Source organism: Clytia hemisphaerica, unplaced genomic scaffold (genome assembly GCF_902728285.1).
Source record: "Clytia hemisphaerica strain Z4C2 unplaced genomic scaffold, Clytia hemisphaerica genome assembly, whole genome shotgun sequence".
NCBI classification, from domain to species: Eukaryota; Metazoa; Cnidaria; class Hydrozoa; order Leptothecata; family Clytiidae; genus Clytia; species Clytia hemisphaerica.
The window spans coordinates 180,733-252,821 of NW_027103288.1; the positions used below are offsets into that span (position 1 = coordinate 180,733).

Consider the following 72,089-nt stretch of genomic DNA (forward strand, 5'->3'; position numbering starts at 1 on the left):
CCTCTGAAAAGTTATTGCCTCCTGGTTAGCTTGAAAACCATTGCGATTCACAAAATATAGATATGTTTGAACCCAAAAACAGTTTCAAACCTTTTTCACCGTTAAAATTTTGGCCTTTTTTGCGCCAGCCCTTTTAACACCGGCCCTCATTACGCCACGAGCCCAAAAATAACGCCAATATGGGCCGGTGTAAAAAGGGGCGATAAGTTAGTAATAAGCAAATCATCGCAGTTTCGGGCCAAGGCGTGAAATTATGGTTAGTGGCGGTAGACAAGAGACCACCCGCGACTCTCCCTAGTCCTCTCGTTCCGGTGTTTATTCGACCCAGACCCCGCGTGGTTTCTTCTTCTTCGACCCTGCTCTTCGGTCGTGAGATTTCTTCTCAGTTATTACAAATTTACTATTTTCAAGAAATTATTAGTTTAAGAAACATATATTCTACAACAATGCCTACAAAGAAGTCCAACGCAAACGAACACACCAACCGTGACCACTCCATAGCCGACTGGGGGGGGGGGTTATTCATCACTGGTCTAAGAAACAAACTCAAAGAGCTGCAACTCTCACATGGTGGTAAAAAATCGAACTACAAACACGATTATTTGAACACTTCAACCCTCCTACCGACACTACCAACATCCAGCTATCAGACGTACTAGAGGAATTCCGATCAATGAGAACCGAATTAGATACACTTAAGAAAAACATTCATAATAATAACAACATTAACTCTATTCGGCCTAGGGGGGGGGCTCTTTCTGTTCGGAGGTCAAACTATTGATAATAGCTCCTGAAATAATAGACCTTTTGCCGTGAAATTTTCTGTAAATTCCCTACTTTTATTTAGCTTCAAAATAAAAAAAAATTTGACATCTAAAAATTTTCACACCTTGAGCATGATGACATATCTGACAGTAACGTATCACAAAAATTGACACTTTTCCAATACAAATTGATTTCTAATGTCAAATATATCGTTTAAACCGTAATTTATTGAATATTTAGGATAATTTAAGCATTTTAAACTCAGGCAACTTTTTCCTAAATCTTTTGTTAGAATACAATAGCTATTTATAAGAACAAAGGAAATTTTCGGTTTTTGCTCACTTTGGGCATGATGAGTGACGTCATCAAAAAAAAAAAATTGGCAAAAGTTACCTTACGTGACAAGGATCTTGTGTGCCAAATTTCATCCAAAAAGACCCACTAGATCAAAAGTTAAGGGGTGGTACAGGAAAAGCCCCCCCCCCCTAGTTCTGAACCGCCCCTAAAAGCCTAGGTTGAATAGGGTTAATAAAACTACTCAAAACAACCTAATCACCTCCGTCGAAAGTCCGACACACGTCAATTTCGAGACTGGACAAAGTCGAGACCCAATTAAACCGAATCAAAACAACCCAATACTTACTCAGCAAAAAAAAACAGAAACAAGAATTCTGCCATTCTCATAACAAATGACGAACAAGATGAGCCCAATATCGAAGGGTAGCAAAATGTTTTTGGTTTTGACCTTCAACAAAGCTTATCACAACAACTAACACAAGGTACATTTAATTATAGTAATCCCTACAGCCCACCAGGTCTTAAAACTACCACCCTAAACAAGATAAAGATACATGAGTACGTTGATTTCGATGACATATTGCCCCCTCCACCCTCAACTAATTGCAGCAACGAGCTACTGGGTTTCCAACTCGACGATATCAACAATCTCTATATCAAGCCGAACCAAACAAAATCGAAAATCCGTGACTATCCTTTCTGGATCTGTGCCTGGAACAAATACTGCCAGGCCTACCTACACTACCCTGATATACATTTCAAACTCTTCAGCTATTTTAAGAACATTGCCACAATAGCCAGGAAACACAAGTTTGAAAGTGTTTATCTGTACGACAAAGCACTTCGTCATACCCTAGCAGCTCAACATTCACTTCCCACCGACTTGCGCACAGCTTTATGGTGCAAAACTAATGACGAACTATTCAATATTTACTTACGCGAAACCTTATTACCATCATGCTATCACTGCCACTCATTCGGGCACTATATATCCTCCTACCCATACAAAACAAACTCTAGATCAACTGTCAAACACAATAATCCCTACATCTACGTAGCAGAAAAACAGTTTCAGAATGACTCCCATCCACAACAAGCCGCATTCTCTAGGAATGGAACCAACAACACACGTCCACCAACTAATGCCACAAATGATATCTACGGACGATACAATCAACTCGGCTTTTGCAATAAACCCCCTTGCCAATACCGCCATATCTGCAACAAATGCTACACAGCAGGTCACCCCGGCAACAAATGTTTCTCAGCAGCATCCTCAACCCGTACATCATTCAGACCTACGTCCGGCTAATCCCTTACCAAATGGCATCATAACTCCTGTAAGTATAGATAAGCTTTCACTAGCCTTAAAAGGTCATTGCGACCAGGAACTTTGTAATTATTTAATCAATGGACTAACTAACGGCTTTAACATCGGTTACCATATGGCCCTCATTCACCAACCCTACAAAAAATCCTACGGTGAGCCTTAGAGCACGAAGAGGCAGTCACTACAGCTATCTGTAAAGAACTACAACGAAAACACACCTCTGGGCCAATCCGGGAACCACCAATACCAAACCTACATTGCTCGCCGCTGGATTCGCGAGAGAAAAAAGATGGAACAAGACGACTAATTATGGACCTTTCCCAACCACTTGACCCGGGGGGGGGGGTACTTCCCTTGTCGACCGACGGGGTGCTCCGCTGAGGTTCAAAAAATGGACCCTACGTGGGACTCGAAATTTGCGAAAAAAGTGACCCTGAATGGGACTGAAATTCCAAAATTTTCTACTTTTTCCCCAAATTTTCCAAAAATAGGCACCTACGAGGGACTGATTTTTCTATTTTGGTGTTTTTGCGACCCTACCTGGGACTCGTGGAGGTTAAAAAGGTACCCTGACCAGCGGAGCATCCCCGTAACCCATTTTGCCCTAGTACCCCCCCCCCCCCCAGGACCACTTGGCCAGTCAATTAAAGAAGGCATCCCCAAGGAGGACTTCCTAGTCAAATAAGCTAGCTTTGACCAGGCTACAGAACTTGTATATAAAATGGGAAGGAACTGTTTGATGACAAAAATTGACATCCAGCACGCATTCTGCCTCCTTCCCGTCCATTCATCCCAATGGGTATTACTTGGCATTCACTGGCAGGACATGTACTTAGTCGACACTCGCTTACCTTTTGGGTTACGTTCATCACCAGCAATATTTACACAGTACATTGGATCCTTCAGAATAAATACGATCTTACTGAATCGACACATTACTCTGACGATTTCCTATTTTTTCATCAACCCACAATATCAATAGCCAAAAATGCGAGATTGGAATTGCGCTATCAGCTTTTCATCACCTCGGAATCCCAACTGCGGATGATAAGACTGAAGGCCCTTCTCGTCAAATAACCTACTTGGGGATTGAAATAGATTCAGCAGAGCAAATTATTCTCATACCTGAGGATAAGTATATTGAACTGATAGATTCACTGCCATTCTGGACATCACGTCAAAAATGTACTAAAAAAGAAGTGTTATCTCTAATTGGGAAACTCTCATTTGTTTGCAAGGTTGTTAGACCTGGTCGCATTTTTCTACGCCGACTCATAGACACGTCAACATCAGTCATAAAATTGCATCATCATATTACTTTAAACAGCGAGGCACGTGCAGACATCAAATGGTGGATTGGCTTCCTCCCGTCCTGGAACAAATCATCCATTATTCCTGACCCATTCACCATACGCCTCAGTGACATCAGACTCAACACGGATGCTTCAAACATTGGTCTCGGGGCGATCTATGGTAACTCCTGGATCCAAGCAGATTGGCCCACGAGGCAGTTTACCAACGTACAATATGACATTGATTTTAAAGAACTCTTTACAATTGTCATCGCAACTAAGACCTGGGGGCATAACTGGGCTGGGAAACGTATTGTGTTCTTAACAGACAATCTCCCAATCACCCAGATCTGGCAGACTGGCTCTACGAAATCACCCCTACTCATGACCCTCGTTCGAACATTATACTTAACTGCGGCTAGACTTCAATGTTTCATCTCTTTTAAACTTGTCTATGGCCTTGATAACCCTATAGCTGATGCTATTTCTCGTTTCCAGGGCGAAAGATTCCGGCAGCTGGCACCATCAGCAGACGCACATCCAACACCGCTACCATCCAACGCTTAGGAAATCTAACCATCGAGAGACTAACCACAAAAATACATCATCTCATGGCTAACACCCTGGTCCCAAGCACTAATGAACAGCATGAACGATGCACTACCAACTACTCCAACTTCTGCCAACATTTCTACCTACAAACATTCCCATTAACCGAGGAAGTATTACTGCTTTACACCACTTTTCTCTCCAAATATTCGTCGTACAACAACATTAAAATGCACTCATCAGCACTAAAGCTCCACGATATTCGATGTTGTTATCACACACAACTGCCACCGCTTCCACGACTATACCTCCTCATACGCAGCATAAAACGCACCCAGGGCCCGCAATACAAAAAACCCAAACGGCAACCCATCACAGTTGAACTACTTACTCAGATTTACAAATACCTACTTAATTCAAAATATTGCACCTTTGACCGATCTCAACCCACTCCTTCAGAATAGGAGCCGCCACAACAGCAGCAGCAGGACTACCAAGATGGCTAATTAAGCAACTTGGTAGATGGAACAGCACTTGTTTTGAGACTTACATTCGTATCCCAGATAAAACCATCAGGCAAACAGGACAATTATTGTGTCGAACTAAAACCCTTGGACATGGACTGTGGAATCCAGATGCACCTCATCAACAATAGTCTTTCTAGTATTTATCATAATTATTTGCATCTACCTCGTCGGATTCAAGCGTACAATTATGCCCTATTTACATCTCACTGTGCTCTACTGTGTCGGCACTTCTAGCACTATATCTTACTAGTCTCTTTACTACTTGCCGTCCTTTTTCATTCGGGCCTACTCCTCGTGCATCATTTAGCCCTACGACCATATCTAGGTACTCACATTCTACGGTAGCCTGTTTTTCATATAGTATATTTCAATGGTATACTTACGTTTTTATTTTAGCATATAGTTATCATATCAGAATCGCTCTTTATACTCAAGTATTTTCTATATACATCCGTAATATTAGTATTTCCTCAACTTATTAATTACTATACGTTAACAATTTTGTTTTCTTTAGGCATCCCACACACTAGTTCGTCTAATACTGTTCTTCCTCCCTGGAGGTGTGGCATTGGGTTCGCTCTTTGGCCGTTCCTTTATTTGGCGGTTGGTCACATGATTGTGACGCCTAGATTCTCTTCCTATGGCCTATGTTAGCCTTTGTACTTACGGGGGCCTCTGTATTACACGTGCCGACCGAGTACCGTATCTGATAGCCTTTGTACTTACGGGGCCTCTGTATCATGCATGCCGACCGAGTACCCACATGTTTAGTCGCCTGTTAGCCTTGGTACTTACGGGGCCTCTGTCATATGCCGGCCGTGTACCTTACTTTCCTATAGGAGTGACCCCAATATATCCGCCACAATTGAATATAGAAATAAGCCTACATGGACATAAAATATATAATCTCAGGGTCAACGGACTCATTCTCGTCTCCATTCATTGTCTCCCGCCCACTAACTTGTTTCTATGACAACGAAATAAAGCCTCAAGTTCCTTATAAACGTGTTCCTTATGAAAGACGTGTAATACGCATTGAATTTTTCAAAAGATTTGTCTGTAACGTCTCCTCTCCATCGTATTCCCTTAATCCCTTGACCAAGCCTCCCGACTCTCGGCTCCCGGTTCATATGCCAAAAACTTCGATAAAAGTCTCTGGGCGCGTTCACACTCAAAGGTTTCCTTAGTAAAACTGTTAGTCGACCGCCGGAGGCGGTTTCTTTCTTGTGGTACGCTACTCTTGTATTGCCTTGGCTCATTACTTTGTCTACCATTTACTTTCGTTTTTTTAACTAGATTACCCAAGTGTTTCTCTTTTTTTTCGCTGGATGTCTTTTATTCGGAATTGAATAATTGAGACATGAAAAATAACTATATTGTCATCTATTTTCAATGAATAATCTAAAATGTACTGGAGATGACATGTAGGCGTTAATAAATGTGCGCGCGCTCTTTCGCGAACGTGATGCGTGATGGAAGGCGGTCGTTTCAGTGTGGTTTACATCCACACTATATTGTGACCTAGTTTTACAATACCCTATCGGAGAAAAAATAGTCGGGGGAAAGTGACGAAAATTTTGATGGGGTGACGAAATGTTTTCCCGACATTTTAACACCCGACCAAAACTTTTACCCGATTTTTTCCCCCGATTAAATTTTAAATCCAAATTTTTTACGTCCTTATTAACCAAAATTAGTGCTTTAAACGTCGAATTACAAGGTTAACTGCATTACTTTTTCACGTTCATTTGTTTTCCCTTAATTAAACGTCATAAGCTCCATCGTCTTAAAGCTAGGGTAGGAGCAGCCTTTAAAACAAAAAATATTAAGGAAGAATAAACAAAGGATGCGCGCAATGAACAAAAGTTTTCGCGATTTCAAACACGAATGATCTGAGGAAATAATTAGAAACAGTGCAAACAGTGTTGTTGATGTGTAAGACGAAAGAAAGCCTGCTACCCACTAAGCATTTTATGGTCAGCGAACAAAGCGCTCGGCTTAATTATTGCATAAATTACATAAATCAAGCCTTCAAAGGCGGTCGCTTTGAGCGCAACAAGAGTTGAAACTTTTTTTCGCTAGGTGTTTTATTTTCTTGTGCCGTGTACAAAAGAATTTCAACAAAAGAGAAAAGAAAAAAAACACATCTCCTCTTTAAGGCTGCTACCCACAAAGTGCTCGAGCCGTGCGCTTTGGTCGCCGACCATAAAATGCTGAGTGGGTAGCGGCCTGAATGCAGTTATTGAGTACAACCATTACAAAAAATATGTTTACGGAATTCAAGTGATGTATGATTTATGGATATCAATATCACAGGCGAAATCGGAACTCTCAATAAAAAATCAACCAATGAGAAGCGTTAAGCAAAATTAATTAACATGTTATAATAGATCTCGTGAACCTACAAAGAACTGTAGTAAACCAGTGTATTCATCCATCATAAATCTCTTTGTTTAACTGGAAAATTCTAGAGAGTATGGGATTCAAATTATGACATTCTTATGACACAGGCTCTCAAGTTTGGCATACTATTTTTTTCAAGTCATAAGCAAAAATTATTGGAATGACAAAAAATAATCACTGCATTCCAACGTTGAAAAATGTTGATAAAATTTGTTGCAAACTTATTGAGAAAATAAAAAATTTGAGAATAATTCTCTTCTTTTCAGAATTACAAATAATGTTCAAGCTCTATCGATCCTTTACTGAAGTAATTCAAAGAAATAAAACTGTGACGGAATACTGTCGGATTTTTTGTACCAATTTTGCAATACAGGCGGCAACAAAGCTCACTTCAAAGACACAATAGAAGATAGATGTCCAGTCGTTTTTTATTACATACGTGCACAGGAATTACGTAATCTGCAAAATTTAATTACGTTTCTGCGCCAAAGTACATATCTGCGTATTACAGGAGTCCTGAATTGAAGTCCTTATGAAATTATATGTGCTACGTCTATAATATATTATAGATCCATTATAACTTGTTGCTTTAATGACATCAACGATTTACTGATTTAAATGATGAAAAGTTTTGTCATGAAAATCATAAACAAAATAGTGAAATAGTTGATTTTGAAACTGAAATCACCAGACGCAACATAAAACGAATCTGGCGCTTTATTTGAGTTCTCCACAGTGACGCTCCTTCCATTGCATTGATAATCAATACAAATGCTCGCCTTTGTTGGCCATAAGGTCTTTGTTTTGATCGAGATACTTCCATTTTTAAATTCGTCAATGAATTTCTGTGTAATGGGTGTTAAGCGCACTGTATGTGGTGTCAATGGGTTGTCTGCTTCAAGATTGGCCTGAAATATGAATTTTAATGAATCTTTTTTATGAACGATTATAGCTTCAAATACTTCCAAATACATTTAAGACACTCTCTAACGACGTTTTACTATTTGATACGCTCAATAATTCGATGACATTCCAATTCCCCTTGAAAATAGAATTAGTGACCGAAGTGCAGTGGTAAAGCATCCGGCTACATTGGGCAAGGTCGTGCGTTCAATTCCCGGCTGGGTTGTATGAAAGACTTCGTATGTGGTATATGATGCCTCTCAGTTTGATATGCTTAGTTATTAAGAGTAGAATCAAGTGTAAGTGGATGCACATAGATTAAGAGAATGGTCAAGGGTAAGTGGTGCAATCAAGGGAGATAGAGTGTAAATGTCACACTGTAGCCGATGACATCAATAAAAATGGATTTTTTGGACCATTTTATGGAGGTTGATCGGCAAAATTCTTAGGAACGAACCAATTTTTGTTATCTATTTTTCATGATCTTTCAAATAAAAGAGTTGCGATGTTTGCGGGTTTGTACTCAAAGTGGACCTCGTAACTTTTAACTATTTTGAATCGATTGTAGGTATTGTCTGGTGGTACTAGGACACATAAGGAACCGATAAGCAAAATTTCAGCCACAGACTAAGATCAGAGCTAATTCTAGAAGGCTAAAAGAAAAGTTGATCCCTTATCGAAAGCTCTATATTTCTGTGTCTGGTTTTAAAAACTCCGATGCTCTCTTAAGAAAATTGGGTTACATAAAACTCGGTAGTGTTACCTTATCGAAGAGGAAGATCTTAACCACGGTTTTTGACGATGAGGATTCTTTGGGTGAAAAGAATGGATAGAAAACCAAATCTCTATCACGATCATCACGTGTACGCAAAGGGTTGTCATAAAAACTTTGAATCAATTCCTGACCGACTCGATAACCAATCATATCATCTGTTTCATCTTTTCCTCGATTGTGATTTGCTGATGGTAGAAGAACAACTTCGATCACTTTAGTGTATTCGAAATGTTTTTCAGGATTCTTGCAATGCGTTGATGTGAAAGTGACTGTGCTAAAAGCGTGGAAACCTTCATTGAAACCGTTAAATGATTCTCCTAGCTCAGTAGCTATTCTCCACAACTCTCTCCAAGGAAGATCACACATCGAAACAGCTTTGGTTCCTTGATGACATCCCGGGAGACCAAGTAAGCAACACATTTGTAGGTTGACAGTATGAATATGTATACCACCACATTCAATCAATTTGTCAGCCTTGATATGGTCATTCAGGTATTGGCTCTAGAAATGAAATTTTAAAATGCTATTGCCAAAAAGCTGAGGAATAGGAAACGTTTTAGTATTAGCCTATTTCATAGAACTCTTCTACTTCTTTTCTACGTCTCTAGAAACTGTATTGAAATAAAATCTACAACACTGCATTGCCTGCAGATTGCGCCACCATGAAACACCGTGTAGCAGCAATATTGTAGTTAGTTCTTTATTCCTTGATTTTTTCACTCGTTAACATAGATTGGGCTTTTCCAGAAAAAAAACGTATCCCCGCAGTTGAGGAGGTTCATTTCCGTTTCAAGGGGGTAAGGTTTGATATGAAGCGGAATTACATAGGGAGATACAAAAATCTGTCAAAAATAATTGGAATTTCATGGGGGTAGCTTTTTAAATTATATTAAAATTCAGAATTCCAGAGGGGTTTAAACCTGAAATTGCCTGGAATTTCAATGGGTTGCAGCATTTCCAGCCACAGAGGGGTGGATCTCCTCAACAGGGGGTATACGGTTTGTTCTGGAAATGCCCGATTAATTTTGTACCTTCAAACATTTTTTTGTGTTATTCAACCAGTCTTTAGCTGAAGACGATAATTCTTGTTTCCTTGTAAAATGGTTATCTGTAAGCTTGCAAAGAGCTTTGTTGAATGCAATGTCTCTTTCGGTTGCTGTATTTTCACAGTTGAGATATTTCCCAATGCACTGGTCATACCAATGGCACCTATAAGATCATATTTCAAGGTCATGTAACCAGCGTTTTACAAAGACATTAGAACCCAAGTCCAACTGGAAAGTTTTGTGGAAATTTCGTCACCGTTGAGAAAAAACCTTTAATTCAAGGCTCAGAAACTCTTTTCTGAGCATGGAATTAAAGGTTTTTTCTCAACTTTTTCTTCAACTTTGACCTCATCCCCATTAAAAAAAAAACAAACTCTAAAACCATCTCCATCATCCCAATCGGGATTTTAATAGAAATTTTATTCCCCATTGTGGGAAATTGTTCTAACTTGAAGTCATACAGGGGTTTATATTATAGTCAATAAGGATTAGAGCACAGAGAAATATCAAAGCTGTTAGTGGCTGTAGAGAGGTGCAGCAGCAATAAAGACGAATAATACGACAACACTCAATCCATCGTAAAAAAAATCCCTTCTTCGCTTTTAATCCTTTTGCAATTCGTTGTGAATATCTATTTTTGATAAAAATGGGCGTATTTTCAGGGCTATTTTCAGCTAATTTCTGGATCATTCTTGATTTTAAATCCAAGCGAATTAAAAAATTCTAAGTGGAGTCTCCATAACTCAAACGCGCACGGGGATAGGAAAACTTATTCGAGTTTAGGAGACATTCGAGTTTAGGAGACATTCGAGTTTAGGAGACATTCGAGTTATAGAGTTATATAGTTAAAGCATAGTATAAAAAGCCGCGGCTGGAATATGTACCGCATTGTCTTTTCAGTTAATTGCTGTCCCAACTCTGTCTCTGAGCTTTATAAGAACATCAAGATGCTCATTTTTATTATTGGTAGATAGTTTTTGAAATTTTGCTCTTATTTTGCTTCTTAAAAAGTTTTCTTTTGCTAGATATCTTTGAATCTGTACACAATAGAGCACTTGAACTAATTTTGGAATATTTTAGGGGTATTTTGTGGAAACAATAGTTTTTCGCCAAAATTGAGATTATAAGAACTATATTCAAGATGACAACTTTCCTGTCAGTTTGAATGAAAAATTTGAAGGTGCTGGCTTGAAATTCTGACAGTATTATCTTGATGTACTTTTTCATTGATTTCTACAATAATTTCACTGAAATATTGAGAAGGCATTCGAGGCACTTTATTAATTTTTGAGTTCTTTCAGTCCAGCCATTTTGTGCTTGTTTAAATTTCTTATTGTTGATCTTTCCTTTACAATGATTATAAAGTTCAAATGTATTATTGAGGGCATATAATTAATGTCCAAAACGCACTGAGACGTGAGTATTAATGACAAACCAATAAAATTTACCATTAAAGATGCTACATTACTGATTTCTTGATCAACAAATAGTCATCAAATACGACAGAGATAGAACAACAGAAATTCAGATGTTATCATTCCAGCCGTGACTTTCTTATACTATGGTTAAATAGACTCTGCTGCGCATAGATGAGTCCAATTACAGGACCAAGTCCTAGAGGTTTCTTAGAATGATTTTTCGTCCCTAGTCTACAGTATGACTTTTCAAAACTTCTCAGACATTGATTTTAATTGTCCGATTCAGAATAAAATAATTATAACACACCTTCAGGAATTATGTCCTGAATGAGAAAATGAAAATGGCGTTTTCTGAAGAGGAAACTCCCGAGTCGATCACTTCAAATTTTCCCCACATTAAACTTTCAGCCGATTTCCTAATCATTAATAGTTTAATCGTTATATAGGAAGCAAACATAGGAAAAATACCCGGTAAATTCCGGAAAATATAAGTTTGTGTTCCTTGTATGTGTTTGAGCTAAGAGACTCCACTGTGTTGAACCCAATCATCAAAAATCATTCAAACAATTCAAGTCTGATAGTAATGGTGAACAAAATAAGGGACAGCCGAAATTTCAAAACAAAAAATTATAGTAAGGTATCATTCTTGACGAAGACTTTTCAGTTTATTTTTATAAACTTGACACAAATTTTAAATATAGAATTTTTGACTGAAGATCGTAACGAAAGGTTGCGTGAAACTTTGAGTATCAAACAATACACTCTTCTCGAGATGCATAACTTTATTGTTGTCCTCGTTTTCAAGCAGATTTCATTGCTATAAAATTACATATTCGCAATGATAATTGTGGTGTTTACACCTCATTAGGCATTTTGAATTTCATGTTCTTTTGTTTTAGAGATAATACTTCCTTTGGGAATTTAAATTGATTTGAATATGTAATTTTATAGCAATGAAATCTGTATGAAAACGAGGACAGCAATAAATTTATTCATCTCGAGAAGAGGGTATTCTAATCTCGACTTCAAGTCTTCAATAGAACTTTTCATAAATTACGTCACGAACATCACTTTCCTCGTTTTAAAATTATTGCCATGGTGATTAACTCCCAGCGGGTTTTATTACAACTACCTTATATTCAGTAAAAAATCCTTTAATGTCTTAAGGGACATAATCACCATGGTAATTGTTTGCATACGAGGCAAGTGATATTCGTGACGTAATTTGTGAAACGGTATATTTATTGTGTAGTTAAGTATCATTAAATTTACCCAGTGTCATTATCTTTAGAACACCAATCTGCAAGTTGTTTCACAGCTGGCTGCTGGTATATATTACATCGACAATCACTGCTGACTGAACCAGAATTTTTGCCGTATTTCTCCACCTCGCACTGATACCAACAATATTTTACACCAGATGTTGGAGATCTCGTACACCAATGTTTCCCTGTAAAATAAGTGCTACATTTTGTATTTCCCCACGGAACTCTCAGTCCTTTGTGTCTCTATGATCATTAACCTATCAATTATATAGCAATTATCTCGTTTTATATTCTTAAAGCAATTATCTTTTATACGAATCCCTAGACGTTTGTATTTCTTTTGTAGTATAGTCATTGCTCATTGTTTCTAGTTTTTTTTCAATGCCAGATTTTTCACTATATATTTTTGATCTATCTGTATGGAATTAGTTCAACAATGGGTGGTTTTTCACTGAGACTGTCTGGCGAAAATCGATTAGCTGAAACAAAGAAAATTGATGGGAAAGCATTACTGACTCCCAAAACAGTTGTCAAAGCGTTTACAACCCTTTGAATTTGAAGAAAACTTTATTAAAAATCATCAACTCGCATATCAAGGGATTTAGAATTACAGCCTTCTAATGAACATTTTCTGTGATAAGATTCCTCGTCTTTTGTATCAAATCAATACAGATGAAAGTTTGCTCTTCAACTTTATCGGGAAAGAAAACATTTTTCCCATATGACCAAACTTTTACAAAAGAATCCCTCTGCACATTCTGCTACTTTTATGGCAACCAATTTATTTATGCTGCCTTTTTCGCTTAATTGGTCATTAAGCCAAGAGAGGTCTACCTCTGGGTGTTTTTCCACTGACAAAATCAAGCTAATATACTTAATGAAATAGTTGTTAAACTGTGAAAAGGTTAATTCTATAGTTCGTAAAAAGAAATGAAAAGAAGCATGCAACACGATAATGGTTTCTTTTCAGAGGAGGGCTTTAATTCCCACATCAATATCAGGCTTTGATCGTAAAATCTTTTGTAACTTCATACATGCCCCTGAGCAAGTTTTAGTGGATTAGCAATAAATAGGACAATTTCTTTCACTGAAGTGTCATATGTATGCATATGTTCGAAGATGGATCAAAGAGCAGCATATCAAGATTTTTTGGTATACTTTCATCAAAAATATGGCTATATTCGACCTCCTTCTTTTGAAGAGTGGGTGTACAATCATTCTTATCCACAACTAATTGGAAGTCACAGGCATCAGGCTCCCAACCAAACATTTTTTCAACAACTGAATACACAAGGTCAACAAATGAATTCTCAGAAAAGGCAGGAACGGCAGCAAGAACCACATCAGGGCGAACGCTGTACCTGGACCGCCGGAGAATCCGACATGTTGGTGTCAATGTGGAGAAACAACTACGGTAAAATCTTGAATGACGCATTTTACAACAACGTAGCACAATCAATAAGCCAAAGTGGACCGAAAATTAAGACAGCTCAGCAATGCCGAACAAAAATTAAAAACTTAAAGGAAGCATACAAACAAGGCCAAAGAGCATAACAACCATCAAACTGGGGGAGATCTTCAAACGAGTCCCTATTATGAGGTATTCGATGAAGTTTTAAGTGACCGTGATCCGCACAGACTGCCTTATGTTTTCCAAGTTGGCATTAATCAAAAAGGTGAGAAGTTACCATCTTATAAGTTTTCTACCTAAACCCCTTCTTTACCATAGAGGTTTTGCACTTCAGAAAAAAATCACAACTTTTCTGCCGACGGCTTACGCATGCGGAATTTATTTCGGCGAGATAATGAAATTTCTAAATTTGGCGAGGATTTATTTTGGTAACGAAATTGTAAATTCGACGAAACGATCTATAAACTTAGATTTGACCGGAAACCCCTTAACCCTATTATTATCAGGCTTTTTTGGATTTTGTATTCTCAAGGGGGGGTGTTTTCCACCAGCCCCGGGGGGGCACTCGATCTGAAAACGACCATACGTTCGGCCCAAAATTTGGCTTCTAAAATCGGACCCTTACAGTGCAGTGAATTTCCATGAAAAATCATACCCTTACAGTGCACTTGTTCAAAATTTCACGCCCGTAAGGGCGAAAATTTTTGCAATTTTCCAAGAAAATGTAGAATTTTTCGTCCAAAATGGACCAATTTTGTGCAAATTTTACCAAAAAATTGACTCTTTATCACAATTCCCTACCCTTACAGTGCAGTTCAGTGAAGTTTTGTAATTTCCTACCCTTACAGTGCACTAGCTGAACTATGAAAAATCTACCCTTAAGGGCCGAACGTCTGGTAAGTAATTTACCTTGAGTGCCCCCCCCGGGCCACCAGCCTTGCATAACTTTTGATCTAGAAAAGGTATGGACTTGAAGTTTGGCACAAATGTTCTCTACTATAAAAGGAGTCCATATAAAAAAATTTGGGTTGATGACGTCATCATAAAGATGATGACGTCATCACAAAGTTTCATAATTATCGCTTACCAATGAAAAAGTACTATTCAATAAAATAGCAGTTAAAGTTGAACGAATGGAGATTTTTCAATTCTGTTTTGAAATTCTAAAAGCCAAATAGAATATCTTTAACATATTTGCCGGTTTTTAACATACGAATAAAATCGAGGTTTAAAATCCATGCAGAAAATGAGTAAATCTTTTCATAAAACAATGACGTCATTTTTGATGACATCAGCAGTTTTTGAAAAGTTTTAAAATATTTTTTAAAATTTATCATTGACACCTAGAACCTATCAAAATTTGAAGTCAGTTGGATGCCTAGATCTAAAGTTATGCTAAATTTAAGATTTTGGGATTTTACAGGGTTTTAGCTGGATTTTATGATATGCCTGCACAAAAAAGTCATAAAACCTGATCTGGTCGGTGTATAATTGTAAAATTTGGTATACATGCTGCTAATAGAATTATATTAAAAGTCAAAAACTTTCAGAGTGTTAAAAAAAATTTTCAGTGAGCTATTAGCAAAAGAGTGCCAGCCTGGTGGAAAACACCCCCCCCCCCCTGATAAAAATAGGGTTAAGGTAGCCTCTGTCAAACAAAAAAGTTATCCCGTGGGTACCTTCAGTTCCCAACCTCTACGGACTATACACAGTTTATTTTTTATAAGAATTACATAAATTGAGATGAGCCTATGAATATTCTTAAATGATTCTTAAATTTTCAAGGTCGACTTTTTGAATTTTTTTTCAAGATCTACATCGATTTTACTTACACAAGGTATTTTATCGTTATAAAGGATTATGTAAAAATTGGGAAATTCATGTTAGTGGATTGACACTGAGGTACCTTTGAAGAATAGATTCTCGCTGATTATAAAATTATTTGAGGCTGAGAGTGATTCTTAACTAATTCTTAAAATTCTTAAGATTTTGAGCCTCATGATTCTTATAAAAAGAATTCTTATAAAAAATAAACAGTGTATCTGTGAAATGGAAGAGGATCCCAGAGCTCTAGTGCTGTCAAATACTGTTGGAAAGACAAACATTTTGAAAATAGGTAGACGTCAATGTGAAGATTATAAATTTCTTTTTGAAAACAATGTGAAAAGGTACAAAAATGTAGAAATGTTAACTTTACGATGTACTGAGAAGGAAAGTCATTTGTTAAGAGAGTATTGTCTTTTTTTAAACTTGAAAAACAAAAAATATTTACAAAAGGTGTCATTTTTATTCGTTTCAGGTCTTCAATCATCTAGATCTACATCCATCGGACCATCAACACTTCAGACTACACCTACAACAACAAATAATGGACCAAGCAACCCAACTGGACCCATTCTAGCCACTGGCAGATCCCAAACTAATCATGTAACGATTATATCTCAAACCAACTCTACCCAGACCGCAACTGGACAAAATAAAACAACAACTACAACGAGAGCCAGCGAAGGTACAACTCACACAACCACAACTAGAGCCAACCAGGCCATAAGTTCCACTGGACCAAATCAAACAATTACAACAACAGCAACAACAGCCGCTCCATCTTCACAAGCAAATCAAGTGATCCCACCTTCAAGGGAGCAATCCAGCAAAATATTTTCAGAAGTAGTGGGACAAAACGTAAATCTAGTGAGACTGTAACCTCACTAAAAACTCTAGTTGAGGAGTCTGATAAAAGAACTGAGACCTTCTTTACAAAAATGGTGGAGCTTCAACAGAAATTCGAAGAAACACAAAAAGAGAAAGAGATGAAATTTTTGTTAGAATTAGCTAAAGTTATGAAAGATAAATAAAAACATATGATAAAAACTAATTTGCTTTTTCATAATTTAAAGAACTAAAGTTTATTCCAAAAGTTCTGGCAGTCCGCACATTTTGGTCAATTCCTCTTGAAGGAAAAAAGATATAATCAAAAGTAATACCTCGCTGAAAAGATAATTCTAAGTGGAAGATTATAAAATTTTTAAAATTTTCGAAAAATTCGAAAATGAAAATGAAAAATGAAGAAGAAAAAAATGAAGATTTTTTCTACTTGTTTAAAATATTTCAATTTATCTTTTTCTGAAACTTTGAACTTCGCTGATTTCGAATATGTATTCAGATTTGTCTTATCTTTCTTTGACCAAAAGCTACAGTCCTCCGAAGTGGGTCCATTTAGCCTGTTTTTGCCCATTTTTGACCGTTTTAAGCCTACTTTGCAGAGAGCTGTAGCGTTTGATCGAAGAAAGATGTGAAAAATCGGAATACATATTTGAAATCAGCGAAGTTCCAAGTTTCAGAAAAAGATAAATTGAAATATTTTAAACAAGTAGAAAAAATCTTCATTTTTTTCTTCTTCATTTTTCATTTTCACTTTTGGATCTTTCGAAAATTTTTAAAAGTTTCTAATCTTCCACTCAGAATTATCTTTTCAACGAGGTATTACTTTTGATTATATCTTTTTCCTTCAAGAGGAATTGACCAAAATGTGTGGACTGCCAGAACTTTTGGAATAAACTATAGGATATAGAACTAAAATGTATCTAAATATCGGGTTAGGAGATCTCTTTGTTGATCGAATGTTTGTAAATTATTTATTGGGTTAACATATTGAGGATTACGATTCCTCAAGTCTCTAATTATTTGTTGCAATAACACATTATCATCTTGATCAAGTTCTTCATTGTTTTTCTGACATATGTTATGTAGGACACAGCAGATGCCGTAATAATAGCCGGAATGTGTTGAATTCCTTGCTCTAGTGCCTTTAAAAGACATCTCCATCTGACTTTAAGCATTCCAAAACCTCGTTCGACAACTGATCTGCTTTGAGAAATAATCCTGTTGTATTTTCTTTCTTCACGTGTTAGTTGTCTGTGACGCGTGTATGGTTTAACTATCCATTGCAAAGGTTGATATGCACTATCACCCAATAAAAAAAACGGTTTCACTGTATATCCCATTACTTGACATGACGGTTCATTCAGAATAGAACCGTTGTTTGCATTGTGGAATAATGAGGTGTTACGTAAAACTCTTGCATCGTGCATACAGCCCGGAAATCCAGTAGCCACATCTAAGAACATAAGTTTCCCCCCAACAACTGCTTGTGTATTTATTGAATAATACTGTTTCCTACAAAAGTAATCGTCTTTGTTTGGAATTGATGGGCATGTAATTTCTATGTGTGTTCCATCAATGCACCCCACCACTTGGGGAATGACAGTTCCAGTCATATTCTTGAACTTGAGAATTTCCAATGAGGTTTCAACTTCTGTAGTGGGAAACCTTATATAATGTCCAGACATTATTTTTAGGGTGTAGCAAAATTCTAACAATATCACATGTACACTCTTAATTCCGACTCCGAAGGCTTTTGCCACTACTCTGTAACTATTACCAGTAGATAAACGCCAAATAGCAACTGCAACCCGTTTTTCAAGAGGAATGGCGTCACGTAACATTGTGTTCTGTCGTATCATGGGCCGTGTTACTATGTTAATGATTTCTTGAAATGTTTGTGGACTAACACGGAATTCCTTTTTAAATAATTCAGCAGCAATTTGATTATTTCGTATCGCCCAAAGATTCCTAAACCAGTTTTGATCATAACAGGTCATCCAATATCTCCTTTGAGCCATTCTTGAGGAGAGAAGAAATAATATCAGTTGGGTTTTCAGTTTACTACGTCTGTAGTAAAAGTACAAGTTTTGTAAAAAATTTCGCCGACGCCTTTCTCTATTGCCTTGAAAAACTTTACTTGCTGCGTACATTGTTAAAACATTCTCCATTTTTGTCACAGAACTGTCATAACAGGCTTCCAAAGACAAGTTTTCGGTTACTGAGGAAGAGTTATTAAATAGTTGCTACGCAAAATTTCACGAATAAAACAATGGGAGATTAACGATATTTCAATTTGGTTTAACTTTCAATGGATAGAGTTTGTGTTTCCAACATAATCGGGATTTATTTAATTGATTCTTTTGTTGTCGAGTTAACGACTTCGGATTATCCTTCTCTAATCTGTCAGTGGAAAAACACCCTCTCTCTTGGAGAACAAAAGGTTTAATGACCAATTTTCGTTAAATCTGGAATATTAATATGAAGCGATCAAAATCTGATGTTAAGCACGAATCTTCATTGTATATTTTTTACAACCCTTAAGGTCTTGTTAGACGATAACATTCGGTAACATTTTTGTGTAACATTTTCTAAAAATAGCAAATGTTGTACAAAATGTTACCGTGTAACATCGATTAACATTCAGAAACATTCAAATGTTAACGAATGTTACGCGCAGATAGCAAATCAAAAAAAAATGATTTGCTCTCATGGTTAACATTTTGAATCAAAGGATGCCGCCATTTAAAGGGAATTTAAAATGATACTTCAAGTGCACACGTGTTTTTTCGCCGATTTTTCTCTCTTTTTTAATAAAAAAAATCAAATGTTAAGGTCGTGTTAGACGGTAACATTTTTGTGTAACATTTGCTAACATTTCTAAAATTAGAAGATTTCAAAAATGTGCTCAAGAAATGTTAACAAGGGATCGGGATTATATGAGGACTAGGTTAAAAATTAAACAAAATGAGCTTTGGAGTTATAAGGTCTAGTGCTAATCTAGGGCCGGCGTAAAAGGGGCTGATAAGGTAGTCACGAATCAGTGAGTCATGATGCTCGTGACTTTCCTACCAATGTATGACCTCTAGCTCTAAATATAAAAAGTACAGGTCACCTTTTGATCGTTCAAGAACTTCTTCATTTGTCAAACAAGTAGCCCATTGGTACTGGCTATAAGTGTTAAATTTTATACATTGTCTCAAACCACCAGGGCCAACATGTGTGAAACAAGCATCCGATTCGTTGATCACCAAGGTGACGATTGCAATCATCAAAATCACCTAAAGAAAAAGCAAGATGATATGTTATGTCTGCTAGGGTCAATATTTTTGCGTAGATATCCCAGTAGTCTAGGTCCCTGGCGGAAGGAGGGGTACTTAGATTCCAAAATTTTCTCAAAATTTTTACATTTTTTTCCTAAATTCCCCAAAAAAGGTACGCTACGAGGGACTGATTTTTTCTATTTTGCTGGCTTTGCAACCCCTGCATGGGACTCACGGAGGTGAAGAAGGTACCCTGAGCAGTAGCACATCCCCTTCCCTTTTTTGCCCAAGTAAACCCCCTCTTGATCTAAGTCTTTTACAGTCTTTTGATTAATTTCTAGAGATAAACGGCCAGTTGGCTCAGATGTATGCACTTTGAACGTTCTTTAGGTAGGATATTTGAACCAGGTCACTAAAAGTTTGTTAGGTCAGAAGCTTAACCAAGGCCACCGAACCTTTTCGCCACTTTTACTAAGCTAGTATGAAATAAAGATTTATATTATAGCTTTCACACAAAAGATTTGAATTCGACAAAATCCAAAAATTTAACAATTAGAAACGTGTTACGCAATGAGGTCCATTAAACCATTGGTTTATAATCTATAATTGCCTATAATATCAATACGTCATTCCTCCTTGCATCCACCGACTTGTCATGATGAAAGGGGTTGTGAAGTCTCGCCAAGTCAACAGCATTTTCAGACAATCTGGTCTCTCAGAGCCCAGTTGGGGGTACTGCCCTTGCCGACCGAAGGGGTGCTCCGCTGAGGTTCGAAAAATGGACCCTACGTTGGAGTCGTTTTTTTAAATATTTTGCCGAAATTTGCGAAAAAAGTGACCTGGAGCTAAAATTCCAAAATTTTCTAAAATTTTCTACTTTTTTCCCAAATTTTCCAAAAAAGGCACCCTACGAGGAACTGGTTTTTCTACTTTGGTGTATTGCGACCCTACCCGGGACTCGTGGAGGTTAAAAAAAGGTACCCTGACTAGCGGCACATCCCCTGTAACCCTTTTTGCCCCAGTACCCCCCCCCATCGGGCCTTATAGGGACAGAATATAGAATTTACAATAGCGAGGTTAAGCAAGAAGCTATCTATTACGTACGGAATCTATTACGTGAGTTTTTCGCGGGCTAGAGCCCAAATCTCAAGGCTAACTCTGTCCCGTGAAATTTGACCTGTACGTCGTATTTTGGGGAGTGGATCTATTGCGCGAAATTCTCCAATCTCACGTAATAGATATCGATTAGGATATAAGCATGATCCACGGGAAATTTATCTTATGGAGATTGGGCTGAATCGTTTAGGATAAAAAATCACCCGAAAAAAATGTAAACAGAAATGAAACTTTGGTAAATTTTTTTGATTTCTGACAAGTTTGAGCTCAGAAAACTAAAAACAGAAGAAATTTTTTGAATCTCATCTATGGAAACTATGATGCATACAAACAAAGTGAAAGGATTTATTGCACAAAAGAAGGTCAATGTGTAACTGTAATAAAATAATCTTTGCTAACTTTTTTATCAAAACAAAACAAACAGAAGTGTCTTTCTGGTTCTTTTGTTTTTCTTCTCTTTTTTATCTTGTTTTATATATGCTCTGAAAGTCCAAATACATCCAAAGTAACCATTACAATGAACAGCATGTAACCATATTTCTTTTTCATGTTTTTCAGTGTTTCTGTGGTGCCACCATCAAGTGCGAAGAAGCCAAAGTTATAATATGTCAAAACAAAGCAGCAAACACGAGAAAAAGACTGCTCTGCCAAGCCCAAAGAAATTTACGCCTCCACCTGCAAAAGCATAACAGAAGAAATCTTTATTTACTCTTATAAAAATTGACGTTACAGTTTTTGACAACTTTTTTTTCTGACAACGCGAGAGCTGACATCAGTGCTGGAGGCTTTTGGGTTCGTGGACAACGAGCATTTTTTGATGTAAAGGTATTCAACGCCTATGCTCTGAGATACACAGCCCAAAGTCTCAAAAGCGCTTTTGCGTCAAACGAACGGGAAAAAAAGAGAAACTACAACGAACGAATTATCAAAGTTGATCATGGATCATTCACTCCGTTGATATTTTCCATGAATGGTGGAATGGGTGTAGAGGCTGAGCACTTCTTTGGAGCGCTAGCTAATCTACTAGCTGATAAGACAGATTCTCACGCGTCTCAAACCAAAAATTGGATCAGAACAAAAATTTCGTTTGCTTTAACGAGATCCGTCGTAACATGTATACGCGGCACACGAACACTAAAACCAAACCTTAGGTTTGATGAGATTGACTTATTAAATAATAATATTTTGAAATGTTAGCTTTTCATAGATTTTAGTACTTAATTTTTTCACCGTATTGACCATTGCTTTTGTTTATGCTTTTGAGTTTGGCATGACCCGCTAGGTTGTGCTATTTCGACAGTTTTTCGATTCAGTTTTCAGTTTTGTTTGTGTCATGATTTCAATTTTTTTTTCTTTATTTAACTTTGAATTTCCTAGCTCTACGTATTTTAAGCAATTTATATATTGTAACGTTTTAATTTAATATTTAATTACTATATTCTTGAAAAAAAAAAAAAAAAAAAACAGTTTTTGACATCAAACAAATCCGGGGGTTCTGACGTAGATTTTTGACGTCAAAAAATTAGAAGTTGCAAATTTTTTAATTTTTCCTTCCTCTTGTTTATTACACTGCTTCCTGTGTATAATGTTTTCAGACATAAATTTGATATTTTTGAATCACTGAATCTGTCCTCTTTTAAGAAATACCAAACTTGCTTAGATTTGTAAGTTTGTAAAAACGTTTGAAGCGATAATGTAAAGGTTACTTTTTTTATATGTTTTTGAAAATTTGACAAACTTTAAGAGAGCAGGAACGATACAAGTCGAGTAGCTTTCAATTTCCCACCCCTCTAGAGAGAAAGTTTAGCCCTTTCTCTTTTCAACGGTGTATAAATTTATGTATCGATTAAGATAATTTCCATCGACTTTTTTGCCCTAAAGATAGGCACTGTCACTCTGACGAAAAAAAAATAAAGGCTGATAAATTCTGACGTTAATGACAAAAATGATGACAGAGATTTAAGTATATTTGGGCAATTTTCCCACCCATCGCAAGTGAAAGAGGATAAAAAATGCTAAAAAATGATATATAAAAAAGTACAGGTTGTAATCCAATTTCCATCGATTTATTTGCCTTGAAGTTATATCTTTTTTCAAATGCTGTAACGTCAATTTTTAACTTCACGTTTCAATGGAAGCGCAATTTCGAAAAAGAAATCCCTTTATTTTACAAATCACCGACACATATCTACTCATTCTCTTTAGCATTTTTTACCTCCAAAATAAATAAAACTTACTGGTTATCCTTGGGAGTTTTTGATGTCCAAAAATGAATCACCATTAATAAAAACAAGTTTAGATAAATAAAGGCTCCCATCGAAAACTGAATTTCGAAGGGAGGAAAGTCTGTAGTGAAAACTGAAGCAAACAAAGCATTCCATTTCCATACATACATACCTCTTACAACCATATCTCAATGTAATAAATTTTATAACTTTCTGTTTTCAAAGTCTTTTCAAAATATGAATAAGATCACAATATTTTAGGCTTTAATTTTTAGAAAATGTTTTCTTCTCAAAACCAAACTCACAAATGAATTCAATGTTTTGATTGCAACATTTTCGAATCTTTCGAATGCGTGACGCAATTTGATTGGTAGAAAATAGAACTCGCGCGAAAAACAGTGCAACGACTTCATTTTATAGATGACAAAAATTGCAACATCAATTCTGCGCGATGGTAATGCCAATGGTGAAGCATTCATATAGAAATTCAGCTAAATAAGGATAACATATCTGAACACTATGCTCTTACAGATTACTTTTTTGTTTATAGATAAAGCCGTAATTTTTGATTGGTACCTATGTAAACTAGGAATTAAGTTATGAAATTATATATTTTTTTGCAATGTTAAGTCATGATATTTATATGATCATTGAAATGATAAGTCATAGACATATTTTTGTTTACTAAAATGTTGAATAATAGTAAAAGTAATAGAATAACACCCCTGTCTCTGTGCCCCAGTGGTTGTGAAACATCCAGTGGGGTGGGATGTGAAAAATCTGAAATTCACTGGGGTGCAAGATATTTCCCGAAAAATTGAGTGGGGTGACCAATTTTTTCTTGATTATCACTGGGGTGAAGAAAATCTTTCTGAAAGTTTATTCTGGTATGCTAAGTAGAGTAGCTAGCAGTGCTAGTCAAATGTTAAATTATAAAATGTAGTGCGGAGTCGTTGTTACACTATCTGAGGCTACTGATAGGGAATATATTTTTCAACTGCGTTGAAACTGTGAGGTATAAGACTTTTAATCATAAAAACACGAAACATCGTCCATTACTAACAATAGGGCAATATACCTCGATCGGGAGACGAATCCCGTTTGGGAGACGTCACCCGAAGGGGAAACGATTTTGCAAGAGCGACATTCATTCAACGTCCATACAACGTCAATCTTGAAGTGAAAAAGGGGGGAAATTGGGGCAAAAGGGGAAGCTAAAAATGGATCAATGGAAAGATAAATGAATTTATCAACTTTTGACCGAATGATTTTAAAATTGACCGACAAAATTTTAAAATATTCTACTTTGAAAATTTTTCATAAGCTTTTCCAAGCAAGAATATTTTTACGCGAATTCACGCAGCCAGTATCACAACAGAGTTTGATGCAGGGTTGTCTCCCAATCAGGAGACTTTGCCCTAATTAACTGCATAAATTAAAAGAATTTTCTCATATACTCATATTTGTATGTTCTTTGGATAAAGTAAAAGCGGAGTATGTAAGGACATTTCTCTGAAAGTAATGGAGACTATATGAACTTAATTTTAAAAAGATGTAGTGACTAAGGAGGCGCAACCATTGTTTGCACCGACGAGGAAAATTCTTGATTTTTGACTCTCTTGTGTAGGCTAAAATCACTCCTTTATTACGAATTTTGCAACTTTGAAAAATTAAAAAAAAAACAATTTCAACATATTTATTTATGTCCTATCAAAGTTTTCATGCTTCATTTTTATTTAACCCAGCAACTTGCATATTCATCAATTTTTCTCTAGTCATCAAGTCTACCTGAAGGTCATCATTATTTTCGCTTCTGATTTACGAACTTGAATGATCGACCCACGACCGACCTATTTTTTGAGAAAAGCTTGACTGAAAAACGGAAACGCATTTTGCTCTAGACAGGAGACCCGTCGTGTGTTTTTTTATAATTTGATGTACACAAGACGGGTTTGAGCTGTGAGTCCAATATTGGACTCACATTTTTTACAGTGGGAAATTCGAATTTAGCGCTGTCCTCACTTACTAAAATAAAAACCAAATTCCAAAAGTTGCGCTTTCTCTAAGAAAGTGTGACCAGTAAAAGAATAACAAAATTTGATTGGCTATGTTTTCAACCGTTATTAGGATCTGAGAAATTCAAACTCTCAACCCATACCATGCTATACATTTCGCCATCAGTTTATCAAAGAAGAAATCATAGCATGGATTCCCAGGCTAATTTTGCTCTTGCCTTTTTTTTAAAGATAAGGACTTTCATACATATTGGATATATTCTAGACCATCTGTTTAGATCATAACTTGCTACTACTTTTGACGACGCAGTGATATGGACAATTATACAGTTTTGATTGCGATCGAAGCGAGCAAAAAAATTGAGCATTTCGTTAATTCAAAAAGTGGATTCTATAAGAGAAGGGGAAATTCTAGTGGGGTGAACCTTTTGATGTGAGAATTCTACTGGGGTACGTCAAAATCATAAAATTTTGAGTGGGGTATGTGCGGATTCTTCGTATCTTTCAATGGGGTCATTTTCAGTTACAGTGTTCCAGTGGGGTGAGTGATTTATCTACTGGGGTGAAAAAATGGGTGATTTTTGGGAATATTTTTCACTGGGGTGACGAGTGGGGTGGATCCCACTGGGTCACAGAGGCAGGGGTGTAGAATACTCTGACGATATGCTTGTCTAGATTTAATTTTTGTGAAAAACATTTGTCTTGGGAAAAAACTAAGTAGATTAAAATTGAAAGCAAGGGGATTTTATAGACCAAGCCACTAACAAGAAAACTGGAAAAGAAAAAACGAAGAAGAAAATTTTAGAAGTTGGGGCCGAAAGTGAGATACGGAAAAATTAACATTAGATCGCCTTTTTTGCTTAACCTCTTTTTTCTCTATGCCGTGAAGCTTTAGGAATCAGGCTAAAACGGTTCGGATCCAGTCTAAAAACTCACGTAATAGATTCCGTACGTAATAGATAGCTTCTTGCTTAACCTCGCTAATAGCAATTTACTTACCTTGATCATTCCCATTTCAATCAATATCTTGTGTATCCAATAATGTTGAGCAGATTGGAGATCAAAAACGAATTTTACACAAAATTCTCTCAAGAAAAAATAAAACTTTTATAGCAAGTCAAATTTGTTTTATGAAGTCTTTTTCCTTACTTACTTACAGTCTGTTCTTGCCTCTCTATGTTGATACGCTCATTGACCGCCACAAACCTTATTTAAATGATTTTAAACGATTTAGTGACATTGTCTTTGTCATGGGAGGTAATTTGCTTCATCATATTAAGAAACCAGCTGTGGTCTCATTTTTTCTATTGTCTTTGATCAAGGAAGTGTAATCTTAACATTTTGGAATCCCCTTACATTTTGCTAATTTCGCTAGCGAAAGTATTTCAATCGGTTTTCTGTTTTCGCGGTGGTAGTGCTAAAAATTAACACTCGGAACTCGCTCTTCGTGTTCATAGTGTTCCACATATTCTTCTAGAACATTCTAGAATATTCTATAGATGGACTCACGCACAAAGATGAGTGTAACCAAGGGTATGTAAACATTCCTCGTGAAAGTTTTTTAATGGCTGCTTGAAGTTAAAGTCTATTCACGATAAGTGTGCACTCTTTTTTCTTTTACCTATAACTTTAGAAGGAATTCTTCAATCTTTATAAAATTGGTATCATTGGAAAGATATTAGTGAGTGGAACAATTTGAAATAAAAAAGTCTTTAAAAAAATACTAAAAACGAAGATGAAAATGAAGAAGAAAAAAATGAAGATCTTGTAGAAAAGTGCCATAACTTTCATTTTCACTGGAGAGATTCTTTAATCTTAGGAGATTATCACTGTGAAGAAATTTCATAAAAATATTTATTCAATATAAAGATATGATACAAAGTTGATAAGTGATTGACCCCAAAAAACAGCAAAAAACTGCAGAAAACAGCGTTTTTAGACGTCAATCAGCTTATAACTTTGTTTGATATCTTTTGACTGAATGGTTATTTTTGAGAATTTTTTTCACAGTGATGACGTTCGATGATTAAGGATTCACTTCAGTGAAAATGATAGTTATAGCACTTTTCTACAAGATCTTCATTTTTTTCTTCTTCATTTTCATATTTATTTTTATAATCTTCTTAAAGTTTTTTTTATTTCAAATTGTTCCACTCACTAATATCTTTCCAATGATACCAAATTTATAAAGATTGAAGAATTCCTTCAAAAGTTATAGGTAAATGAAAAAAGAGTGCACACTTATCGTGAATAGACTTTAACACTTTTGTACACTTAGCTGCTGCCGGGCTGCTGTATATATTTTTACTACTTATGTTTTCTGGTAACTTGTAGAGTATTTAAAGAGGTTTATCATTCGTTTACTACTTAGTGTTTTATGTTCGTGTAGTTAGTGAATGCACCAATAAATTTTACAGTGCTCAGTAGTATAATAGGTAAATGAAGAGTTTTTTTTAGCAATTAGTCATAGTTATTGATAGTGAGAGGAATAGACTGTTTCGCCATTTATGTCATTTATATGCAAGCAGTCATTTTTCATACAAATCATAGATTACCGAGAGACAGATTTAATTTATATACATAGCTTTGCATATAAACCATAAACGATGTCATTTTCCAAATGGTTTATCTTTTTTCAAAATATGATTTGTATGAAAAATGGCTTGTTGGTCCTACTTGCATATAAATGACATAGATGGTGAAAAGGTCTATTGGCTGTGTCAAATAGTCTGTTTTACTAAGTGATTTTTAGAAGAAATATTCAATACGCAATCAATAACTTATTCCAATTAATGACCAATCAAAAACCAATAGGTACAGGTTGGATATCCATTACTAATTAAGTTGTTTTGGAGAACGCGACGGCCAATTGAATAACTAATTACTCCATAAGAGTTACCTAGAGACAAGAAAATTTATCACGTTTTTATTGGCTTAGGGAAAGTAATGTATGTTGAGTAATTTGTTACCGTCAACTGTTCCAACTTGGGACTATCTGACGCAACATGGGACGACCATTTCCATCACCATTTCACCGAACCTCCAAAGTCATTTGATTTGAGTTTAATGAACCGCGTATTAAAAAATACACAGTCTTTCTTTCGCACCGAGTAGGCTTTTAAATCAAAAATATGAAAGAAATACGTAGTGGAACACACGCGATGGTCTGTGCACTCTAAGGGCAACGAAGAAGTATGACTGATAGACTTGGTGGAGTTATCAAAACAAATTTATTGTCAAAGTGATTTAACAGTAAGTAAAAATACGTAATAGTTATCGGACAGTTGCGAGTACAATATGAGAAATATTTTACGAGTTCCGAGATTTTTCCGTACAATATTTTCCGAGCCTTTAGGCGAGGAAAATATACGGAAAATCCGGAACGAGTGATAGGATGATAGGATGGGATAGGATTCAGATGAGACACCTCTCACCTGAATCCTATCCATAAACTATCATTCCCTTTTATAAGAAAGACAAAGTCATGCTTTTAGGGAAAAAAACTTGTTTGACCTTTGCAAATCTTCTTATTAGCATGGGGTCAACCTCGCTCCACCCGTCAAATACCATTAAAAATTGAAAATGGCTTCTTGATGGCCCCTTCAGGAACGCAATGCCAAGTTGAATACAATTGAAAACTCCACAGACTCATTTATAAATCATTCTTGTGTTTTGTTGTTGGAGCTTCATCTACTCTGTTGATGCACCATACTGTTGCATACCTTTGGTGGATGCTGAAAAGTATTATCAGATTACACAGCTCAAAACTGTCTGGTGTTTGTCCAGTGTTATATTACACAAATTCTTGACACTGGTCGGTCAAACACGAGACTTTTTTCTTTTACCCAGCAACAGAGTGATTCACATCTGGTCCTGTGTTAGGATTGTCCACTGGTACAAAGTTTTCTTGTTTGACACCAGCCTTTTTGTGTCCAGTACTTCAGTAGGACCGCTGTGTTGGTAGGCGGTCTTAGCATTATTCAACCCGAAATTGCGTCCTATGAAAACAAAGTTATTCCAGATAGATCTTTTGCTAGTCAGGATGTCAAATAATTAAAAAAAAACAGCCTCAAAACAATGATTAGAAAAGTTAATGCCCAATTAGAATAATTATGTGCTATAATGTGGTCATTGTTTTAGTGCTAAAGTTTCAACAGAACATACTGACTAGCAAAAGGTCTATTAAACACCTTCCCATTCGTTACAATCAATAACTTTTTCCAATAATGACCAATGTTGGAAAAGATATGGAAGGATTAATTTCCACCTTCACATGTTTTGGACATGCTCGGCCCAGTTTTTCAGAGGCAAAAATTAAAAAGTTTGTGGCCTGAACCTGGCCCGAACATCAATGACTTATGGCTGAAAATTGTTTGGGTTTAACTCAGTTTCGGGTATTTGTGTCCTGCATATGGGTCATTGTTCAGGCCATGTTGTCCAGGGTCGTACCAATTCTCAAGGATTATTGTAATAGACCCTATTGTTATTGCCTATCAATTATTGGAATAGTTGTTTTGGAGAACGCGACGGCCTATTGGATTCCGTCAACTGCTCCAACATGGGACTTGTTGATATCTGGCCTTTATCGGCGATCCAGAAAATATCTACAATCTGATTGGTTAAAAAGAGTACAATATATCTTGTATTTTACATGTAAAAATATAAATTGACGAAAAGATGTTGTTGCGTTGTAGCGGTAGAAGCAATCTAACGTCACTTTGCTACAAAAGTGTCCTCCAACACTTGCTATTTTATGTTTATGTTAAGGAATTGTAATATTAACATTCTAGAAAACCTAATGCAACAAACTGTATGTAATACTTCACTCACAGTAAGATGCCAACATTTCATTCAAATGGTATCAATAGTTTACAATTATCTTGACTGTCGAGAACCAGGCTTTATTTTACTCTCACAGTTTTGCTAAGGGGTCACAAGAGGTTTTGAATATATCGCACTTTGGAATGGAATCAGCCCTGTATCAGTGACCCGGTCAGATCGGATCCGCCCCTATCGATGAACCGGTGAAACATATTTCCAAGGAACGATTTCACTCGGGTTAAAAGGAGACTCTACTGTAAGCAAGTAAACCCAGCCAAGAACAATTTTAATTTTCTAACCAGATCCAAATCTGGCCCTAGTGATTTATTGAGTTCAAAACTGAGACAGGGGTGTGGAATCAGTATGTTTTTGTCCTATAAAAGATGTCATGGACCTCAGTGTTGGCCCTCTCTACTATTATGCTGACTGTCAGCAATAACAAAACAATTTAGATGTAACTATTGTCGTTTCCGCTAAGATTCTACCTCCCGGACTAAGTTTCCATTGCCACTTTTCCAAACGTGGAAAGGAACCAGGAAAATACAACAATGGGTGGATGATTAATAAGATTTCGGAAGTTATTTAGTTTTTCTTACTCAATATATGCTATCATTTTATGTGCGTCTAAGAAACCCTTTACAATATTCAACCCGTTATCCCGAAATGAAATAGCAAAAGACATCCTAGAAAAGTGAGTGGAATCTAAGTCTGGAAAGTGGAATCGTAGCCGAAAGGGTGATGTACAAGGAAATGTTGTGAAAAGTGTTCTATATTAAATGGGGATTGCATTTGACAATCTCCTTGAAATTCTGGAAGCCAATAATTACAGTTAGAAGCCAAGTTATTCGAAATTCCTACTTAGGAAATTTACTTAAATGGGAATAACCAGCTTCAGCCATTACTTTTGACATCATTGGCTAAAAAGAAACCCACCGGGTTTATGATCGTAGGGGTTGTCCCCCAACCATTACTCTTGATCATTCTCCTATTTGCGAAACATTAAGCAGATAGGCACCTAGCACCATTTGGTGTCCTTGTTACCTTGTCTTTTTAGCCAGATGGCCAAGTGGTCAAATGCGTCAGCGTTGAAAAGCAGTGGTTCGAGGTTCAAATCCTCGCTCCTTCCAATGTTCTGTTCAGTTTACAGATAGCCAGCTGGCTGGCCGTGGACCCCGTGAAAACATTCGAAAGACTGCCCAAAAGTCCTAGATTACTGGGCTATTCACGTAAAATATCGACTCTAACTAACTTACACGGCCAGGGATAGAACCCACGTTCTTATACACTGTACTCGTAGTAGCTTAGCCTAATACATCCACTCCTTACCGCCCTTCGATGGACCTTTTCATAAATTAGGTCACAAACATCACTTGCCTCGTTTTAAAATTATTGCCATGGTGATTAATTTCCAGTGGATTTTATTAAAACTACTTTCTATTCATAAAAGATTCATTTAATGTCTCAAGGGACATAATCATCATGGTAATTGTTTGAATACGAGGCCAGTGTTGTTCGTGACGTAATTTATAAAAATGTCTATTGAGCACTGTTCTCTAGTAAAATATTTTTAGGTTAATTATGCGTACAATTTTGAGACTACTACCACATCTATATTCCACATTTTACACAAGTATCAAAACTTTTGGAATGATGGGAATGATTTTGCTGATTTCAAATATATTACGATAAATTTAAAGATACAAAAATTCTACAAATATCATTTGCTTCGTTGCATTCATGTAAAGGAAGCTTAAGAAATATTTCATAAACTACAAAACTACAAGACAACTATACCACATATCAAAAACTCCATCTATCATACATCGTTTAATATATTTTCAGGAGCCGTTTTGGTAAAAAATAAGTAACCTTCAATTGATTTAAAAAATAAACAAGTACGTCCTTAAATTGGAAAAAAAACCTCTCCGGTTAAACATTTATATTCAGAGTTTATTGCATGGATCAAATTTATCAGCATTTTCGTCATAGCTCTACCATTATACAATAGTAGCTTATTTATTTGGATATTGCAAAGATAAAATGGACAATGAAAAGGTAAAAAAGTTATAGTTATAAAACAAAAATTAAATCGAGCGATTTTACAAATATAAGTGTCTTTGTCTCCACAAACTTGTCTCTAAGAGACAAAGATCTTTTAAGTTCATTCAGCACATATCAAAATCTTTGCAAAGGCCAAACTCATCATCAGCAGCAACATTTTCTTCCGTTGGAGTTTCAGTTGTTGTTGATGGTGTTGGTCTTGTGGATGAAGTTGAAATGATGGTTCGTTGGATGCTCTCCATGCCATTGTAAATGCGTTTGCACTGAAACGATAACAAATTTTAGTGTAAAATAGCTATCTATCCCAAGATAAGGAATGGGGCCACTCTTTTTCCTAGAATCGCTATTCACTTATCTTTCTAACCTTTTGACCTTCTGACATATTTCTCACCTTTTAACAGGGAGATACCGGAGTCTTTGGTATGACTCTACCAGGGATGGAACCGACTACTTTGTGCGCCCATAATAAAAGTTGCATTTATAATTATATTCTAAAGTATTCTCATTTGAATCAAAATTTAACTCAACATTTTCCCTTGTAATACAATTAAAGTATAATTATATTTGAGAAAAAAGGGGAATTTCCTACAAAATCTTGAAACTAAAACTGATTTTGAAGTGCTCTAATTTACTTCTTTAACTAAGAATTTTAACCCTGAGTTTAAACATGAGACTTCGGACTTCCGAAAACTAAAAAATGTCATAATAAGGCTAAGAATAAAGCATGGAAGCCACTGAATCCCTCCCAAATCGAAATATTCAATAAAATAAAAAGGAAAAGCTGAAATGGACTTTTTCAGAAATAGTCTCTATCCCTTATGTTGAGGAGGAGTGTAAATAAAAAATTCAAGGGGTCCAAATCAGGTCCTGTTTTTATGGATTGCCATCCCCTCTCATCTCTACATTGGGAATCGTAGGTTATTTAGGACCACCTTTATTCAGTTTCAACAATGAAATATTTTTCTTGTACTACCCTTGGGGAAGGCACTTAGACTAATAAATTTGGCACGGGGACGTGCCGCTGATCAGGGTCCCTTTTTCAGACTCTAAGAGATATCTGACAGGGTCCCAAATTTACTAATTTTCAACAGGGTCGATTTTTGGTCATTTTCGCCACTTTACAAATTTTTCAATTTTTCGTTCTGAAAAATTACCACTTATTCATATCTGACAGAGTCCACTTTTCAAACTCCTGGTGTACGTCCCCGTCGGTTGTAGGAAGGGGGGGCTCTGTACCCCAACAGTTTTGTATTTTCCCCTTTGTACTAAGATTAGCGAATCTAGATTGGCTATCAGGTGTAGCCGAGAAAAACCGTTCAAATAAGGAATTTGTTGTTCTTACCACTTTTTCTACAACATCTTCTTTTTTCATGGATCGGCAATAAATAGCAAATCCATCTTTCAACATTGGTGTAATGTCTTCCTCTGGCATTCCTGTGTAAAGCAATGTTAAAAAAATAATCATAAAAGCTCAGTCTTTTTGTTTAAAGTGTTATTCATAACTTATTTTCATATTTTGAGACATGTTTTAGAAAGTGGCCGATACTGAAAAGAAATGGTCTATTCCATAAATAGTCTGTACCCCCTATGTTGAGGAGGTGTGACGTCCAGGGTCCAAAGAAATTGAAGAAAAAAATCCAAGGGGGTCCTGAAAAATTGGAAATCCTTGGGGGAAAAGATCTCCTCAACATAGGAGGTACAAATTTTTTCTGGAATAGCCCAATCTCGCTTTCAGCTTTATTTTTTAGAACGTCGTGGTTTAAAAGTCTTCGGATGAACACCAGAATCTTATATGACGCGAAAGAAGGTGAATTTATTCCCGGACAATCCCCCCTGGTGAATTCCCCCCCGGTGAATTCCCCTCCAGTAAATTCCCCCCTGGTGAATTCCCCCCCGGAAAATTCCCACCCGGTGAATTCCCCCCTGGTGAACAAAAAAATCATGTAATTTGAAATAAGCGAGTTGTGATTCTTAAAACTTTGTAAAAATCCTTGACCCTAAAATTGGAGGTTTGTTGCGATTGAAAGTTTTAAATTAGTCTCTCTAAGGGTCGGAAAATTCAGGATTTTTAGAAAATGTTTTGATTTCCAGAGAAAAATTGTGATAAAGTCTCTCTAAGGGTATGACTTTTTTCAAAAATCGAAAAACAAAAAATTCAAAAGGTCTCTCTAAGGGTCACCTTTTCAGCAAAAACATCAGTCTCTCTAAGGGTTGGTTTTCGGAGGTCCCGTCCGCACATACCTCTCATTCGCCAACCCTAGTACCCCTCCCGGGGGTTACAGTCCATGATTCCGAAACTTAAAAACACATATGAAAATATATGGGTGGGAATTCACCAGGGGGGAATTCACCGGGTGGGAATTTTCCGGGGGGGAATTCACCAGGAGGGAATTTACTGGAGGGAATTCACCGGGGGGGAATTCACCAGGGGGGAATTGTCCGGACACCTGCAAGCTGCCGCAATGTAGAATTTTGACCTCACTTTTTTAATGTCGATGAAGCGAAAACTGAACACCATAAAAAGGGATCTGATCGAAAGCGTTTGCCTTCGGAAAAGGTCTCTTTCCTGTTAGCAATGTTTGATCGAGTCGTTATAAAGCAGATGAAGAGCAAAAATGCCTGCTGGCCCGTCAAAATATGTTCTCTTAAGCGAGTTTTTACTTAATTTCACGAAGATTTCAAAAATTCAATGAAAAACTTTTTTCAAAGGTAGCGAAAGTGTCTTACCAGTAGATGTGACATTTTTGAGTGTGTTTTTGATATTTTTCATGCAGTCACTGCAAAATGAACATTGAGATTCCTTATTCAAAGGATTACCACCAATTCCCAAGCCGAGTGATGGTAGGAAGGAACCTGTCGAATGTCAAATGTATAAATATAACAAAGAAGCTAGAAATGTATTTCATAATACATTTTACTCTTGTGATAATTCGAACTGAAATGAGGAAGTCTTATTTGTTCGAATTACAGGGAGATTGGAATAATAAGAAATATTTAGGAAGGGTTTTTCTCGACAGAAACTGAGGATTCGTTTAAATTATAGAAAGAATATCGAATAACTGATTAATATTCTGCCAAAGAATATATCTTCTTTATTACTGAGGATAATTTTTGTTTCGGTCTTTCAAACCAAAAGTTATAGCTCCCTCAATTTCGATAACCTTTAGAGCGCTTTGCTTTTTCTCAAAAGCATAATTATTTTCTAAATTTTCTATTTTATTTTCATAGTCTTTAAAAGCTTGGTTTGTGCCTTATTAATTAAGTGGTCAAGAGCGGGGAAAAATTGGAGTATAATTTCTACTAGGGACGATATTTTGGCCAATTCTTTCAATGGAAGGGTTCCCACTGCTGTTCTAAGAAGGGAATGTTGTGCGTAAATATGCGTCCCTCGTGGTCGAAGGGTTAGTAGGACACCCCTTTTCACAGACCCACTGGGAACCCTTCCCACTGGAAATATAAGCCAAAATATTGTCCCCTGTGGAAATCTATACTCTATATTTTGTCCCCGCTGATATTAATCAGGTAAGCAAATCCCCACTTTAAAATATTGTACTTTTTGTCCATCCCCACTGAATTTTCTGGCTAGAAAATAATGGAATTAAAATCCTCGGTCATAAAAAACATGGTAATATCGGTAATATTGGTCCGTTATTGGGCTTTTCCAGAAAAAAACCGTATACCCCCTGTTGAGGAGGTCCATCATTTTGTGGCTGGAAATGCTGCAACCCCCTGGAATTCCAGGCAATTTCAGGCTTAAACCCCTCTGTAATTCTGAATTTTAGTAGGATTTAAAAGGCTACCCCCATGGAATTCCAGTTATTTTTGAAAGATCTCCCTATGGAATTCTGCCACATATCAAACCTTACGCTCTTGGAACGGAAATGGACCACCTCAAAATGGGGTATACGGTTTTTTTTCTGGAAAAACCCATTTTTACCCTAACTGGCTGATAAAATCCCACCGGGTCTGTGAGAAGGGGGTGTGTTAGGAGACATACCCATGTTGCCGAATCCTTGCTTCATCATTTCTTTCATTGTAGACTTGTCTTCTTCACTTTGACAATAACCAATCACGGAACAGAAACTAGCACGTGACTCTAGCTTGCTTTCCAATTGGCTGAATGACGTGTTGAATGTTTTGATGATAGTTTTGCACTAAAAGGAAAGTTTTATTTTTCTTACTAATTGTTTTTCTAATCGTTTGTGTTTTAAAGGGAGTATCTATTATAACTTGAAGTTTATTCCATTGAGTTTCAAGCCCGAACTGTTGGAGGAGAGACTCTTGGATGGGAAATGAAACTACTTATTTCCGATCCAGAACGCAAGCGCGTAGTTTTACACAAAATCCGGGTTGAAACTTAAATCTATCGCTAGATTTCAAATGATGTAGTCCTAAAAAACAAAGGAGCCGCTAGATACAATCCATCGCCATGATTACGGCGCGTTCTATGTGCGTTTTGGATGGGATATAAGTGGCTTCAATTTCTCTTGCCTGGTAAGGGTTAAAGTTTCGCCTCTAGCCCTTCGGGCTTGAAACTCAATGGTTTATTCCCCCAGTAAAACTCCTAAATAAAATTGTTGACAAATCATTTTTGAAAATCAGGCAACAGATTTTTGGTTTTTAGAAAGAAAAACATAAATCATCTAAAGTCGGTATCAAAAGTATATAGACACTTTAATTTTTTGACATTTTTTCACCACCCATTTTTGCTATGTTAAAAAGTTATAAAACGTTGGAAAGATAATTCCAAGGAGAATAATCTAAAGGATCAAGATTTTTGAAAAATTGAAAAAATGAATGAGAAAAATGATGAAAAAATGAAGATCTTCCCGCTGTTTCAAAAATCATGACAATTACTTGAACCTTGCTGATTTCAAATCTGTGTTCAAATGTTTCGTATCTTTCTTAGATAAGAAGTTACTGTAGCCGATTTCGTGGTTCCTAGCTGGCACACAACGTTGTTTCAACGTTTATCTAATGTTCATAACGTCCATATAACGTTAAATTAACGTTGAAACAACGTTGTGTGCTGCAAGTTGGGTAGGTGCGAATAAAAGAGTCTTCGCAAAAGAAGATTCCGAATTCACACTTACTTTTGGGTTTTCCTCAGGAACACCTTCGCAAAATTTATTCATTTGGGCGATCAAAAACTCCATTGATATCTTGGCATCCATCACGTCCCGCATCAACCCTGAATGAATATGAAGAGTTATAAATAACACCCCCTTCTCACAAACCCGGTAGGATTTTCTCAGCCGGTGGGGATAAAAATAACGGACTGATACTTGATGGGGGTTTCAATTCTTTTGATTTCAAGTCAGAAAATTCAGTGGGTATGGGAAAATTAGCATAATGTTTTGCAGCGAGGATTGGTTTATTTGATTAATTTTAGTTGGGACAAAAATGTTTCAATGGCGACAAAATATGGAGGATAATTTTCCAACGGGACAATATTTTGGCCAGTTTTTCCAGTGGGAAGGGTTCCCAGTGGGCCTGTGAGGAAGGGATGTATTCAGTAATTTTAGAAATTGCATTCTTTGTTTCTTTTTGTACTCCTACCTGTTTGCATTTGCTGACAAAGCTGGCAGCGGTCAAAGTTTTCTGTCACGAAAATCGGTTGTTTTTTGAAGCATTTACATGTGGATTCGACTTCCTCGTTTGTGATTGGTTCCTGTTCCTCAGCTTCTTCACCGATTGGTTGTTTAGTTAAATCACGTGTCAAGACACTTCCTAATTGGCGTTCAGCTTTTTCAAATGTTGTCAACATTTTCATGCACTGTAAAAAGAATAGCAAAGTCACAGTAGCTCAACTGACGAAAAAGTAATTTACGAATTATTAATTTTCGACATTGAAACTATGTTCAGATGTTACGATTTCGTTCCGTTTTGAAACGAAACGGTTCCGAAACAAGTGTGAACGTCAAAATTCGAAACGTCAAAAAGGAAGACATTACAAAGCAAAACAGATTGAAATGGTTTCGCTCCACTTTTTTCATCGGAACGGAATTGCTCCGTTTTCTTGCTCCATTTTCTTGCTCCGAAACGTTCCGAAACCAATATGAACACACTCGATCCGTAACAAAAATCATACCGGAGCGAAACGGAACAGTAACGTGTAAACATGGCCCAAAACTTTAAGAAGTGCCCTGCATTAAAAATAGAGTTTCATCAAAGGAAATTCGAAACACCCGGTATAACCGAATTCATCTTACTTTTGACAATTTTTAAGGGACCTTTCAGATCGCAAAGCCTCAAACTAACTCTTCATAACCCAGCTGGCACACAACGTTGTTTCAACGTCCATCTAATGTTCATAACGTCTATATAACGTTAAATGAACATTGAAACAACGTTGTGTGCCAAACTGGGAACTCAACCAAATACATCTTTGAAACCTTAACAGCGCGGCCAGCTTTTAAGGGGTCTGGTAATAAATTCACAGGGAAATGAAGTCAAAGCTCTTTGCCTACGAAAATGTCAATGCAACGAACTCAGACATTTTGACATCATTCCTTCTTGTCAAAATCAAGCTCAGTCTCCTCACGCAAAAAAATTCGACACGTGTTTTGGCGCGTCTATTAGTTTTCATTTGCGAGGTTAAGCAAGTGTTTATTTAGACCATTCAATGCGATATCGTAGGCCTGTACATAAGATTTAACTTGCATGGTTTGCTTTGGCAAGTTATGTACAGGCCTATGGTATCACACTTAAGGGTCAAAATAAACCCGTGCTTAACCTCACTATTAAGTTACAGAGACGCCGCTGAATCAAACGTTGTGTATAATCAGCCATTTAAAGTGTCAAAATAAATGTGTTAAATCGAAAAATTTACATGAAACTTGGCTTAAATCTTCACAAAAATGAAATAATTTTTCCTGACCGCCAGGATGAAAGAATTTGAAAAGGTTCAAGGAAAGATTGAGAACATTTTTCACTCACATTCTCCTTGATCAAAGACACAAGTGATTTTATGTATTCTAGATTAATCGACGGAGACTTTATAAAGCAGAAGTAGGCATGTCGCCAAAATCACCGTCCACTTTGTAAAAATAACAGAATACCGTCAACTGTTTAGGTGAGCATATTCTATAAAGAGCTTTACATCAACTATCAACTTTGTTTTGCGTCGACTTCACTTACCATCGCCCTCGATATCCTCCGATACATAAATTCTGTACAGACATTCAAGACTTACCTTTTCTTTGAAGGTGCTTTTTTCGCACATGTCGACAAGTTGTTCTTTAGCCTCAATCCACATTCTCATTGTCTTGTCTACATCTCCATTGTGCAACGTGCGCCAGAAGCTACACATTTTATCGCAGTCACCTAAAAGGGTGATGGTGACAAAGAGTGGTTTTCTACACATCAATATGTAGTCAACAAAATTTAAAAGAGTAATTTTGGGATCAACTGCTTTAACAGAAAAATGCTTTGACATTACTGTGTAAAGCTAGTGAAATGGGAAGTATCTATCAATCCCGAACTGGTAGGTGTGTAGTAGACTTAATTTGAGCTAACATAAAGAAAGTGTTAACTGTAATATAACGCAGTTAAAAGGTTAAACATCTCGCCACTGTAAAAAAACTAGGTAAACAAATTTTAAGAAACCCGTGACACTCCCTTACATATAATATTCTTGCAATATCTATTCCAGTAATGCGATTTAAGCTAAGGGGACACGGAAACAATTTTTGTGCAATTGCAACAAAAACAAATTGTCGCAATCGCAATAAAATTTTACACCGTGTCGCATAGGCCTAGCACCCGAAACAAAATCATAAAAATGAAATCAAAGCAACTCCACCATTTTGAACTCATGTCTTGCGTGTTAAAAATGGGAAGATTATGTCATAATTTGTTTTGAGTTGTATAAACCACTTTGATTGGGTAAAATAAAAAAATGTTGCAAAAAATCTTCTCAAGGTGAGGGGACACGAGGGTTTTTGTATAATTCTCAATTGCAACATGAAAATTTTGTTGCAGAAACAAAAATAAAATTCAAATCGATTTGAATTTTTTTTTTTGTTTCAGCAACAAAAACTTTTAGCGAAAAAAGTTGCCAATCAAGGAGATTTAACGTGGGGACACAGTGAAACATATTTATGCGATTGCAACAAAAAAATGTTTTTGTTGCAATCGCATAAAAATTGTTTCCGTGTCCCCGTAGCTTTAGTGATTGACCAATGAGAAAGATAATTCACAAAACTCACCATTAGGTGTCACAAATGAAACAGTTTTCATTTTATCGGACAAGGTGGAATTCGGACACAATCCCAAAGTGATGCAAATATCTTTGACTTCGACATCTTTTTCGATCAGTTGTACAATCTCATCAATTTCATCAACGATTTTATCACACTGAAAGAACGGAATCGATGATGAATACTATGTTTTTAATGCTTGTAGCAAATCTTTATATTTCATTTTTTTAATACAGTTGACTCTCTCTTATTCGATCTTCAAGAGACTAAAAATCGTATTCGAATTAGAGAAAAATCCGGATTCTTTCAAAAAAAAACTGAAATTTAGTTCATTCGACGTTAGATATATGTTGTTTTAACATCTTGTTTACAAAATGCACCATGTTAACCCTTCAAACCTGAGTAACATATATAAATGTTCTAAATTTGACAATATACCGAGTTACAGACTAAAGGCTCTAAAGGGCTACTTAGACTACACAATATATTGGTGAGCAATATTCGACAATATAGTTTTCGGACCGTAATGTACGAAGTAAACAACAGCTGCTCTATTATAAAAAGGAATTTTCTTTATGTAAACAATCCCCCTATATGCAAATCGAGCCCACAATATATTGCAAAAACCTTTTCAATGTATTGCCGGTATTCTACAATATATTATAAATATATTGCCTGAGAATATATTGTGTAGTGTATGTAGCTCTCAACTCCAGACTACTTGAGTTAAAAGTTGATTTCAAAAAAATATAATAAAAAAGTTATAAGAATACTCACGGCTTCTCTAGCAGGTTGAACAGGATACAAATTACAAAGTCCTTTCACAACTTTCTCAATTTCCTCAATACTTGCATTGACTGACTTCACTTCAAATTCAATCACCTTCACAATCACTGTACATACTTTGCATTCGAATCCAGCAGTAACGGGAAAACCGGGAACATTCGGGATTAATCCAGTGAAATTTTTGTTTTTGATTTCTTCTTTCATCTGAAAATGGAAACAGAAAATAACGGAATCTGAAGAATATTTGAGTGTTTTAAATTTGAAGAATTAAAAAAAACAAAGATCCATTTGGATGGAAAATGGATTTGGTATGCAGTCGAGTCTCCATAACTCGAACACGCACGGGGAACACAAATTCGTTCGATTTAAGGAGGTATTTGAGTTAAGAAGGCATCCGAGTTATAGAGGTACGAGTTAAAGGGACTCTACTGTAATAGAAAAAGAGATGGAGGAGAGCTCTGACAATTTTATGGTAATTCTATTCTTCTTTCACCAGAAGGGACGAATCCAGGACCCAAAACTTCATCGACTTAAACCATATGGGGCTCTAAATCTAAATAGATTTAGAACGTCGATTGTAACCTATAGATATAAACAACTAAGCTATTGCTCTTTCAAAAACAAACGTTTTTTAGATTAAAGCCAAAAAATTCAAGAACATCCGAAACTAAGCTGACACAGAACGTCAAAACACGTTCATCTAACGTTCAAAAATCGTTAGATGAACGTTAAAAAGCAATGTTGTGTCTAAGCTGGAAAGGCTTTAAAAATCTTTGATCGTATTATGTTATGAGAAAAACACAAACGTGAACGCCATAAAACTTGCGAGGAAGAAAGATTTGCCCTTTCACCAGAATAGACAAACTCGGGACCTTGAACCTATAGCTTATGACCCTGACGTATGAAGCAACATGTCTATTGCCAACGAAATGAAGCTCAAAAGATTAAGATCAATCAAAGATTCTTATGAAAAAAAAACGAAGGAAAAAATGTGAACGCCATGGAGATCGCTTGAAAGAAAGATTTTCTTACCTTGTCTAGCCCCTTAGTAGCTTGTTCAATTGCTTCATCAATCTTCTTTTCGATCGATTTTGGAAGCCCTGTGGAGAACAAAGTACCAAATCCTCCAAACAGATTGCCGAATGGAACCTAAAAAAGAAAATGTCTTTGATCATATCATTTAAAAACATTTCCATTGTTATATGCCAGTTGACTCTTCGAAAAAAGTTAGGCCAATCGCACTCTTTGTATTTCGGCCCAAAATAAATTGGCCGCTGGTGGGAGCACTGCACCCTGCCCCCTGTTCTACTACTCTACTGAGTAGCGCATTCTTCCTACTAAAGGGCGTGATAAATTTTCAAAAAGATCATCTCAAATCTACAATATTGTTTTTCAATTTATAACCATTTCAAATGGGTGGGCACTAGCCAAGTAAAAATTGTGGTTGCATTCGACGAACGTAGCTCAAAAGCAGTGTGAAACTCCTGGTCCAAACAGCTGTAAATCTTGTAAAATTATGTAATGATAATTAGCACTTCTTACTTCAATCAAACAACTGGCTTTAAATGATGATAAATATAGAAAGAGAGGAAGGCATTGACCAGGTCTTAAATGATTTGAATATTTCCCTCAATATCGCAATCTTTCTCTTGAAGCGCTTAAAGGCTAGAATTATAATTCTGATGGAGAAATGTGTGAATAGGAAGACAAGAGCATACTTCCAGGCTTTCTGCCTATATAAATCTCTTCATTTCTGTATAAACACGTTTTTTATGATAAGAACATCCAAAATTTTTGAAGACTTCGGATGGATGCTCTTAACTTTTTGAAAGCCTAAACACGTTCTTAACATGTTCTTATTTTGACCATTTTGTCAGCATTTTTGACCATTTTCCTAAGAAGAAGGGTAGTTTTGAGCCTAGCCATCGAAGCCTTATGTTCTTATATAGTTTGTTCTTATAAAAAAACGTGTACTTTATTGATTATGGTATTTTACCTTTGGTGGTTTGAATTTGAGTTCATCTTCTTCCTCCTCCTCCTCATCAGTCATCCATGATCCATCAAAAGGTTCTTTCAAATATTCTAATCCTTTCCCACTTAAACCTTCTATTACTCCACTTGTATCTCCATCAAATTCTGAGGGGTTATACCAATCCTCTGGTGTCTCGATATCCATTTCTTCGGGAGATAATTCATCATCCTCATTATTATCTCCGTCATCCATGAAATCAGTAAAACTGCTTGTATCGAATGTGTCTAAAGATGGAAGAAATTAAAAAGAGTTGTCTATTTTTTGAGGAGAAAAGGTAAAAATTGCTTGGCCAATTATATTAGGGACGAATGGTCCAATAAGGTTTAGAATATAGCCTTAAAGCCGATAAGCCCACGTCGAATATATAAAAACCCCATGTAATAAAGTGGAAGGGTTGAAGTCGCAAAACTTGATATTCCCCTATTACCCCCAAGATGATCGAAAATTGATCTTCTTTCACGGCTTTTCGGTTCTCCTTCGTCTTTAAAAACAACGTTTTTCTCATTGGTTTCAATTGTCGGTACGTTAATGTCGTTGTTATCGGTGATAACGTCATCCTCGTTGTCGTTGACTTCACTTGTCTCGTCTATGATTTCAGGTTCTGATAAAAAAATGAAAATTTCAGAAATTATCTCAAGTTCACTCTCTCTAATTTGATCTCCAAGGAATCAAAAATTTTCTTCGAAATAGAGAAATTTTCGAAATGCAATTGCCACCGGAGGAAGCCTAAAGCTTCTGAGGATGGCATTCATAGCTTCACGCATAAGGAAGTTGGGCAAACATCTCATAATTTTGCGCGCGTTTTTCAGTATTTTAGTTCCGCTTAACGGTAGCATTCTTATCTTACGGTCTCTCTATTGTTTTATTATCATAAAGACTTTTCTTGAGTTATTTTGATCTGATTACTCATTTTGAAATGTCAGTTAGTCTTTTTCTTATCCCTGGAGAGTTAAATGAATCTAACGAAATTCCATTTTCTGGGAAATTCCCTTTTTATACCATAAGTAGTTATTAAGCGCTCTTCATAGGTTAAAAATATTACTCTACTCAAAGTATTCGAACAGTTATGTTGCTAAACGTGTACATTAGTAGAATAACATATGAAAAGCAGTATCTTCAGATATATACGCCTTTTATAGGAAAAACCAGTAAGTCATATGATTCTGGCTGAGCTGCTCTTAAACTTATATGAGTTCTTCAGCCTTAAATGTCCATATTAATTAGAATGGAAACATGTATTTCTCATTAATTTCTGAGGTTCAGATTCTTCTTAATTTGTTCTTAGGTTTTGACCAAATTTCAGCCTCGTATTGTTATGAAATTGTTCTTATAAAAAACGTGTAAGACAAGGCACGGATGTCACTCTAAGTAGACTGTAAATCATTCCCTTGACACATTTGTTAGCATTTGAAAGAATTTTGTCTCGGATGAGAGGTCACTCTTAACAAAAATTACTGTAGGGCTAAGATCATTCCTTTTGAACGCAAATTCAACTCTATGTGTTCGTTTTGCTGCGGTGGAACCTTAATGAAAGTTATGGCTAGTTTTAGTAAATTCTTTCAACCCAGCTAGCATGACAGTAAATCCTGACAGTGTTACCTGAATTTAAAACTCAATCTTCAATCACGATCACGCAAATCAGCAAAAAAATGGACAATCACGCATCCCTTTGACAAAGTCCAAATCACGTATCATGGCTCAAAAATCGTTCAAATCACGATCACATTTTGACCTCTCATCACGCAATCACGAAGAAAAAAATACAAATCCCGTAATCACGCAGCAAAAAATCCCTATCACGCCATCATGGAAACCGCTTAAGGGCCTCGTTTGCATTATTGCTTATTCACGTCTTTTCAAATATTTATAAATTGAAAGCTTTTCACAACGAATAAACACAATATTTGATCCAGACAAAAATGGTCCTGAAGACTGACCGAGCTTTAGTAACAGAAAACATCCCGATGGATATCAAATGTGGAATATTTTATAGCTAAACAAGTTAATGGCTAAACAATATTTCAAGGGTTTTCGATCGATGACCACGCCTAGATATCCATAAGACTGACCATAAGACTGACCTTTTTCCACTAGCTCTCGGGAAAGAAAGTCTTTTTGATGCACGGCCCAATACTCTCAACGAGGCCCAAGTCTGATCACGATATCACGCAATTTTTTGTCTTCAATCACGATCACGAAAATTAGCAAAAAAATTGGATAACCACGCATCCCTTTGAAAAAATCTAAATCACATCATCACGAAAACTGCTTAGGGGGCCTCCTCCTCAACATACCTTGTTGTTTTGTAAATAAAATCTAATTGAAACACGTACCAATTTCTTTCTCTTCTTCAGGTTTTGCACAGATCTTGGCAACGCATCCCGTTTGACAGCACTTCTGATCACCAGAACAATCTTCATCACCGGTACAGACAGCTTCAGGTCTCACTTTGAAACATGCTTTGCTCATGAAACCTGGACAGCGTCCTGGTTTAGTGGCTGTTAAGAAAGAGAAAAAGGTAAGAGTTTTAATTATATCGAAGGGCTGAAATATATCGATCCTAAGTTCCTATCATACACCCATACGTCACAGACCCACCGGGACTCTAGCACCAATGGAAATTTTAACAACCATTTGGTCCCTGTTGTGAAAATACCCTGGAATTTCAGACCCAATGGGAGATTGACTTTGATTTCATTCCCACTCGAAAATCAATGTCTAAAAATTACACTCCAAAACCATCCCCACTGGATTTTTTAAACTTGAAACATTAAAATTTCTATCCCCATTGAGATTTCAATAGGGATCTTATTTATCCCCACTGAAAAAAAATGTTTCACCGAGGTTGTGAGACAGGGGTGTTATCATCGCCATCCGTATCATCAGATCGTGAAAGTCTTAATTATAGTTATAAAAATGTTTTTAAAAGTTTAGACAACTTATGACTTGTACTAGAAGTTCATAGTAAAGTACAGAAAAGAGCTACAGTCACTTCAACAGAGCCAGCTGACACCTTTGTCTCAGTGACCTGGTGAGAATTCAAAGGAAAACAAATCTTAAATGGGGTGAGAATTTCGAGTTCTACTTTTTATAATAGTAACTTAAAATTGAAACGACGCACTAGGGTGGAAAGTTCAGCAAATTTTGCCATGAGAATGAAATATATCACATATCATATCTATCTCAAAGAGAGGATGTTTAGGCAATTGTTCCTCTGGTAAAGGGCTGCTAATGTTATACCGGGATCCGGGGGGGGTACTTAGGCAAAATGGGTGCCGGGTATGTGCGTGCCATAAGGGTACCTTTTTCATTCCTCAAAAGCCTCTCAAAGGGGTACAAATTCAAAAGTTAGTCTCTGAAAGGGTCCCAAAATCACGAAAATCAAAAATTTTTTTCTCAAAGGGTCAATATCAATAAGTGATAGATGATTCCATCAAAGAGTGCTCGATGATCTCTCAAAGGGTCACAATTTCCAAAAATTTTGACCAAAATTTGGTAACAATCAAACCAAAATTTGGAGAAAATGGACCAAAACTTAGGAAAAAGTCTCTCAAAGGGTCTCAAAATCACCAAAACTTTGTCTCTCAAAGGGACGATTTTCGATTTTCGGCTCGAGCATACCCGTCACCTCGCAAACCTAGTACCCCTCCCCCCGGGACCGGGATATCAGCCTTATAACATTGTTTTTACGTCTTTATCTATAAAGACGTTGTTTTGGCGTTGTATTCTCAAGTTATTAACTCACTTTGTTCCATTGGCTCTTTCGTTTCTTCATTTTCTTCTTGACCTCCTCCGAACATTTTGCCGAATTTCCCGAATCCAAAATGACCAACTTTGTGTAGTCTGCCGAACATATTTTTAAAGTTTTTTCGATGAGATTCCATACCTATTGAATAAAAGAACTTGCAAATTTAAGAATGAGACTTGCGGAATAGACATAAAAATATTGTAGAATGTGTAGAATTCGCCATGAATATGTTTCTAAACAAGAAATTATAGAAATTAATCGGGGTATTTTCTACCGTGTGAGGGTAAAAGCCAGGTCTTTCCTTAACTGCTAGATTAAGGTTCAACTAAGCTAGGCCGGAACGGAACGACATAGCAAATCTAAAATAAGTGTGTATTCACACGGTCGAATCTTGGTAAACCAAAAAAACACATGGCATATCTAAAGTAAGTGTGTATTGACACGGTCATTAAATATATACTAATAGAAGTCACAGGTATATCCGTCACATCCAGTATCACAACGAACCGATAATATGCTGGAAACGTGGTTTTTTATGCAGTAACAGATGAACTAATTTTGACGTAATTTAATCATTTGACCCTAAGACCATGTTCGCACGTAACGATTCCGTTTCGCTCCGAAACAAAATGAAGCCATTCTATTGGTTAGAAGTGACGTAAAACTTGAATGTAACCAATAGAACGACTTTATTTCGTTTTGGGGCGAAACAGAATCGTTACGTGCGAACATGGTCTAAAAACTCAAATCCATTCCCTTAAGTTTCAACTCCGCATTTATTTTACATTCTCTAACTTCTTGCCGCACTTTGTTCCATCGATTTTTGAAATGATGCTTTCTCTTCAGTCCCCATTTTTCGTGGTCAAAAAAGTTTGGAAAGACTGGCTTCCCATGACCTGAAAAAATTGCATGTTTTTCAGTTTGAACAAGATCATTATTGAAAAACACATTTGATCCGCGTACGCAATCGGCTCTTTAGATTTAAACGTTACAAAAATTTGGCGGATGTGTGAATTTTGGATGCTTTGGCGGGGGTTGGGTTTTATTATCTCAGGTCTCATTCCTTTTGCCATTCGGGACACAAGATTTGACGTTATGGAGAATTGATGATAAAAAAAGTTAAAACCATCCACATTTTAGACAATCAAATCCGGAGACTCTTTATTTATTTTTTTGCCAAGTTATACCCATTCAATTACTTTTTAAATCTTTGTTGGGTAGCTCTTATGGGGATATTTTAGGGATATTATGGATGTATGTAAAAGCTTACCGTGGAAGAATTTCTTTTGAAACTTTTTCATCATTTGTTGATGTCTTTCCATAGCATTTGCAAACGATACTGATGAATCAGGTGTCATTTTATCGGCGAAATTTTTCATCATTTTCTTCATCTGGTGACGAAAACCCTTGAAGATTTTGTGTCCACCTGAAACCATCATAAAGATGTCAAAAAATTGAGCATATCGGTACAGTTGACTCCCTCTACTTCGATCTCCAAGCCCAGCTGGCACACAACGTCGTTTCAACGTTCATCTAACGTTATATGGATGTTGGGAACGTTAGATAAACGTTGAAACAACGTTGTGTGCCAGCTGGGAGGAACCCTAATATTTTTTTAGAGAAAGATTCGGTTCACAGACAGTTTTTTATATCACTTCCCAGCTGAAGGAACAAATATTTTAGCTCGAATTATAGAAAGATTCGAATGGTGGAGGTAGGGACTACAAATATTTTGGAATCTAAAAATTAGTGCGAATTCATAGAAGTTGATAGTTCCAAAAAAAACTTATCTAACAGAGGAATATCTATCTAAGGTCAAAATTAGGTTGAAAAGTGTTTATTTTGTTCTCTTTAAACCCCTTTTGTCGAATTCCAGGACTAGCACATACCTTTCTTAAAAATTTCTCGGACTTTGTCTTCCATACTTTGGACAGTGCCATTACAAACTTTTAATTCAACACAAATGTTTCCTGGAGTGACTTCTTGGAGAATTTGTTGAACAATCTCTTCCATATGATTGACTGTGGTCTTACACTGAGAAATAATGAACGCAAGATTTTCAATGTAGTTACTCATAAATTATGTTACGAACATCACTTGCCTCGTTTAGAAATTATTGCCAGGGTGATTAACTCCCAACGGATCTTATTAAAACTACTTTCTATTCATAAAGAAATCATGTAATGTCTCAGGAGACATAATCACCATGGTAATTGCTTAAACTCTTGATATGCGTAAGTCAAGATGACGTCATATTTTTTAACGGAAGCACCCAAAAAAGTCGGTTTTTGACCTCTGTGTTTCTATTTTTAGTAACAGAGAGAGGTTAAATCCCGGCATTTTCAGGGTGTTTCCGCTAGAAAAATGTATACGAGACAAGTGATGTTTGTGACGTAATCTATGAAAAAGGTCTGTTTCAGCCCCACTAAGAAATTAACTTTGGTAAATGTACTCTAAAACCTTCCCAAATAGATTTTTCAACCTTGGAAAAATAGAATTTCTATCCCCATCTGGATTTCGATAGAAACTATAATTAATGAGGAAATAAGTTCCACCGGCGCTGTGAGACAGGGATGTACACAATATTGGCCTTACCAAGTTTGCATCAATGAGTGCCGGTGATAAAACTTTGCAGTAAGATTCCATTTCTCCTTTAACTTGTTCGGATGTCATGTTCAAAACCTTGATAGCGTATGTGACATAGGTAACCATACTCTAAATAAAATGAAAAATTTCAGAAATTTGGAACAACTTATGATTTTGGAAGACTTGCTGCAATCGTTTCTACATCACACTGAAGAAATCAAAAGTTTGGGATTTGTTATAATCGATTATAGTGAAGAAAGCATTAAGAAGTTGATATCATTTTTTAATCGTGTTCTATGCTCTTTGTACCATTATTTCTTTTGGGGTGGATGCGGTATTTTGGTGTCAAAATTGATATACGGTGACAAAATATGGATTATCACAATTTTTGCTGTTGGAATTGTCGGTGTTTCAAGAGAAATGCTTTGGTATTACAGTGTTCGCAACCTTTGTAAGCCTCCTTTTCATGATAGTATACATTACAGGCCAAAAAAATTTTTTGCGCCATGAAATATAACCCACCTTGCAAGTTTTACAAAGGAACGGACAAGGTTTTCCTTCTTCGCATTTGCGGAACTGTTTGGTGTATTCTCCAACCATCTGCAGTGTTTGTGTCATGGCTCCACAGAACTTGGTTGCATCAAATTTCTCAGGATTCAAAAACATTGAAAGTTTCTTCTTGAGGCGATGTTCACACTTAAAAATGAAATTTGATTAAGATTGATTAATCAATTCAGCTATTAATACATCTTTTAACCTCAAAACGACACGCTCGGCTTTTGAGGAGACGTTGGTAATATGAATTTACAAGGAAAATTTTTAGGCTTTTTCTAAAACGACGAAGTGAATAGCATACCGTGGCGAATCTAAAAATTAGACATTGATTTTTCTGTTTGACCAAAATTCAATCCCACCACTCTTTGCGTTTATTACGCTTGCACGCAAATTACACTCAATTACAAAGAAAAAGTGATAACTTTCACGACTTTTCAATTAAAACGAAAAGGATATTGTAGGATTAAATTTTGGTCAAATGAGAGAAGTAATAATAATGACGTTTGCATAACAAAGCGCTATTCCCACGAGAAATTTATCCCATATGAAAGACATTCCCCGAGTCTCTGCGTTGGAGTGTAAACTATTTCTAGGATTCGAAAAGCTTAATAAATAAACTTGCGTTACTTTATCCCTTCGATGCAAGGGTATCTTACATGTTTACAAGAGCGCAGGAACAGTTCTGTTAACTATACCATATTGACAAAAGAAATTTTCCCTGTTAAATTAATCACCAGTCTCCTCAACTAACTCACCAAAAACCTTTCAAATGTTCCAACCGACGCAAAGTCGATTTATCCCTACTGTAAGAGCTTTCTGAGAAACTTTAAAGTGACGTCAAAAAATATAATGTTTGGATCTGGGCTTAAAACATTCGAAAAAGTTGCAAAGCGGAATAGACGTCTCTGTGGAGAAAAAAGCCCTGATGTTTAGTTAAGGCTACTCATATATGTATCAAAGAGGCCTTAATATTAGTGGTGATAAAAGATTTTGTGATCGACCTTGCAGTAGAAACTCAGCTATATGCGGGCTTCAGAGGATTAAATATCATTTAATATCCACTAATGAGCCGATTTAACACCCAAATGACGCTGGAGAGAAAGCATCAAAGTACATTGCTAAGCAAACAACCTTGTGAGGTGGCCTCTAAATATTTTTTTTATTTTTGGCTAAATTAGGGCTAAGTTTTGGCTAACTTTTGCTAGATGACGGCTATGGCATGGCACCCGGTTTTTCCAAATTTGAAACTTTTTGCTTAAAAAAACAAGGAAACGTTTTTTGAATTTTGGAACCTAATCTTGACTTTTTCCCGAACTTTAGCCTTTAAAAGGGCCAAGTACAGATTTTTTGAGCCTAAATGTTCTCATAAAATCTTTCATTGAATAAAAAATAGATAATTAGAAAAACATTGTTGCGTTAAGAATTATTTTAACACTTTCGCTTTTAACTACTTGAAACTAAGGGAGAAAGATATTCGCGGAAGCCTTGCTCTAGGGCAGTTATTTTCTGACTGTTTTGACAACTGACGGAAAATGTTATAAAAGTAAACAAAATCATTGACGTCAAAAGGAACTTTATTATTGTTTATTTTTTAAGCAATAACTTGAAAATTGTTTATTTCGGAAAATAGGCTATTTTTAACTACATCGATTTTTTTAATCATGTCATTTAGGATTTTCGATAAACAACTTGGTATAACATTGGCTTTATCTAAGATTTTAACCCTATTCGTACTAGGGGGGGGGCTGTTTCTGTTCGGAGGTCAAACTATTGACAATAGTTCCTAAAATAATAGAGCTTTTGCCGTGAAATTTTCTGTAAATTCCTAACTTTTATTAAGCTTCAAAATAAAAAAAAATTGACACTTAAATAATTTCACACCTTGAGCATGATGACATTTCTGACAGTAAGGTGTCACAAAAATTGACACTTTTCTAATATAAATTTATTTTTGATGTCAAATATATCTTTTAAACCGTAATTTTTTGAATATTTAGGATAAAATAAGCATTTTAAACTCAGGCAATTTTTTTCTAAAGCCTTTGTTAGAATACAATAGCTATTTATAAGAACAAAGGAAATTTTCGGTTTTTGCTCACTTTGGGAATGATGAGTGACGTCATCAAAAAAATTTTTTTGTCAAAAGTTACCTTACGTGACAAGGATCTTGTGTGCCAAATTTCATCCAAAAAGACCCACTAGATCAAAAGTTAAGGGGTGGTACAGGAAAAGCCCCCCCCCCTAGTTCTGAACCGCCCCTAAAAGCCTAGTCTGAATAGGGTTAAGATGAACGAAAGATAAGTCATCCTAAAATACAGGAATACTCTAAGGTCCGGCGAAAAAACGTACACACCCGGTTATAAATTTTCGGAAGATTTTCAGACCTCCCGTTCTTATTAGGACCCCCTTCCGTATATTTATTTTCAGCTATCACAAGCTGAATTGCTCTAAATAGCCTGTTTTTAGCTTTCAATTACTTTAGGATTTTTGGAGGTACAATATCCCCTCCTTTTATTTGGACACTTCTACTATTCGGAACTGTAAAACACCCCTTCTCACAGACCCGGTGGGATTTTGTCAGTCAGTGGGGGTAAAAATAATGGAACAAAAACTCGATGGGGATTGAAAGTCCCATGTTTCTTATGGCTGGGGATTCCATTGTTTTCGAGCCAGAAAATTCAATGGGGATGAAAAAAATACAATAATATGAAGTGAGGATTTGCTCATCTGATTATTTTCAGCGTGAACAATAATTAGAGTAGACGATACTTGGGCCAATTTTTCCAGTGGAAAGAGTTCCCGTTGGATCTGTGTGAAGGGGGTCTCTTAGACGTTAGAGTACTGTATATCACAGAGCTCTCTTGTCAAAATCCATTGTCTGTTGACTACTCTTTTCAACTCATAATTTTTTGAAACATAAGTAATATTTCTTATTGATCAATTTCATAAATAAAAAGTTGGGGTGTTCAAAACATTGCAACCTTCGTGACGTGATCATAATTCTTGAGGATATTGAGCAATAGTTTCACTCCCGCGGGGGATGGGACTGGAAGCTGACCTGCCAGCCGATGGGGACGTGATACTTAAGTTTTAAATGTGGACCCTATCAGATTTAAATATTTGGTAAATTTGGGACCCTGTCAGAGTGAATAGTTTTCATTATCATCTTGGAAGAGGCAAAAATATCTAAAGTAAACAGAAAACTGAAAGATAACTAATCTTCTTCATCTACAAACAGCAAAGAAATTTAAGCCCCGATTTCAAACAAATCATACATAAGGTTCAACACAGAGAGTAAATTCTAAAAACACTGGAATGGACATATCGATAGCAATTTCCGTTAAAAAAACGATCAGTGCTTAGAAGGGTCAATCATTTTGCTCAGAAAAAAAACAACCCCGAGTCTTCAAATGGTAGCCAGAGTTTCGGAGTTCGTTAGTATTATTTTTATCCTAACAGATAATCTACAAAATTCTAGCCTTTATTTTTGTGTGGAGTGACTTTTTCACTAGTGAGTTTATGTATGTGTGTTTTATTACGACGGAGACGGTTAGCTTCTGATTTGCCTAGATCCTGATCAACTGAGAATGACACTTTCAATTTTGCGGGTCAAAACTACGGGTTTTTCCAAATTGTTTTAGTCTTTTCATCATTCTCTAAAGCGCAAATACAAAAAATCTCAATCACGTACCTTTTTACGTCCCATCTGTTTGCAAACGTATTCGATGGTATTTTCCATCATATCTTGGTTCTCGTTGAATCTCGCACGTGTTTTCTCAATCATTAGCCTGCATTCTTCAGTTGCTTCCTTATTATCTAGCCCATTGATGCATGTTACGGCTACAGAGGCTAGAAGCAGGATAATGACTCCACTTTGGATCATTTTGAAGAGTTTAAGAAGGACCTAGAATGGAAATGAATACAGAAAAATTAGACGGATTTCGGCGCATGTCCTTCGTAAATGATTCTTTGATCCAAGAAGAAAGATGTTGTTGTTTTAAAAGCCTTCGAATGAGAATATTTTTTGATATTTCTCATAGCGCGTAGCGGATATCAAAGTTCCACCTTGTCAATATAGACCTTAAAATACGAAACCCCTTGCAGAATGGAGGGGTGTGCACTGTGTTACTCAATTGTGTTGTTTGTGATCGAAGAAAAACCAGTCTCTAATTTAGACCCTCATTCGAAAACACTAACAACCTGATGGAAATGAAAATTCTTTCTGTTGGACCAAAGCTTCGAATTCAACTTTAAAGTGCTTTAACATTTACATCCTCTCTCAGTGACCAGGCAAACTTTTTTACCACCGTTTTTTTAGAATTTTACAATATGGCATTTTCTTCTATTATGTCCAGTTTTCCCTAGTTAATGGGATTATCGATCGGGTTAAGATAATAAGACAATAATAACCTTTTTAAGTTTTTACCAGGGTAGAGAATTATAAAATAATGCTGATCGGCAGGTTCTCTCATTATTACACCGGGGCTTAAAATCAAAGTAGACTGAAAATTGCCGAAACTAGGCAAAACTTTAGAGGGCTTACAACATTTGGTTCAAGAAAGATATAAAAAATATTTGTAGTCAGCAAAGCTCAAAGCGTTAGAAAAGTACGATAAATTTGGAATTTTCAGTCCAGTAGTAAAACTATTCATTTTCAAGGTTGATAAATTTTCACTACTTGCGAAAATCTTTTCAATTTTAAATAACGTATTTTCCCGTTTTCCTGGTACGTTTAAAAAAGTGTGGACTACCCATTTTTGAACTCGATGAGTACACCACTCTCTCATTTACAATTTGACAATATTTGAGACAAAAATTAAAGTAAAATAAATTTCTAAAAGTGTTGATAAGGGGTCAAACTTTTTTTCTACCTATTTTTTTCTGTTGTAATGTGTGCTCTCAAGAAGCGAACACGATTATATTCTATTATCATGGTTTCTTTAGCATCCGCAAATAATTTTCAAGTTTTAAATAGTTCATAACTCAAATGGGTTCATAACAGTTCGAGTTAAATGATCAGGAAATCTTTGCAATTTTTTTCAAAATGCCACAAAATTCGATTTATGGAGCCAAAAACCCTCAAGGGAGAAAAGAATGACAATCAACAAATTTTTGTTCGAGATAAGGAGTAATGGAAGTTCGATTTATGGAGACCCCTGTATCGTACTATAAACGAAATATTATTACTAAAAACGAGTAAGCAGAAGTAGTAAATATATCTTACCTTTCCCTATCCAATAAAACTCTTTCGGAGCCTTAAACTTTAGTTTCCTCTCTACTTTATCAACTAGTCCAAAAAGTGTCAAATAAAAAGTGTTTATAGAGTCAGCTTAGAAAACAGTATTTGATGGTTCTTTTTCTACGTGTGTGACAAAAATAAACATCCTTGTCAGCAAGTTTTTTTGTAGGATGAAAATACACGTTGAACTTGTTTTATAAGAAACACAAATATAAAAAAGAAAACATTTTTCCCTATACTTAGAAATCAAGTAGATTAAGAATGTGGGAATCTTTGTTTGAGCCACTAAATTCTTTCAAGGTTTCAATGTTATGCGAAATATTTTTTTGTGAAAGGTTAATATTTTTTAAATTTCACTAACTAGGAAGTAATTTTCTTGTTCTTAAATGAAAGTGTAAGAGGTTGTTGACACTCAAAGTATGTGATACAATAACAGTGAAATAAAACAGACGAAGCACTTTTCTCTGACTCTTATTTCAACCTTCCAGTTCTCTGTGTGCTCGAGAGTGTTAGTTTTCAATTGTTTGATTTTTGAATCCATATTGCATTGGTGTCTTTACTTTACCTGGGGCGAAGGGGGCACTCAAATTGTCCGATCCAAGGTATTTGTCGCCCCTTAAGGGTAGGTTTTTGGAGACCCTCAAAATACACTGTAAGGGTGTAATTTAGATAGAGTGCTACAAGGGTCTCTTTTAGCTGGATACACTATAAGGATATGTTTGGGGACTACTGAATTGCCAGTCTGGCTACCATGCAGTAATGATCAGATGTATCTTTATAGTTTTGACTTCCAAACATTTTTTTTGTTTTGCCCATTTTGTCATCAACTCAGACTGTTTTTCAGATGGCTCTCAATAAAATAAGATATGAAATCAAACTACACTTCAAGGGTCAGAAATGCTCGGTAAAATACACTGGCCCAACACTGTGAGGGTACCAATTTCAAAATTCCTAAACTAGAAACATTCGCAGGAGTTAGAAGAAGACATTACTGCCTTTTCACCTAACCCCTTGAACGTTTTTGAAGCCTTCACATGCACTTAATTTTTTTGAGTTTTAAGATTCAAAATCTCTTAAGGTGGTTCCCCACTGGAAATGCTAAAATGCTCAATATTGGTCCAATAAACTTGATATTTGGTCACATGAAAGTATTTGAGGTAAAAATAAATTTTTTTTTTTAAAAAAATTTTCGATTTCCCTAATTTTCCTCATTTTGAGCATGATTTATTAGCCATTTAGAGGGCTCCATTCTGCAGTAAATGGAGGACGCAATTTTGATCAGAATGTTTTCAAATTTTGCAGGTGCATTTTATATAGAATTTTCCATGTTCCTATAAATTTCTAAGAGTTTTGGACTATTTTTGTTGTTGAGCTATGCTATTTTAAGTACGCAGTTATTAATTTGGCAAAACTTGGAGAAAACTTCAAAATCGTCACATTGAGCTCAATTTTTTTTGCTGTCTTAAAGAAATTTATAGGGAACATGCATAATCTCTAATTATAAACATTACCTGAAAATTTCAAGTGAAAAACTCAAACCGTTCTTGGGTTATCTTCTGCAGACTTTCTAAAAATTAAATGGAGAAAATCACGTTTAAAGTTTTTTCTTTACATTTTAGCCAAGAAAAGGACAAAGAAGGTCTAATTGACCAATCTTTTTGCTTTTTTCTAAAAGTTGGACATATCAGCAGTCATTTAAAGTCATTCAAAGTGTTAAAAGTCACTTTGATCACAAACGGCGAGCACTAACGGCGAGCCTTGTCAAATTTCCTTTAAATCTTAGGCGCAAAATAACTCCTTGTGGTGGGCGGGGAAATTCCCCAATGACCAAAAAATTTCCCCAGAAGTGAAGTTCAGCCAACAGGAAGTCTTTCTAGGTCAACTTTGAAAATGGTATTTTCCGGTGGGGAACCACCTTAAAGTATTATTATTTTCACCATTTGGTGAGTATTTCCAAATTTCTGTCAATTTTCCTAAGAAATGAGGACACCCCTGTATCAGTGGCCCGGTCAGATTCGCCCAAAGTCGATAACCCGGCGTAAAAATTGAATGAAGAACAATGGAAATCTCAACCCGGGCAAAAAACGAGAGCTTTATCAAAAACCCCAACGAAATCTGATTTTTCTAAAGTGCTAAATAGCACAAACCCAGGGAAAAATCCTGACTTTTGGCTTTGCCCGGTATTAAAAAATTACCGATTTCACCCCGGTGAACTTTTAAGACCCAATGGGTTACTGAACAGGGGTGTATGAGGTATTTCAGAGTCCACAGTGTCAAAATTTCCTTAAGTTGATATTTTAACCATCGAAGCCTTTATGGTCTTATAAAATTTGTTCTTATGAAAAATGTGTAAGTATGAAGTGTACGGGTTTGACAGTGTGAAGAAAGTAGCCCTTTCCACTGGGTCTGAATATGAGATCTAAAAACTCACTGGGATAAGAACTCGAATTTCGCCGGGGTAGAGAAAAAACATTATCGAAATGTTGTTTTTTACTTCGATTTTGACTGGGGCGACCTAATGAATATTATTACGAATATTATATTTTGACTAGGGTAGTTTTGACCAGATTTTGATCGGGAAAAAGTCTCAATGAATTATGATCGAGTTTACTCAGTATGACTAGACACTGATACATGTGTGTTTGCCATGTGATGACAAAATATAGATTTTAGAACTTTTTTGACTCTGGTGTTGATGCGTCGTTAATTCCGTGTTTGCAAGGGCCGTACGTCTTTTATGGATAGGAATTTAAGGGCTCTGCTTATAGTTAATTTTTTCATATTTGCCATGTACAACGTATAGATTTCTGCATGATGTAGCCACAAAATTATGGTATGTTATACTACATTTTCTACTAGGGCAACTATTCCTGAATCTGAATATTTAATAATCGCAATGAAAAATTTAGATGAGAAAGAAAATTAAGACTTTTGCGAGGAACAGTATTTCAACTTTGAAGACCTTTGAGTCAGTTCAGAACTCAATCGGGTCAGTTTAAAATCAATTGGGTCGGTTAAGAATCAATATGGTCAGTTTAAAATTGGCTAGTTTGAGTAGCCGTTTTTTTTTCCGGATTATTCAGATATTTCAGATTATGATTATTACGAATCTGGTCTGTTGATTATAATTTCTAGCCTGGAAGGAAAATAGATTACGATAAAAGGCTTAGAATATAAAAAAATGCAAATATTGTGGGTATAGGTCGATTTTCTTTGATGATATTCTTTTCCTTATTACTTTTCTGTTCTGTATTCTTTTCTACGTTTTTCTCTTTCCCTTTTTGGTCCCTTTTCTTCCTCTTGTTCACAGATATCCAGTGAACTTGTGTATAATCCACAGACCAGCTGTTAAAAGTAAGCTAAGAGTTGTTAAAATTATAATCCAATCATCCGAAAATCTGAAATTAACTAGTAATTTAAACCGGTGTTTCGCACGGCTAGTCCACCCCCGGCGTCCAGTACTGAAAACTGACCCAAGTCTGAACTGACCCGACTGGGTTTTGAACTGAATTGACCAGGTACTAAACTGAGTCGAATGGGTTTTGAACTGAATTGACCAGGTACTAAAATGACTCGAATCGGTTTTGAACTGAATTGACCGGGTACTAAACTGACTCGACTGGGTTTTGAACTGAATTGACCAGCTACTAAACTGAGTCGAATGTGTTTTGAACTGAATTGACCGGGTACTAAACTGACTCGATTGGGTGTTGAACTGACCCGATTGGTTGCAAACTTCCGGCCAGTGTCTGAACAACTGGGTATTTCCCCTATAAACACAGATTGCCCATGAAATATTTTTAAAGAACAATCCACAGTACATCCAACCTTAATCTAGTTATAATCAATAAAAAGACCAGTGATAATCCTTCCAAGACATAATCCAGTGATAACCCTAGACATAATCCAGGGGTATAACATGGATTATCTACGGATTGAGCATTGGAATGTTGCTGGATTATCTAATTTGAGAAAGTAAAATGATCAATCCGTAAATAATTCACATTCCATCTAATGGGGGGGGGTTTTCACTTTTACGGTACGACGGTATTGGGCCTTTTTTTCCCCGGTAAATCGGTATTACCAGAAAAAAACGACGGGATTACGGTATTTCATTTTCTACCGGTATCGGTATTTAGGTAATTCGGCTTCTTTTATCGACGGTACTACGGTATTTGACCCAAATTTTTGTCGGTATGACGGTATTTAAGACCCCTGAAAACCCCCCCTCTAATGGTTTAAGTATAAGATAATCCATTGGTTGAATCAAAATAATCCACTGGATTGAACCAACTTAATCTGTTGAAAATCCAGATATGGTCCAATGGATTATCATATCAACCTGGGCTACTCATAGTCAAAGATGAGATAATCCTCTGGATGGAGCAACTCTAAGTTAAATATCGCAAACCACATGATGGAATAACCCTCTGAGTATGGTGCATCATTCTCCATATATGATTTTTGCCAGGAAAGAGTAAAGCAAAAACATATTTTTAAAACTTATTGTACAATGACAAGGAATGCTGGTATAGTCTACAAAATAGACAGGTCCATGCTTTAGACAACTCCACCCGTATATTCACCAGAACCATCAACTCCACCAGCAGAATCACCAGAACCATCAACTCCATCAGCAAATTCACCAAAACCATCAACTCCATCAGCAGATTCACAAGAACCATCAAATCCATCAGCAGATTCACCAGAACCATCAACTCCACTAGTATATTCACCAGAACCATCAACTTCACCAATGTATTCACCAGAACCATCACCTTCACAAGCAGAATCATCAATCCATGAAGAATGATAGATTTATGCAATTTTTAATTAGAAAAAAATTCGTATCAAGAGTTTATAAAATCAACAAAGGCTTACCTTCTCTTCTCATTCAAATAATTTTTGTACAAATTCAAATTTGAAATAATATCAAAATTTCAGAGGCTGTTATCATTACATTTTTGACATGAGGAAATCCGCAGGATATCCGCGAATATCCGCAATTCCACAGGCGGCGGCGGCGGAACAAGATTTCAGAGGCTGTTATCATTACATTTTTGAAACGAGGAAATCCGCAGGATATCCGCGAATATCCGCAATTCCGCAGGCGGCGGAACAAGATTTCAGAGGCTGTTATCATTACATTTTTGACATGCGGAAATCCGCAGGATATCCGCGATTCCGCAGGCGGCGGAACAAGATTTCAGAGGCTGTTATCATTAAATTTCTGAAACGAGGAAATCCGCAGGATATCTGCGAATATCCGCGATTCCACAGACGGCGGCGGAACAAGATTTCAGAGGCTGTTATCATTACATTTCTGAAACGAGGAAATCTGCAGGATACTCCTTACTCCAGATATGAATTATAGATAAAGATTTAATACAGCCTAAGTTATATTTTCAAGTAATTTTTTAATGTTTTTTCATAACAAGATATATTGATCAAAGCTATTTTTATAGATCATAAATCACAAACATTCGATAAATAAAGAAACCCTACAAAACCGACGTACAACCGAAAGTTTCAGAATGCATACAACTAAACTGGAAAAGAATAGAAAAAAGGAAACCTAAAAAACACAAAGATTCTTAAAAAGTTTAATTAGAAGGTCTCATTTTAAAATAAACCATTGTTCAAATGACATATCTAATTTATCATAAACATACTTATAAATCAATATTTAACAGTCTATATTTCTTTCTGAGATTCTCCTCATCGGGACATGTTTCATCGTCCAACGAATAACGTTTGGACGATTTCGATTGAGGGGAAACTCTTCCAAATCCCAGATACTCTAGATACATAATACGCCGCTGGCGGAAAATGATTTTAATAGACGTTAGAATTTAAGGATATCCGCCGGACTTCCGCGATTCCGCAGGCGGCGGAAAATGATTTTAATAGACGTTAGAATTTAAGGATATCCGTCGGACTTCCGCGATTCCGCAGGCGGCGGAAAATGATTTTAATAGACGTTAGAATTTAAGGATATCCGCCGGACTTCCGCGATTCGGCAGGCGGCGGAAAATGATTTTAATAGACGTTAGAATTTAAGGATATCCGCCGGACTTCCGCGATTCCGCAGGCGGTGGAAAATGATTTTAATAGACGCTAGAATTTAAGGATATCCGCCGGACTTCCGCGATTCCGCAGGCGGCGGAAAATGATTTTAATAGACGTTAGAATTTAAGGATATCCGTCGGACTTCCGCGATTCCGCAGGCGGCGGCGGAAAATGATTTTAATAGACGTTAGAATTTAAGGATATCCGCCGGACTTCCGCGATTCCGCAGGCGGGGAAAATGATTTTAATAGACGTTAGAATTTAAGGATATCCGTCGGACTTCCGCGATTCCGCAGGCGGCGGAAAATGATTTTAATAGACGTTAGAATTTAAGGATATCCGTCGGACTTCCGCGATTCCGCAGGCGGCGGCGGAAAATGATTTTAATAGACGTTAGAATTTAAGGATATCCACCGGACTTCCGCGATTCCGCAGGCGGCGGAAAATGATTTTAATAGACGTTAGAATTCAAGGATATCCGTCGGACTTCCGCGATTCCGCAGGCGGCGGAAAATGATTTTAATAGACGTTAAAATTTAAAGGATATCCATCGGACTTCCGCGATTCCGCAGGCGGCGGATGATTTAAGTACATATCTATCTATTCCGTAATAATGTAATGATGGTATCATTCGAGGATTTGTTAATTTCCGCCGGATCCTCCGGAGAGGAATGGAAAATCTGTGCCCTAACGAATCAAGACAACCTTCTCACACAACACTTTTACATATCAAGAGAGATCGTTTTGTTAACAAATTTTTTAAAATTTCAAAATTTAGACTCCTATTCAAAATTATTGAAGCATTGAAACCAAATAATAGAATGATAACTCTCTCTTCTTTATCTTGCCTGGATTATCTGTGGATTATTTGGATACTTGATGCATTGCAATGAAGTTAAACAAAAGATCTCATTCTCTCATTCTTGTATAGATTAGATTATCTCTGGACACGGTGATCTGGTGATGGAAGTATGAAAAATCGGGGAAACTTTGACTCGTTTTTTTTAATAACTCGAGTTTTATTAGTCGAATGAAGATGGAAATTGGTGTGTATAGTGCAATTGATGTACGAAATAGACTAAAATCTAAAATTTCCGAAAACTTTAATAAGGTTTCTTGAAACAGAGTACTTTCGTTTTCTCAGATCCCTCAAAATCCCTAGAAATCCCCTCTCAGATCCCGCAAATCGGAATTCACATAATTCCGACAGTAGTGGTGCTACAGACCTAAAATTTTCACTGTAGGACCAAATCATAAATACAATAAGGATAAAACAAAAAGTTTTTGTTGATTGATAAATTTTTCCACAAATATTAAAATTTATCGATATTTTGAATCCGATTGCAGATCGCTGTGGGATGATCGTAGTAGTATCAGTTACAAACATCTAATGAAGCATAATCCATTAGATTAACGTTTAGATTATGGCTGGATTAAATACTTTCAAAAATAATCCAATGGATTACATCTAAATTATCCCTGGATTGAGTAGTGATAATGGTAATCCACTGGATTGACAATGGATTATTTCTGAATGGAAGGAAATTATGGATTTATCCCTGAATGATGCATGGATTGTCTCTGGTCGTTTTTCAATTTGTGGGGGTCATGGCACTCATTCCGCTCCATAGGTTGGTGATTTGAAACGGGGAGAAACATAGTCTAGGAGAAACAAAACATTTAAATGCTAATTATAGAACACTTTTTGTATACCTCTCTAAGGGCGATTAGTTTGTTTTGTAAGAATCTAGATTTAGATAATCATTTTGGGAGTTTAAGTTAATTATAAGTTAATTAACCTGGGCGATTAGTTTGTTTTGTAAGAATTTAGATTTAGACAATTATTTTGGGAGTTTAAGTTAATTATAAGTTAATTAACATGTTAATTAATATTCTGTTGTGTTGATATTATGAAACGCACATTTCCCATCTTAGAAGCAGATAAATTATAAGCATCTAACTTTCTTAGAAATATATGTACACTTACACATTTACACATCCTAAGATATCGAGAATTCATTCTTTGTAGAATCATTTTTTCAATAACACCCATGTCTCACAGCCCCGATGAAAAGTTATTCCCATAATGTGAAATAAAGGGAAATTCTATTATTAGCTAAAACATCCACGATGGTTTTGGAGTGCATTTTTTCCATTAAACTTCAAAATGGAAGAAATCAAAGCTGACTTGCCAGTGCAGGTGAAATTGTAGGGTATTTTTCCAATTTTGTGGACCACCGGGTCTGTCATATGGGGTATTTTTAAAGTGACTGTTGTTTGCTTACGAAAAGTCATTGGAAGCTAATGTACATTTCTTATATACATTTTTTGTGAGAGAAAACTGGTTGAAAACATTCCATGGCCAAAATATCAAGAACAAGATGGAAAATTTTTGCGCTTTTGCAAACTCTAAAAACTCAACATTTCTTTGAAGATTTCAAAACATAACTCGAAAATTAAGAACGTTCGGAAGCTTAATATTTTTAACGTTCTTAAAGAAAAGGTGTAAGCTCTAGTTTAGACGGCTGACTTTCTGCTCTGCCTATTCTAATTGTTAGAGTAGGCACAAAGTGAGCACAAAGTCAGCAGTTAAAATCTTTGCTTGGAAAAGATTGAAAAAAGACATTGTATTGACGTCAGAAGAGGGCAATGCATTGACTTTAGACAGTCCACTTTATGCCCTCTTTAATTCACAATTAGAATAGGCAGGGCAAAAAGTGGGCCGTCTAAACTAGAGCTAATTCACATATCAATTATGTTTGTAATTATCTTAATTACCTTGCTGCGGATATTTTGTAATGTTGATTAGACTTCCTGTCAAAGCTCAATTAAAATGACTAATTGTTCTGTTTTTTATCAGTATTGTTGAAATTGTAAAAGAAAAAAATGTATTTGTGGTATGGTGTGTCTCAGTACTGTATCATTCAAATTCAAACAACACTCGCTGATAGACACAAAACAGAGATCATATCGAAAACACAGTAAATCTTCTGTCCAAGGAATCCGAAGATTCTTGCAAAGAGTAGTTTCTGAAGAAGCTGTTGAAAATGTCTTATTGTTCATGATGATCCACATATTGTAAATTTTACAGACGCTTTTTAGCTTTATATAACCGTTTTATACGTTTTATATAGTGTTAAAATAAACGCAGTCATTTTTGCTCATGTCTTATGTCTTAGCTACGATGTTAATCACTTCAGTGTTGAAAATCGTATAATTTTGATGGTTTTTTTTCTTGTCATCACTCGTTTTTTTAGCTCTAAAATGATAGATTTTCATTTTTTGCTGAAATAAGTCTTAGCTACGATGTTAATCACTTCAGTGTTGAAAATCGTATAATTTTGATGACTTTTTTTCTTGTCATCACTCGTTTTTTTAGCTCTAAAATGATAGATTTTCAATTTTTGCTCAAATAAGTCTTAGCTACGATGTTAATCACTTCAGTGTTGAAAATCGTATAATTTTTATAATTTTGATAGGTTAATTTTTTTTATCATAACTCGCTTTTTTAGCTTTGAAATAAAAGGTTTTCATGTTTTACTAGGATAGGTTTTAGCTACGATGTTAATCACTTCAGTGTTGAAAATCGTATAGTTTTGATGGTTTTACTTTTCACTCGGTTTTTTAGCTTTGAAATAAAATATTTTCATTTTTTGTTCAAATAGGTTATAATTACGATGTTAATCACTTTAGTGTTGAAAGTCGTATATTTTTAATAGTTTTTCTTTTGTTGTCATCACTCAGTTCGTTAGCTCTGAATATAATAGATTTTCATTTTTTACTGAGATAGGTTTTAGCTACGATGGTAATCACTTCAGTGTTGATAAAAGTGATTTTCCAAGGACATAATTTTTATTTTCTCTTAGGCCAATTTTCCTTGCAGAGATGGTACATCCCTCTCAGTTTTGACATTTTTTCATATAGTTATTCACCATAAAGAAAAAGTATAAATTGAACCTATAATACATTTATAATCACATTTCTCATCGACGGGTTCTGCCCAGCAAAGCCTCTTCCTGTAAGTAATTAAAAGAATTGTATTTAACGTACTGTAACCACACCGTATAACCGATAACCTATAATCTCTTACTGTATTTTGAAATTAATTCTGGTTTTCTTACCTCGTGGATGTTCTGGATTACATCCACCAGCCACCTGTTCCTGGGAGGCGGATCGAAGCCTCCAGCATCCGCAGCTACGTTGAATAGGTTCCCCTCCATGTACCAGGAGACCTCCGGGTGCTCGCGGTCCAGGGTGGCTGATGTGAACTCATATAAATCCAAATGGGCAGTCCCCATCGCTGTTCGGGCTGCATCATCATCCACATCGTGGACCCGTTTTAGAAGATTGACCGCAACGGCCTTCACCAATCTAGACGGTAAACAATAGAAAATTTAATCCATTACCTAGTGAGTATATACAGTATTTTTACATTTTAAGTGATTGTTGTTGCGAAACGTACGTAAAAATACTGGATAAGCTTTAGCAAGATTATTAATAACAGCGAATTCATTCAAAATTGAAATTGGTTACTCACCTTAACTCTGACCTCAGAGTATATTCACGGACAATTTGGTCTCCGCCCACTCGCGGGAAGTTCCTCCACATTTCGGTCAAATCCCTTAGCTCGACGGCATATCGATAGTTGCTTGCGTGGGATGACATTTTCAAAACAAGATTGTAGTTTCAATAGCTGAACTTCTTCAGTTTGTCAAGCTCAAAATTTCATTTCTATTTATACCGTTCGCTAATCTAACCATTTGCTAGTCTAAATTGAGTCTTTAACCCGTGGAGATTTCAGTGTTTACCAATAATTTTCGGAATTTGGAAATCACTCGGTTTTTTGGCTCTTAAATAATAGATTTTCATTTTTTTGTTCAATTAGGTTTCATCTACGATGTTAATCACTTTAGTGTTGAAAATCGTATATTTTTAATAGTTTTTATTTTCTTGTCATCACTCGGTTCGTTAGCTCTGATTATAATAGAATCATAAAAGAAAAATTTACACCTATATTGTCAGAATATTTGACGAAGACTGAAATAACTTCACTTGCCTACCTATAAAGAACAAATTTGACATTTTTATATACTAGGTCTCTACTCCTACAAAAATGAAATATAAAAAAAAGTATAACAAAAGAAATATAAAGATTTTCACTTTTAGGTTCAGGCATACGGTGCGAGCTAATGAAACTCTGTATACGCGGTATAAGTTTCCTGTTGTTGCATGGTTCACATATTCAAGTCATTAAAATTTTATAACTTTATTAAGGGGTCAAGATTTCACAAAATTAAGAAGGGTTAAGATTCTATAACCGAAGGGAAGGGTTTTTGGTTTTAATCGTGATTTGATATCACGGGGGCAAGAAAGATTGTTGCCCTCAACACATGCCCCCAAGTGTTTTAGTGACATATCTTTCCTCACAGCCACCTGTCCACATGGGTGGTGCTTTGCGATGTCTGAAGTAGAGCTTCTGAAGTTGTCCAATGTTCCGCATAAACGTTTCGGCACTCATCAAATCGAAACATTTCCTTCTTCCATTGATTATCACCTTTTTCTCATTTTGTTTGGATTGGAGTGCTTTATTCTTCTTAGTTCTGAAGACTGGGCTAAAAGAGGGGAGAATGCTCAGAAATACTGGATAAACTTTAAAAAGATTATTAATAACAGCAAATTCATTCAAAATTGAAGTAAGTTACTCACCTCAACACTTCCTTGCAGGAAGTTTCTCCACATGTCTGATAGGTCCCGTAGCTTGATAGCATAACGGTAATTACTTGCGTGAGCCGACATTTTTAAAAAAAATTGCAGTTTCAACAGCTAAACTTCTTCAGTTGTGGTAATTATGATATATTGGAATGAATTATTGCGTAAAATAGTTTAACAAGTTTTTAACATACGGGAAAAAAAAAATAAATAGAAAAAATTCATCATGGATCTTTGAGCAAATCCATCGAATTCAGCTTCGAAAATTACATTCTGATTGACCATTTCCCCCTTTCTGTTTCTCAAACGTAAGTGTTATGTTTGAGCCCTTTGGGTTTTTCTTACTCCTTCATATTACTCCTTATAATTATATGACTGATTACAATTATAACAAAATGACTGGGCTAAAAGAGGGGAGAATGGTCAGCGGAGAGATCAGTAATCTAAATTGTTTATGGTATCGTACCATCGATCAATTTATATTCTTAATTCAACTCATAATAATATTTCCAAAGCATTTAGTTCTATGAAATATCTAAGTGAAATTAGGTCATACTCCCATAATGTCTCTTTCGAACTCCGTCTTCGTTGTCTAATTCCGCAGCTTTTATAGCTGTGAACGGAATGTCGTTAGTTCTAATTCTGGTAACAGATATTGGCCTTTGTCCGTACATTTCTCATTGACCGCTTCTGCTATGGAAAGCCTCTTCCTGTAAGTAATTAAAAAAATTGTATTTAACGTACTGTAACCATACTGTATAACCGATAACCTATAATCTCTTACTGTATCATCCACTACCTCGTGGATGTTTTGGATCGCATCCACAAACCACCTGTTCCAGGGAGGCGGATCGAAGCCTCCAGCACCTGCAGCTACATTGAAGAGGTTCCCCTCCATCTACCATGAGATCTCCAGGTGCTCACGGTCCAGGGTTGCTGATGTAAATTCATAAACCCCAAGATGGGCTGTCCCCATCGCTGTACGAGCAGCCTCATCACTCATATCGTGGACGGGTTCAATAGATTGATTGCAACGGCTTTGACCAATCTAGACGGTAAACAATAGAAAATTTAAGCCATTACCTGGTGATTTTATACAGTATTTTATATTATTAATGATTGTTGTTGTAAAACGTAGGTAGAAATACTGAATAAACTTTAAAAAGATTATCAATAACAGCAAATTCATTCAAAATTGAAGTAAGTTACTCACCTCAACTCTGACCTCAGAGTGAATTTCCGAACAATTTGATCACCGCCAACTCGCGGGAAGTTCCTCCACATGTCTGATAGGTCCCTAGCTCGACAGCATATCGGTAGTTGCTTGCGTGAGACGTCATTTTCAAAAAGATTGCAGTTTCAACAGCTAAACTTCTTCAGTTGTGGTAATTATGATATATTGGAATGAATTATTGCGTAAAATATTTTAACAAGTTCGTAACATATGGGACAAAAAATAAATAGAAAAATTTCATCATGGATCTTTGAGCAAATCCATCGAATTCTGCTTCGAAAATTACATTCTGATTGACCATTTCCCCCTTTCTGTTTCTCAAATGTAAGTGTTATGTTTGAGCCCTTTGGGTTTTTCTTACTCCTTCATATTACTCCTTTTAATTATATGACTGATTACAATTATAAAAAAATGTATATAAATATAAAGAAGCTAAAGAAAGACTTGCAACAATGATTACTACAAATTTTTTTAGGTTTTTTACACTAATGACCAAATATTACATAAAATTACCTTACAAGTACATTGCATCATCATCGTTCGACATCCAAATGGCAATCTACACAAACGGAAGTAAGATTGTCAATCGGACCAAAATAAAATGGACAACTATGTGATATTTCTTGACCTTCAAGGTTAATCGCTCACACTGTGGACCCGCTTCAACAAATTGATTGCGACGGCTTTGACCGATCTAGACGGTAAACAATAGAAAATTTAAGCCATTACCTGTTGAGTTTATACAGTATTTTATATTACGAGTGATTGTTGTTGTAAAACGTAGGTAGAAATACTGGATAAAATTTAAAAAGATTATTAAATTGAAGTAAGTTACTCACCTCAACTCTGACCTCAGAGTGAATTTCCGAACAATTTGATCACCACCAACTCGCAGGAAGTTCCTCCACATGTCTGATAGGTCCCTAGCTCGACAGCATATCGGTAGTTGCTTGCGTGAGACGACATTTTCAAAAAGATTGCAGTTTCAACAGCTAAACTTCTTCAGTTGTGGTAATTATGATATATTGGAATGAATTATTGCGTAAAATATTTTACAAGTTCGTAACATACGGGACAAAAAATAAATAGAAATATTTCATCATGGATCTTTGAGCAAATCAATCGAATTCTGCTTCGAAAATTACATTCTGATTGACCATTTCCCCCTTTCTGTTTCTCAAATGTAAGTGTTATGTTTGAGCCCTTTGGGTTTTTTTTACTCCTTCATATTACTCCTTTTAATTATATGACTGATTACAATTATAAAAAAATGTATATAAATATAAAGAAGCTAAAGAAAGACTTGCAACAATGATTACTACAAAATTTCTCAGGTTTTTTACATCAATGACCAAATATTACATAAAATTACCTTACAAGTACATTGCATCATCACCGTTCGACATCCAAATGGCAATCTACACAAACGGAAGTAAGATTGTCAATCGGACCAAAATAAAATGGACAACTATGTGATATTTCTTGACCTTGAAGGTTAAAGAGTTTTATGGCTAACAACTTACACGTGTCTGTTTTCAAAGTTATACATAATATGCATCTTATTCTTCTCACAAGAATATTCTCTCTACCAATCAATCGGTGAATTGTGGCGGATAACGTTTTTGGTGTGGAACTTTGCGAAGCCATTCAACTTTAAAATGTAAAACGTAAAATATCTTGGAATTTACAGAAAAATGTTTTAATCCATTCAAAAAAAAAATAACAATATACTTTTTTTCGGTTTTCAGGACAAAAAATAAATGAAATACAAACACAGATAAGGCCATAATAATTAAAATGGATAAATAAAATGGTAATTATGATACATTGGAATGAATTATTGCGTAAAATATTTTAACAAGTTTGTAACATACGGGACAAAAAATAAAGAAATATAAACACAGCTAAGGCCATAATAATTAACGAGGAAAAATAGAATGGTAATCATGATATATCGGACCCTAAATAAAAGATGTGTTCACCAAAAAAATTTTTCTCAAAATTGTTTAAAAGAATTCAAAAATCTTGAATAAAAAATATTGTCCCCACACATTTCAAAATAAAAAATTCAAGTCACGTCTTTTTTTTTCTTTTTTAGGGGCGTGGGCATGGTTCAAAAAGGCGAAGGGGGGGGTATATGTCGAAGAACAGGGTCTGAATAGAAATGACGTGTCAAGCTCGAATCTGATTTGCTATTGGATTCAATTGTCTTTTTTTGGGGGGGGGGCAAGTTTCTATCATTTCACTCAGAAAACACTTTAGGAATTTTTTCTCCAAATTTTTATGGATGCTTCAGCTGGTTTTTTAATGGATTTTTTCGTTTTCTTTGTTGATGTAGAAGGAACTTTTAGTTTTGGTATGACCAGTTTTTTAGAATGTTGGTAATTTTTCCGGTACTTTATTTCACTATCCTCAATGATTCGAGTATTTTGAGTGCTTTGCAATATTTTATCAACACGATTGTGAAACGAAGGTTGGTTAGTTTCTTCTTTCATTTTTTGGTCATCGATCTGTTTAAAATATCATAAAACATATGGTTAGGTATGAATTATGAATTATTATTTCAATATGAATTTCATATTGAAATAAACAGGCTATCAAAAAAATTACCAAGATAAAACTTACCATTTCATCATTATGCTTTTCTATTTCTTGGCTATCGTCTTTTCTTTCTACGCTTTCTAAATTTATGCTCTTCACTCTCTTTTATTTGGTTTCTGCTTTGGATGCTTTCTTTAAGTTATGTTTCTTAAAAATAACTTTTTGAATTTATTCTCCAGAAAATTTGATTGGTGTTTAAGCTGGCTCTTTGACGACTTTTTTTGCTTTCTTTGTTGATGTAGCATTATTTTCATTCTATTCTTTATCCCACATTTTCTTTTCACTGGTCCAACATTTTTGGAATTTGTTAAAAGTGACTTTCTAGCTGCTGTAACTGATGGTGCTGGATGTGTTGAAGATGACACTTCGTTACAATCAAAATCAGTTTCGTCTTCTTCAGAAGATAAAGTTAGTATTTCTTTTTTTTGAAGGCTTTCGGTTGTATGATTTTTGATGTTCTTTGATCTGTTTTGTCATTGAATTCATTATGGTGATTACTTGTTTGGAAAATGTTCTTATGGTAATTAAATCGTCGTTGTTCAAATTTGGATAAGATTCTAAATTGATTTTTTTGGAGTTTGACGCAATATGTCCTTTCAACATCTTTTGAATACGTTGTCGAGTCTTGGACTTGTTTTCGTGATTTATTTGAATTTGTTCATAGCACAACTTGAATAGGATTTTGAATTTTTTTTTGTCTATCTTAAATTCATGTTCTGTTATGTATTCTGTTTTGTTTTCGCTTGAGTCGATTCTTCCCTTGAAATGTCTGGAAATAGATCCAAACGAATTAATATCGTATATCGTAATAGGCCGTCACTAAAGAGACGTTTAATATTAGCCACAGGACCAGAAACAAGTACAGAATATTATCTGGTAGTTTTACGTTGCGCACAATCTTCAAAATATTCATTCGTAGTTAGTACTATAACCGTCTCCATAAGCAAAGTTGTCCATTGTGTCTTCGCTTTTAGAAAATTCTGCAGTTATTTATTTCAAAGAATATTGGAAAACTGTTTTGGGATTTTGAAATTCCAGAAAAAAACGTCTTAAATAAAACTTTTGACAAGTTCATAAAGACTTCCAAGGGTGAAGCGATGCCAACATAGATTTTCATTTTACCGTTAAAATCAAGTTCTTTATTATCTTCCTGTTCAATTTTGACTCGAGTGCATTTTGCATAATG

General features: G+C 35.9%; 2 protein-coding genes and 1 pseudogene across 4 annotated transcripts; all 3 read right to left on the reverse strand.

Moving 5' to 3' along the window:
• Window positions 1-7,573: 7,573 nt before the first annotated feature.
• Window positions 7,574-26,442, reverse strand: LOC136808991 (uncharacterized). Its single transcript, XM_067065568.1, has 6 exons — window positions 26,261-26,442; window positions 19,758-19,923; window positions 12,578-12,755; window positions 9,873-10,050; window positions 8,830-9,342; window positions 7,574-8,071 (listed from the first exon to the last, which is right to left on the reverse strand). The coding sequence occupies exons 1-6, from the start codon at window positions 26,273-26,275 to the stop codon at window positions 7,778-7,780; spliced, it is 1,344 nt and encodes a 447-aa protein (XP_066921669.1). The 5' UTR covers window positions 26,276-26,442; the 3' UTR covers window positions 7,574-7,777.
• Window positions 17,555-19,059, reverse strand: LOC136809024 (uncharacterized; annotated as a pseudogene).
• A 5,299-nt stretch (window positions 26,443-31,741) lies between the features above and the next one.
• LOC136809002 (uncharacterized) lies at window positions 31,742-55,420 on the reverse strand. 3 transcript variants are annotated; one of them, XM_067065587.1, is made up of 21 exons: window positions 55,307-55,420; window positions 53,743-53,955; window positions 50,019-50,192; window positions 49,506-49,625; window positions 48,800-48,944; window positions 48,181-48,336; window positions 47,696-47,806; window positions 46,908-47,048; window positions 45,496-45,660; window positions 43,590-43,763; window positions 43,127-43,386; window positions 42,163-42,279; window positions 41,122-41,334; window positions 40,354-40,501; window positions 39,339-39,469; window positions 37,703-37,919; window positions 37,237-37,334; window positions 36,141-36,297; window positions 34,871-34,996; window positions 33,486-33,577; window positions 31,742-32,406 (listed from the first exon to the last, which is right to left on the reverse strand). In XM_067065587.1, exons 2-21 carry the CDS (start codon window positions 53,932-53,934, stop codon window positions 32,248-32,250), a joined length of 3,096 nt encoding a protein of 1,031 aa, XP_066921688.1. In that variant the 5' UTR covers window positions 53,935-53,955; window positions 55,307-55,420; the 3' UTR covers window positions 31,742-32,247. The 3 variants fall into 3 exon arrangements, with proteins under 3 accessions (XP_066921688.1, XP_066921681.1, XP_066921695.1); XM_067065580.1 differs by having other exon boundaries at window positions 55,276-55,383; XM_067065594.1 differs by lacking the exon at window positions 47,696-47,806 and having other exon boundaries at window positions 55,276-55,365.
• Window positions 55,421-72,089: the final 16,669 nt, after the last annotated feature.

What these genes read in the sequence shown, in the direction of transcription:
- LOC136808991 (XM_067065568.1), bottom strand. An exon ending in AGTTCTTGAACGATCAAAAG is followed by an intron (nt 12,756 to 19,757) that starts GTGACCTGTACT and finishes CTTATTTTACAG; the next exon opens with GGAAACATTGGTGTACGAGA. An exon ending in AGATCTTCCTCTTCGATAAG is followed by an intron (nt 8,072 to 8,829) that starts GTAACACTACCG and finishes TTCATATTTCAG; the next exon opens with GCCAATCTTGAAGCAGACAA.
- LOC136809002 (XM_067065587.1), bottom strand. Translation starts at nt 53,934, where the DNA reads ATGATCCAAAGTGGAGTCATTATCCTGCTTCTAGCCTCTGTAGCCGTA. An exon ending in CCGAGAAATTTTTAAGAAAG is followed by an intron (nt 48,337 to 48,799) that starts GTATGTGCTAGT and finishes TGATGGTTTCAG; the next exon opens with GTGGACACAAAATCTTCAAG. An exon ending in TGAAGAAGAGAAAGAAATTG is followed by an intron (nt 43,764 to 45,495) that starts GTACGTGTTTCA and finishes TTTTTTTATCAG; the next exon opens with AACCTGAAATCATAGACGAG.